Source organism: Cucumis melo, chromosome 9, assembly GCF_025177605.1.
Source record: "Cucumis melo cultivar AY chromosome 9, USDA_Cmelo_AY_1.0, whole genome shotgun sequence".
NCBI classification, from domain to species: domain Eukaryota; kingdom Viridiplantae; phylum Streptophyta; class Magnoliopsida; order Cucurbitales; family Cucurbitaceae; genus Cucumis; species Cucumis melo.
Genome location: NC_066865.1, coordinates 12,496,746 through 12,559,956, shown reverse-complemented (window position 1 = coordinate 12,559,956; position 63,211 = coordinate 12,496,746). Strand labels below are relative to the sequence as shown.

General features: G+C 35.5%; 3 protein-coding genes across 3 annotated transcripts; 1 reads left to right on the top strand and 2 right to left on the bottom strand.

Annotated features, from left to right (window-relative positions):
* Positions 1-9,446: 9,446 nt before the first annotated feature.
* On the top strand, positions 9,447-10,727 carry LOC127150853 (uncharacterized). Its single transcript, XM_051089544.1, has one exon. The coding sequence runs from the start codon at positions 9,447-9,449 to the stop codon at positions 10,725-10,727; it is 1,281 nt and encodes a 426-aa protein (XP_050945501.1).
* Positions 10,728-24,755: 14,028 nt separating this feature from the next.
* LOC107991723 (uncharacterized) lies at positions 24,756-26,155 on the bottom strand. Its single transcript, XM_017047068.2, has 2 exons — positions 26,030-26,155; positions 24,756-25,190 (listed from the first exon to the last, which is right to left on the bottom strand). Exons 1-2 carry the CDS (start codon positions 26,153-26,155, stop codon positions 24,756-24,758), a joined length of 561 nt encoding a protein of 186 aa, XP_016902557.2.
* A 22,180-nt stretch (positions 26,156-48,335) lies between these two features.
* LOC103499335 (polygalacturonase-like) lies at positions 48,336-52,255 on the bottom strand. Its single transcript, XM_008462328.1, has 4 exons — positions 51,818-52,255; positions 51,429-51,718; positions 50,039-50,267; positions 48,336-48,557 (listed from the first exon to the last, which is right to left on the bottom strand). The coding sequence occupies exons 1-4, from the start codon at positions 52,253-52,255 to the stop codon at positions 48,336-48,338; spliced, it is 1,179 nt and encodes a 392-aa protein (XP_008460550.1).
* Positions 52,256-63,211: the final 10,956 nt, after the last annotated feature.

The following is a 63,211-nucleotide window of genomic DNA, read 5'->3' as shown; positions in this document are numbered from 1 at the left end:
AATGATATTATGTTACTATGTCATTATGTGTTTAAGTAAACATTTGTTATGAAATTGATCGTGTGATGTGTAGTAATGAGATATATCGCAAGACTCTGGTGGAAATCCAAGGTCGTCTTTCGATCTTCGAGGCTCGTACTCCGAGGACTTTAACCCACACTCCTGGCATGCTCCCCGACACGTTTTCCTAAGGTATAGGTTAGGAAGCGAGCTCCTTGGAGGGAGAACTGTGGTGCGACACAAAACGATCCAAAAGATGGCCAATGCTTCCAACGAGTGGAGAACGCTCGTTCGATGTCAGAAACCACTAGAAATGCACTTGAGGCAATGGGCTGAGCTTGAGGGCTTCTGGTCTTCGTCCCAAGAAAACGAGAGCAAGAATGCCCTGGTTACAGTTTTCTCGTCTTGGGGTAAAAAGCGGTCCCCCGACGGTTTCTTCCCTTTGCTTCATATTGGTCACAAGTCTTTCGATCTTCGAGGATCGTACTTCGAGGACATCAACACATACTTCTGGCATGCTCCCTGACACATTTTCCCAAGGTATAGGTCGGGAAGCGAACTCGTTGGAGGGAGAACTGTGGTGCGACCCAAAACGATCCAAAAGATGGTCAATGCTTCCAACGAGTGGCGAACGCTCGTCCTTTGTCAGAAACCACTGAAAATGCACTTGTAGCGAAGGAAACGGGCTGAGCTCAAGGACTTCCGGTCTTCGTCCCAAGAAAACATGAGCGAGAATGCGCCGGACTCAGTTTTCTCGTTCTAGGGTAAAAAGCAGTCCCCGACGGTTTCTTTCCTTTGCTTCGTATTGGTCATAAGTCTTTCGATCTTTGGGGCTCATACTCCGAGGACTTCAACCCATACTTCTGGAATGCTGCCTGACACGTTTTCCCATGGTATAGGTCGGGAAGCGAGCTCGATGGAGGGAGAACTGTGGTGCGATCCAAAACGGTCCAAAAGATGGCAAATGCTTCCAACGAGTGTCGAACGCTCGTCCGACGTCAGAAACCACTAGAAAAGCACTTGCAGCTTAGGAAATGGGTTGAGCTCGAGGAATTCCAGTGTTCGTCCCAAGAAAATGCGAGCAAGAATGTCCTGGACTCAGTTTTCTCGTCCTGGGGTAAGGAGCGTTCTCCGACGGTTTCTTCCCTTTGCTTCGTATTGGTCATAAGTCTTTCGATCTTCGGGGATCGTACTCTGAGGACTTCAACCCACATTCCTTGCATGCTCCCTGTCATGTTTTCCCAAGGTATAGGTGGGGAAGCTAGCTCGTTGGAGGGAGAACTGTGGTGCGATCCAAAAAGGTCCGAAGAGATGGTCAATGCTTTCAACGAGTGGCGAACGCTCGTTCGATGTCAGAAACCGCTGGAAATGCACTTGCAGCAAAGGAAACGAGCTGAGCTCGAGGACTTCCGGTGTTCGTCCTAAGAAAACGCGAGCGAGAATGCCCCAGACTCAGTTTCTCGTCCTAGGGTAAAAAGCGGTTTTCTCACGGTTTCTTCCCTTTGCTTCGTATTGTTCATAAGTCTTTTGATCTTCGGGGCTCGTACTCCGAGGACTTCAACCCACACTCCTGACATGCTCCCTGACACGTTTTTCCAAAGTATAGGTCAGGAAGCGAGCTCATTGGAAAAAGAACTGTGGTGCGATCCAAAACTGTCCAAGATGGCCAATGCTTCCCACGAGTGGCGAACGCTCGTTCTGTTGGGTTTTATGTCCTAATACTCGTAGATAGTAAATATAATCAATTGACTGCCATTAATAAAGTGTTTTTTATTATTATAATTTCAATCAGTGTTATTGATTATATTATTAGTTTTGTCTTAATAACCTAAATCCAATAAACTAACATCCTAAGCTGTTTGATGAGTCTTGAACAGTATGTAGAGACATATGAGCATCAATGTTCAAGATCAGCTTAAAGGGTCTATAGTATAGGATTAAGGTTGGGTACCTTATCCTATTAACACTATGAATACGACTCACTTTGTATTTGATACAAAGACATTGATCCAATGTATTCATGTATGCGACATGCGAGTGAGGGTATCCTATGCAATGAGTTTGCATAAGACTGGACCACGAAATAGTAATCGCTAGATTAACTCCGTTAACTAGTTGGATTTCTATTTCATTAGGATGACCTAGGTGACTTAGTCTTAATCCTGAGTGTATTATGAACTCCTGTTTGCGAGGGATTGTCCTTTGATTTGTACGGGTGAGAGTGGCCAAATTGCCGACTCAATATGCCTATCATTTTGGAGACAAGACTGAGTGGGGAGATGGGAACATAATCACACAAGATGGAATTCACTCCTTCCCACCTTTAAGGTAAGTAGATAAGTGTTCCCTTAAATGGTGTCTCTGGGACTTGAACAAAAGGCCCTACCCTCTCTATGGCACGAGAGGGGTTTCTGTTTAGTGGTTGAACCATAAACAGGTTGTTCATTAGAGGAGCACTAGTATTTAAGGACTAGAGGTAACCTAGGGGTAACGGTAATTTGACCCAGCTGGTGTTACGAACACTACTGAAGGACTAACTTACTGGTATTGGTCTATATTCGTGAACACAAAAATATATCTACAGTGAGAAGAGTTCAACTGTGAGTCTTTAGTGGAGTGTACACACAGTTAACGAATATTGATTAATGTAGTTAATGAGTTTAGCTAATTAATCTCATATCGTTGTAACTTCTGATCTGTAGGTCCATTAGGTCCCCTTTCTAGCTCATAAAGAGTAATGAGATTTATTTATATTGGTTGTAATTTGAAATGTTCAAATTTACTTTGGGAATTAATATAATGTATATTGATACATTATAATATAAAGTTTATTAGACTTTATTATATAAATTTAATTTTGTATATGATTCAAAATTAAATTACGAGAGAATAGAATATTTGAATAAGTTCAAATATTAGTTTAATTTGAATTACATCATATTAAAACTATAGGTTAAAACTTAATGTGTATATGATACATATTAAAACTATAGGTTATGAGAGAAATTTATATTTGAATATGATTGAAATTATGGATTAAATTAAATATAAGATATTTAATTTAGAAATTAATTAATTGGAGAATTAATTAATAGTTTAGTTTAATTTGATTTAATTAAATTAATTAAATTAAAACTATAGGTTATGCGAGAGATATTCATTTATATATGATTTAAATGAAAATATTAATATTAGGTCGAGAAGCGAGCTCGTTGGAGGGAGAACTGTGGTGCGACCCAAAACGGTCCAAAAGATGGCCAATGCTTCCAACGAGTGGCGAACGCTCGTCCGATGACAGAAACCACTGAAAATGCATTTGCAGCGAAGAAAATAGGCTGAGCTCGAGGACTTCCCGTGTTCGTCCCAAGAAATTGCGAGCGAGAATGCCCCGGACTCAGTTTTCTCATCATGGGGTAAAAAGCAGTCCCCGACGGTTTCTTTCCTTTGCTCCGTATTGGTCATAGGTCTCTCGATCTTTGGGTCTCGTACTTTGAGGACTTCATCCCATACTTCTGACATGCTCCTTGACACATTTTTTGGAGGTATAGGTCGGGAAGCGAGCTCGGTGGAGGGAGAACTGTGGTTCGACCCAAAATGGTCCAAAAGATGGCCAACGCTTCCAACGAGTGGCGAACGCTCGTCTGGTGTCAGAAACCACTTGAAATACACTTGCTGTGAAGGTAATAGGCTGAGCTCAAGGACTTTCGGTATTCGTCCTAAGAAAACGCGAGCGTCATTGCCTGGACTCAGTTTTCTCGTCCTTGGGTAAAAAGCGGTTTTCGGATGGATTCTTCGCTTTGCTTCGTATTGGTCATGAGTCTTTCAAACTTCAGGGCTCGTACTCTGAAGACTTCAACCCACACTCCTGGCATGCTCCCTAACACGTTTACCCAAGGTATAGGTCGAGAAGCAAGCTCCTTGAAGGGAGAACTATGGTGCGACATAAAACGGTCCAAAAGATGCCAATGCTTCAACCGAGTGGCGAACGCTCGTCCGATGTCATAAACCCCTGGAAATGAAGTTGCAGCGAAGGAAACGGGCTGAGCTCGAGGACTTCTAGTGTTCGTCCAAAGAAAACACGAGCAAGAATGCCCCGGACTCTGTTTCTCATCCTGGGGCAAAAAGCGGTCCCCTAACGGTTTCTTTCCTTTGCTCTGTATTGGTCAAAAGTCTTTTGATCTTCGGGGCTTGTAGTCCGAGGACTTCAACCAACACTCTTGGCATGCTCCCTGACACGTTTTCTGGAGGTATAGGTCAGGAAGCGAGCTCTTTGGAGGGAGAACTGTGGTGCGACCCAAAACGGTCCAAAAGCTGGCCAACGCTTCCAACGAGTGGCGAACGCTCGTCCGGTGTTAGAAACCACTATAAATGCACTGGCAGTGAAGGAAACAGGCTGAGCTTAGGACTTTCGATTGTCGTCCTAAGAAAACTAGAGTGAGAATGCCCTGGACTCTGTTTCTTGTCTTGGGGTAAAAAGCGGTCCGCCGACGGTTTTTTCCCTTTGCTTCGTATTGGTCATAAGTCTTTCGATCATTTGGGCTCATACTCCGAGGATTTCAACCCACACTCTTGGCATGCTCTCTGTCACATTTTTCCTAGGTATAGGTCGGGAAGCGAGCTCGTTGGAGGGAGAACTGTGGTGGGACGAAAAACAGTCCAAAAGATGGCCAATGCTTCTAACTAGTGGCGAATGCTCGTGCCGTGTCAGAAACCACTGGAAATGCACTTGCAGCAAAGGAAACGGGCTGAGCTCGAGGACTTTTGGTGTTAACCCCAAGGAAACATGAGCGAGAATGCTCCGGACTCAGTTTTCTCGTCCTGAGGTATAAAGCAATCCCCCGATGGTTTCTTCCCTTTGCTCCGTATTGGTCATAAGTCTTTCGATCTTTGGGGCTCGTACTCCGAGGACTTCAACCCACACTTCTGGCATTCTCTCTGACACGTTTTCCCAAAGTATAGGAAGGGAAGCGAGCTCGTTGGAGGGAGAACTGTGGTGCGACCCAAAACGGTCCAAAAGATGGCCAATGCTTCCAACGAGTGGCGAATGCTCATCCGGTGTTAGAAACTACTGGAAATGCACTTGCTGCAAAGGAAACGGGCTGGGCTCGTGGACTTCTGGTGTTTTTCCCAAGAAAACGCGAGCGAGAATGCCCCAAACTCAGTTTTCTCGTCCATGGGTAAAAAGCGGTCCCTCGAAGGTTTCTTTCTTTTGCTCTGTGTTGGTCATAAGTCTTTGGATCTTCGGGCCTCGTACTCTGAGGACTTCAACACACACTCTTGGCATGCTCCCTATCACATTTTCCCAAGGTATAGGTCGGGAAGCAAGTTCGTTGGAGGGAGAACTGTGGTGTGACCCAAAACGGTCCAATAGATGGTCAATGCTTCCAACTAGTGGCGAATGCTCGTCCAGTGTCAGAAAGCACTGAAAAATGCACTTGCAGCGAAGGAAACGGGCTGAGCTCGAGGACTTCTAGTGTTTGCCTCAAGAAAACGCGATCGAGAATGCCCCGAACTCAGTTTTCTCGTCCTTGGATAAAAAGCGGTCCCAATACGGTTTCTTCTCTTTCCTCCGTATTGGTCATAAGTCTTTCGATCTTCGGGGCCGTAGTCCGAGGACTTCAACCCACACTTCTGGCATGCTCCCTGACACGTTTGCCCAAGGTATAGGTTGGGAAGCGAGTTCGTTGGAAGGAGAACTTTGGTGTGACCCAAAACGATCCAAAAGATGGTCAATGCTTCCAACGAGTGGTGAATGCTCGTTCGGTGTTAGAAAGCACTGAAATGCACTTGCAGCGAAAGAAATGGGCTGAGCTCGAGGACTTCTGGTGTTCCTTCAAGAAAACGCGATCGAGAATGCCTCGGACTCAGTTTTCTCGTCTTTGGGTAAAAAGCGATCCCAAGACGGTTTCTTCTCTTTGCTCCGTATTGGTCATAAGTCTTTCGATCTTTGGGGCCGTACTCCGAGGACTTCAACCCACACTCCTGGCATGCTCCCTGATAGGTTTTCCCAAGGTATAGGTCTGGAAGCGAGCTTGTTGGAGGGAGAACTGTGGTGCGACTCAAAATGGTCCAAAAGATGGCCAATGCTTCCAATGAGTGGCTTACGCTCGTCCTGTGTCAGAAACCTCTGGAAATGCACTTGTAGCGAAGGAAACGGGCTGAGCTCGAGGACTTTCGGTGTTCGTCCCAAGAAAATGCGAGCGAGAATGCCCCGGACTCATTTTCTCATCCTGGGGAAAAAGCGGTCCCTTGACGGTTTCTTCCCTTTGTTCCATATTTGTCATAAGTCTTTCGATCTTTGGGGCTCGTACTCCGAGGACTTCAACCCACACTCTTGGCATGCTCCCTGTGATGTTTTCCCAAGGTATAGGTCGGGAAGCGAGCTTGTTGGAGGGAGAACTCTGGTGCGACCCAAAACGGTCCAAAAGATGGCTAATGCTTTTAACGAGTGGCGAACGCTCGTCTGGTCTCAGAAACCACTGAAAATGGACTTGCAGCGAAGGAAACAGGCTGAGCTTGAGGTCTTCTGGTGTTCGTCCCAAGAAAACGTGAGCGAGAATGCCCTAGACACAGTTTTCTCGTCTTGCTCCGAACTGGTCATAAGTCTTTCGATCTTTGAGGCTCTACTCCAACAACTTCAACCCACACTCTTGGCATGCTCCCTGACACGCTTTCCGGAGGTATAGGTCAGGAAGCGAGCTCGTTGGAGGGAGAATTGTGGTTCAACCCAAAACGGTCCAAAAGATGGCCAATGCTTCCAACGATTGAGGAACGCTCGTCCGATGTTAGAAACCACTGGAAATGCACTTGGAGCGAAAGAAACGGGCTGAGCTCGAGGACTTCTGGTGTTCGTCCCAAGAAAACGCGAGCGAGAATGCCCCGAACTTAGTTTTCTTATCCTGTTGTAAAAAGCGGTCCCCTACGGTTTCTTCCCTTTGCTCCGTATTGGTCATAAGTCTTTCGATGTTCGGGGCTCTGTTAGGGCTATTTTAGACCTAACATTATTAGACTAATTTTTCCCAACCTTTATCCATTTACTCACTAAAATGTCATTTTTATACAGAATATGAAACTTCACTCCGATATGAGTCCAACGCCACTGAAATCATTTAAATCAGAGTTATAATGAAGAAGAATTGTCCAAAAACAAGTTTAAGGGCAAAACCGAGAAATTGGACGAACCAGATCGTGCCACGTGGCTTTTAGTTTTTAAACTAATTCCACTTTTTTCTCCCATTTTCCCTTCTATAAAATTCCTCATATTTTTTAGGGGAGAGAGAAGAAATTCCAAGTAAAAAAGACTCTCTTTCTCATTCAATTCTTGTACCAAATTCTTGAAACTCTATCAATAAAGATTACTTTTGTTAAATAAATGGATTCTTTCCTCAACATTTTTTCAAGAATTTCATCAATCTTCATGGGCTAAGGTAATCTTTTGAGATTTTTTCTTGGGTTAAATTACCATGTTTTCTTTGAGAATTGAATTTCTTTTTATATCTTTTCAATTTTTTATTTGATTGCTTGTTTCCCTTTGCAATTTCTTTTGAAATTTCAATGAAACAAATAAGTTTTCCCCATCAATTTTTCATTGAAATTTTTTTACAAATTCTTAAAGTGCTGAACTTAAATTTTGATTTGCAATGGTTTGTTATGTTGAATTAATTGTTGAGATTGTCTTTAATTTTCTACTAATTGATTCTTGCATAACAAGTTTGAAATGGACTTTAATTTTGCTAAGGGTAGTGGCTATCCCCTCCTTAGCAAATCTTGAATAGGATAAATTTTGCCTCGGTTTGAACATGCTTTGGTCGCTAAGATTAATCATGTTTTAATAGAGATTTCGTTACTTTTTTTTTTGTAAAAATTCCATTCTTGTAAATTCAAGAAAAGATTAATTAATCTTTTTTCTTTTTGAATGATAAGAAACATGGTAATTACCCAAGAAAAAGTCCCTCTACTAAACTTTAAAGAAAAACTTTACTTGAATTACTTGTCACTAATCATTCCCTAATACTCGTTCTTTACTATAGTTCAAAAATTACTTCCACAAACCGCCCTCTTTTGTATGTTTCTAATTTTCTTTTAGATCTTGAAGCTACTAATCGACCTTGTTTGTGAGTCTTGAAGTTTTGAATTCTAAGTGCTCTCTAGGGTTCGACACCCTTCTTTCCCATACTACTTTCAATTTCCACAAAGGTAAGAAGGGTTAAAAAGATAACTTTGAAAAGTAATTGAGGTAATCCCTAACCCTCATATTTCATTTAGTCTTTCTCTATTCTTGTATTCTTTTATTTTAGATTAGGAATAAATTCTTGTTTTGCATACTTACATCCATAACAACCTATCATTTTGATAACAACTTACCTCAAATAATATCCTTTCAAAAATGGCGCCGTCGCCGGGGAGCACGGTGTAGTTTTCAAGACTTTTTGATTTCAAACTTTCTTTTAAAGCTTCTTGATTCTTATATTAATTTTGTAATAAAAAATAATAATAAAAAATATATATAGGCATAAAGAGATCGTGTAGAATTTTTTGTGTTCTCTCTTCTCCTTTCTTGCATGACCCGTTCTTCAAATTTAGAATTTTCTTACTTTGAAGATTTAAATAGGGAGGTTCGTAGAATTAGAAGAGAAATGAGAGAAGAGAATAGCATCCCCAATCTTTCTAACCAAGAACCTTTAAGAGGTTTAGAACCTATCCTAGATTCTCCTTTAGATCCAAACCTTGGTAGAGGGAATATGGGTGAAGTTAGAGAAAAGACCCTTAGAGAGCTTGCCGAGCCCGATGAAGACCAAAGACCTCTTTGTATAGTCATACCCCCAACCACTCAACCTTTTGAATTAAAACCGGGACTTATCCATCTTTTGCCCATCTTTAAAGGAAGTTCTAGAGAGGACCCATACAAACATCTTAAGGATTTTCATATGGTTTGTGATTCCATGAGGCCTCACGACATCTCGAAGGAACAACTAAATTTACGAGCATTTCCTTTTTCCCTTACAGATGTAGCAAAGAGATGGCTCTACTACTTAGAACCGGGTTCCATAACCACTTGAGGTAGTCTAAAAAAGAAATTCTTAAAGAAATTTTTCCCCGCCTCTAGAGCAAACAATATTAGGAAAAAAATTTATGGGATAAGACAAGCCTTTGAAGAATCCCTCTCAGAATACTGGGAAAGATTCAAAGAGCTTTGTGCTAGCTTTCCTCACCATCATATTTCCGACCCTTCTTTAATTCAATATTTTTACTTCGGTCTTTTATCTTCCGACAGGAATACGGTAGATGCGGCGGCGGGAGGAGCTCTAGCCGACAAGACCCCCACCGAAGCACGGAAGCTCATTTCAAGAATGGCGTAAAATTCTCAAAGCTTTGGGAATAGAGCATCGGAGCTTGACAATTCTCTAACAAAAGAGGTAAGTGAGTTAAAATCACAAATGTTAAATATGACTACTCTTCTTACTTCTTTTGTACAAGGTACTCCTCTTAAAGTAACCAAGTGTGGAGTTTGTGGCTTGGTTGGTCATCCAAATGACAAATGTCTCGAGGTGATCGAGGATGTAAACATTGTTCGAAGATATGAACCCCACGGTAATACATACAATTCGGAGTGGAGAGAAAAACCAAACTTAAGATGGGGGAATGACAACCAAAAGCATACACAAGCACTATTCGCCTCTTCAAACCAAGGTACGAATCTTGAAGATATTATCAAAGCTTTGGCAACTAACACTGTTTCTTTTCAACAAGAGATGAAACAACAAATGACTCAACTTACTACCGCCATAAGCAAGATGGATGGGAAAGGCAAACTTCCGGCTCAACCGGACCATGCTAATGTAAGTGCCATTTCACTAAGGAGTGGTAAGATTCTTGACACTCCCACCACCAAAGAGAAAAAGGTAACTTCCAAACCCTTACCTCTTAATAGTAAGAATGAGTCTAAGGAAGAAAAGGTTGAAACAAACCCTTCACCATCTAATTCTAAAAATGATAAATCTCCTCTTAATGATTTTACTCCTTACATACCTAAACCTCCTTTTCCCTCTAGGTTGGCTCCAAAAAAGAAGGAAACACCCAAGGAGGAAGAACTCTTGGAGATGTTTAGAAAGGTGCAAATCAACTTGCCCCTTCTCGATGCAATCCAACAAGTTCTGAGGTATGCAAAGTTTCTAAAGGAGTTGTGTACCAACAAGAGGAAAACAAAAGAAAGACCAATGGTAAGTCAAAATGTTTCGACTCTTCTTAAGAGAAATATTCCGAAAAAATGCAATGACCCCGGTATGTTTTCTCTACCTTGTGTAATAGGAAATAGGCTAATTTCTCATGCAATGCTTGACTTAGGAGCATCCATAAATGTCATGCCATACAACGTCTTTAAAGATCTAGAACTCAATAATTTGCAAAAAACTAGTGTATGCATACAACTAGAGGATAGATCTTTTATTTCACCATTAGGAATAGTTGAAGATGTCCTTGTGAAAATTGACAAACTAATTTTTCCGGTGGATTTTTACATATTAGAAATGAATGAAGCATGCCTAAAACCATCTCACTCTATTTTATTAGGAAGACCTTTTCTTAAAACTGCAAAAGCCATTATAAATGTTAATAAAGGTTCCTTGAGTGTAGAGTTTGATGGAGACATTGTCACATTCAATATTTTTGAATCCATGAGATATCCGGATGAATGCTTGTCTTTATGTTCATTAGAATTGCATGATTAAGTTGATGAATTGTCTATACATTATGAATTTTTTGAACAAGAAATGGTTGAAAATAGAGAAATGTTAGAACCCAATGTTGACTATGCTTTAGAAAAAAATAATTGTGATAATCTTTTATTTTCTCCACAGAAACTTGGGATTGAGCTCAAAAGTCTCCCACAACACTTGAAATACATATTCTTAGGAAAAAAGAATACATTTTCCGTAATAATCTCAAGGGAACCAAACCAAAAACAAGAAGAAAGACTTATCGAAGTCTTGAAGAAGAAAAAGCAAGCCATTGGTTGGACTCTTGACGACATCAATGACATATCTCCCACTTTTTGCATGTACCGTATTTCCACACCATACCATCCTTAAACGAATGGACAAGCCGAAACTTCTAAACGAGAGATAAAAAATATCCTAGAGAAAACCGTCAACACAAAAAGAAAGGATTGGAGCCTCCGCCTCAACAATGCACTTTGGACATACCGAACGACCTATAAAATAATTGGCACATCTTCGTTCAAGCTTGTGTACAGTAAGCCTTGTCATCTGCCTGTAGAAATAGAACATAGAACATATTGGGCTATTAGACAATGCAATTTATCTCTCTTAGAAACCGGTGAGAAAAGATTCCTAGATTTGCTAGAATTAGAAAAATTAAGATTAGAAGTATATGAAAATTCTAGGATTTACAAAGAAAAGACTAAACTTTTGCATGATAAAAAAATCTTAAGAAAAGAATTTGAAATAGGACAAAAAGTTCTTTTATATAATTCTTCTATTAAACTCATGCCCGAAAAGTTAAAATCTAAATGGCTTGGTCCTTTTGTTGTGATTGATTTCTCTACTTTTGGTGTAGTTTCCATAAAAAGTCTTGACACAGGAAAAATTTTCAAAGTAAATGGGCATAGATTGAAAATATTCCATGAAGGACAATCTGTATAACAATGTTCAATAAAAACACTTTCTCTCCCCCTCTACACATAAAGCCGAAGCAGCCAGACGTCAAAAATTTTATCGCTTGTTGTCTTTACTTTTCTTTAATTTCCGTCTTTTTAGTTTTTCCTAGATTAGTTTTGCATTGAATAAAATTGAGAGAAATCCCTTTTTTAATATGTAGGCAACTTTACTTGAAGAAATCAAAGAATCATAAAAGGAAGCAACCACTTCGCTTTGAAGCAAGCTTTAAAATCAAAGTCCTCAAATCTAGGGGAGTTTTCTGTTCCTCGGTATTTTCATACATTTTTTACATAAATATGCTTTGAGGACAAAGCAAAGTTTTTAAGTTGGGGGTGGGTAACTAGTTGTTAAACTAGGTTGCTAATTATTTTTTTCTTTTAAGCATTTGCATGACTTGGGTAGATAAGCATTTGCATGACTTGGGTAGATTAAAATTGACCAAATTTTTTTTTTAGTATTATTCTGAATGCATGAATGATGAATGTTGTTTGCTTGAATGAATGCTTGCAAAAGAAAATGCATGGATGTTAACATTTTTGCAAAGTTTCTTATGATGATTGCTTATGATACACCTCTCTTAGCAATTTTTGCTTTGATTTTAAATAAGATAAAGAACCATTTATGAAATTGAGGTTAATTTTTAAACTTTTCATCCCTCTGACTCATGAATTAGAAAAAACTCCTTTGTCGATCCATGACGAACCTAGAACTCTTTAGAAAAGGATAGAATTCTTAAATTCGCTTGTTGTCACCTCGAAAGAACGGTCAATCATAGAACCTAATAGATTAAATCCAAGATTAGAGTTAGTCAAGCCGGAGCTAAGCAAAAAGGTTGCTACCAAAAATAGAATCCCGAAAAAAAAAAATAGCAAAACGCATACTTTTAGCAAAATACTTCTATAAAAAAAAGTACGATTAAGACGAATGTTAGGATTTTTTCCGTGATCAGTTAGGATTACCCGATGTTAGTGAGGTACGAATCCCTACGAAAAAGCCTATCCTTTGCCTTAGTAAAACCCATACTATTCTATCTTAGAATTTTTCTAGCTAGTTTCAATGTTTTGACCGAGGGTCGAGTTTAAGGAGGGATCCTTCCCGCTTCAGAGTAGAGGGAAAACAAGCCTACGGCATTTTTTAATTCTTTCAAAGCATGTCTAGTGAGTCGAAATAGCAAAACTTAGATGTTTTATCAAAACATGATTTTAATAAATGAAATTTATTAAAAATCAACCTCAAATTGACTACTTGCTTCTCTTGAATATTTAATTGATAATAAAAAAATTACTTTGTTGAATTGTTAAGGCATGAGTAACATCCTTTGCATATTTGTTTGAAAACATCATCAAAATTTTTGCATGATTGTTTGAGTTCAATTCTTGCAAAATAATGTGTGAATCCCTTGCATGATGAATGACTGAATGTTAGCACATTTTTAATTTTTCGAGCAGGCTCGTACTCCGAGGACTTTAACCCACACTTCTGGCATGCTCCTTGACACATTTTCCCAAGGTATAGGTCGGAAAGCGATCTCGTTGGAGGGGGAACTGTGGTGCGACCCAAAATAGTCCAAAACATGGCCAATGCTTCCAACAAGTGGCGAACGCTCGTCCGGTGTCAGAAACCCCAAAAAATGCACTTGCAGCGAAGGAAACGGGCTGAGCTCGAGGACTTCCAATGTTCGTCCCAAGAAAATGCGAGCGAGAATGCGTCAGACTTAGTTTTCTCGTCCTGGGGTAAAAAGTGGTCCCCTAACAGTTTCTTCCCTCTGCTTCGTATTGCTCATAAGTCTTTCGATCTTCGAAGCTCGTACTCTGAGGACTTCACCCACACTTCTGGCATGCTCTCTGACATGTTCTCCCAAGGTATAGGTCGGGAAGCGAGCTCGTTGGAGGGGGAACTGTGGTGCGATCCAAAAGGATCCAAAAGATGGCCAATGCTTTCAACGAGTGGCGAACGCTCGTCCGGTGTCAGAAACCACTGGAAATGCACTTGCAGTGAAGAAAACGGGCTGGGCTCGAGGACTTCCAGTGTTTGTCCCAAGAAAACGCGAGCGAGAATGCCCCAGACTCAGTTTTCTCATCCTGGTGTAAGAAACGATCTCCCATCAGTTTCTTCCCTTTGTTCCGTGTTGGTCATAAGTCCTTCGATCTTCGGGGCTTGTACTCCGAGGACTTCAACCTACACTCCTGGCATGCTCCCTGACACGTTTTTCCCAGGTATAAATCGGGAAGCGAGCTCGTTGGAGGGGGAACTGTGGTGCGATCCAAAAGAGTCCAAAAGAAGGCCAACGCTTCCAATGAGTGGCGAACGCTTGTAAGGTGTCAGAAACCACTGGAAATAGACTTGTAGTGAAGGAAACGGGCTGAGTTTGAGGACTTTTGATGTTCGTCCCAAGAAAGCGGGAGTGAGAATGTCCCAGACTCAGTTATCTCGTCCTGCGGTAAAAAGTGGTCCCCTACGTTTTCTTTCCTTTGCTCCGTATTGGTCAAAAGTCTTTTGATCCTTGAGGCTCGTACTTCGAGGACTTCAAATCACACTCTTGGCATGCTCCCTGACATGTTTTCCCAAGGTATAGGTCGGAAAGCGAGCTCGTTGGAAAGAGAACTGTGGTGCGACCAAAAACGATCTATAAAATGGCCAATGCTTTCAACGAGTGGCGAACGCTCGTCCGGTGTTAGAAACAACTGGAAATGCACTTGTAGCGAAGGAAACGGGCTAAGCTTGGGGTCTTTTGGTGTTTGACCCAAGAAAACGCGAGCGAGAAAATCTCGGACTCAGTTTTCTCGTCCTGGGGTAAAAAGCGGTCTCCCGAAGGTTTCTTCCCTTTGCTCCATATTGGTCTTAAGTCTTTGGATCTTTGTGGCTCGTACTCTGAGGACTTCAACCCACACTCCTGGCATGCTCCCTGACACATTTTTCCAAGGTATAGGTCGGGAAGCGAGCTCGTTGGAGGGAGAACTGTGGTGCGACCCAAAACGGTCCAAAAGATGGGCAATCTTTCCAATGAGTGGCGAACGCTCGTCCGCTGTCAGAAACCACTGGAGCTGCACTTGCAGCAAAGGAAACGGGCTAAGCTCGAAGACATCCGGTGTTCGTCCCAAGAAAACGCGAGCAAGAATGCTCCAGCCTCAGTTTTCTTGTCCTGGGGTAAAAAGCGATCCCCGACGGTTTCTTCCCTTTGCTCCGTATTGGTCATAAGTCTTTCGATCTTCAAGGCTCGTACTCCGAGGACTTCAACCCACACTCCTGGCATGCTTCCTGGCACGTTTGTCTAAGGTATAGGTCGGAAAGCGAGCTCGTTGTAGGGAGAACTGTGGTGCGACCCAAAACGGTCCAAAAGATGGCCAATGTTTTCAATGAGTGGCGAAAGCTCGTCCGCTGTCAGAAACCACTAGAGATGCACTTGCAGCAAACGAAACAGGCTAAGCTCGAAGACATCTGGTGTTCGTCCCAAGAAAACACAAGCGAGAATGCTCCGGACTCAGTTTTCTCGTCCTGGGGTAAAAAGCGATCCCCGACAGTTTCTTCTCTTTGCTAAGTATTGGTCATAAGTCTTTCGATCTTCGGGGCTCGTACTCGGAGGACTTCAATCCACACTCCCGGCATGCTCTTTGACATGTTTTCCCAAGGTATAGGTCGGGAAGCGATCTCGTTGCAGGGAGAACTGTGGTTTGATCCAAAACAGTCCAAAAGAAGGGCAATGCTTCCAACAAGTGGCAAACGCTCGTCCGGTGTCAGAAACTACAGGAAATGCACTTGCAGCAAAGGAAATGGGCTGAGCAAGAGGACTTCTGGTGTTTGTCCCAAGCAAACGCGACTGAGAATGCTTTGGACTAAGTTTTCTCGTCCTTGGGTAAAAAGGGATCCCCAGACGGTTTCTTCCGTTTACTTCGTATTAGTCATAAGTCTTTCGATCTTCGGGGCTCATACTCCGAGGACTTCAACCCACACTCCTGGCATGCTCCCTGACACTACTTTTTAAGGTATAGGTCGGGAAGCAAGCTCGTTGGAGGGAGAACTGTGGTGCGATCCAAAACGGTCCAAAAATTGGCAAATGCTTCTAACGAGAGACGAACGCTTGTCTGCTGTCAGGAACCACTAGAGATGCACTTACAGCGAAGGAAATAGGCTGAGCTCAAGGACTTCTGGTGTTCGTCCCAAGAAAATAAGAGCGAGAATGCCCAGAACTCAATTTTCTCGTCATGGGGTAAAAAGCGGTCCCTCGACGGTTTCTTCCCTTTGCTTTGTATTTGTCTTAAGTCTGTCGATCTTCGGGGCTTGTACTCCGATGACTTCAACCAACACTCCTGGCATGCTCCCTGGCACGTTTTCTCAAGGTATAGGTCAGGAAGCGATCTCGTTGGAGGGAGAACTGTGGTGCGACCCAAAATGGTCCAGAAGATGGCCAATGCTTCCAACGATTGGCGAACGCTCGTCCGGTGACAGAATCCACTGGAAATGCACTTGCAGCGAAGGAAACAGGCTGAGCTCGAGGACTTCCGTTGTTCGTCCCGAGAAAATGTGAGCGAGAATGCCCCAGACTTAGTATTCTCGTTCTTGGGTAAAAAGCGATGCCCCACCGATTTCTTCCCTTTGCTCTGTATTGGTCATAAATTTTTCGATCTTCAGGGCTCTTACTCCGAGGACTTCAACCTACACTTGTGGCATGCTCCCTGACTCATTTTCCCACCGTATAGGTTGGGAAGTGAGCTCGTTGGAGGAAAAACTGTGGTGCGACCCAAAACAGTCCAAAAGATGGCCAATGCTTCCAACGAGTGGCGAACGCTCGTCTGGTGTCAGAAACCACTAGAGATGCACTTGTAGTGAAGGAAACAGGCTGAGCTCAAGGACATCGGGTGTTCGTCCCAAGAAAACGCGAGTGAGATTGGCCTAGACTTAGTTTTCTTGCCTGGGGTAAAAAGAGGTCCCCCGACGGTTTCTTCCGTTTGCTCCGTATTGTCATAAGTCTTTCGATCTTCGGGGCTCATACTTCGAGGAATTCTATCCATACTACTGGCATGCTTCCTGACACGTTGTCCCAAGGTATAGGTCGGGAAGCGAGCTCGTTGGAGGGAGAACTGTGGTGCGTCCCAAAATGGTCCAAAAGATGGCAAATGCTTCCAACGAGTGACGAACGCTCGTCCGGTGTCAGAAACCACTGAAAATGCATTTGTAGCGAAAGAAACGGGCCGATCTCAAGGACTTTTGGTGTTCGTTCCAAGAAAACGCGAGCGAGAGTGCCCCAAACTCAGGTTTCTTGTCCTGGGGTAAAAAGTGGTGCCCCGACGATTTCTTCCCTTTGGTCCGTATTGGTCATAAGTCTTTCGATCTTCGGGGCTGGAACTCCGAGGACTTCAACCCACACTCCAGGCATGCTCCCTGACACATTTTCCTAAGGTATAGGTTAGGAAGCGAGCTCGTTGGAAGGAGAACTGTGGTGCGACCCAAAACGGTCTAGAAGATGGCCAATGCTTCCAACGAGTGGCGAACGATCGTCCGGTGTCAGAAACCATTGGAAATGCACTTGTAGCGAAGGAAACGTGCTGAGCTCGAGGACTTGCGGTGTTTGTCCCAAGAAAATGCAAGCGAGAATGCCCAGTACTGAGTTTTTTCGTCTTGGGATAAAAAGCGGTCCCCCGACGATTTCTTCCCTTTGCTCCATATTCGTCATAAGTCCTTCGATCTTCGGGGATCGTAGTCTGAGGACTTCAACCCACACTCCTGGCATGATCCCTGACACGTTTTCCCAAGGTATAGGTCGGAAAACGAACTGGTTGGAGGGAGAACTGTAGTGCGACCCAAAACGGTTCCAAAGATGGCCAATGCTTCCAACGAGAGGCGAACACTCGTCTGGTATCAGAAACCACTGGAAATGCACTTGCAGCGAAGCAAACGGGCTGAGCTCGAGGACTTCCGGTGTTCGTTTCAAGAAAACGCGAGCGAGAATTCCTCGGACTCAGTTTTCTCTTCCTCGTTTAAAAAACGGTCCCCCGACAGTCTCTTCCCTTTGCTCTGTATTGGTCATAAGTCTTTCGATCTTCGGGGCTCGTACTTTGAGGACTTCAACCCACACTCTTGTCATGATCCCTGTCATGTTTTCTAAAGTATAGGTCGGGAAGTGAGGTTTTTGGAGGGACAACTGTGGTGCGACCCAAAACGGTCCAAAAGATGGCCAATGCTTCCAACGAGTGGCGAACGCTCGTTCGATGTCAGAAACCGCTGGAAATGAAATTAAAACGAGGGAAACGGGTTGAGCTCGAGGACTTTCGGTGTTTGCCCAAGGAAACAAGAGCGATAATTCCCCGGACTCAATTTTCTTGTCCTAATGTAAAAAGTGATCCCTTGACGGTTTCTTCCCGTTGCTCCGTATTGGTCATAACTCTTTCAATCTTTGGGGTTCATACTTCAAGGACTTCAACCCACACTCCTGGCATGATCCCTCACACGTTTTCCTAAGGTATAGGTCGGAAAGCGTGCTCGTTGGAGGGAGAACTGTGGTGCGACGCCAAATGGTCCAAAAGATGGCCAATGCTTCCAATGAGTGGCGAATGCTCGGCCAGTGTTAGAAACCACTGGAAATACACTTGCAGCAAAGGAAACGGGCTGAGGTCGAGGACTTCCGGTGTTCGTCCCCAGAAAACGCGATCGAGAATGTCCCGAACTCAGTTTTCTAGTCCTAGGGTAAAAAGCGGTCTCTCGATGGTTTCTTCCTTTTGCACCGTATTGGTCATAAGTCTTTCGATCTTCGGGGCTCGTACTTCGAGGACTTCAACCCACACTCTTGGCATGATCCCTGACACATTTTCCTAAGGTATAGGTCGTGAAGCGAGCTCGTTGGAGGGAGAATTATGGTGCGACCCAAAAGAGTCCAAAAGATGGCCAATGCTTCCAATGAGTAGTGAATGCTCGTTCGGTGTTAGAAACCACTGGAAATGTACTTGCAGCGAAGGAAATAGGCTGAGCTCGAGGACTTATGGTGTTCGTCCAAAGAAAATAAGAGCGATAATGCCCCAGACTCAGTTTTCTCGTTCTAGGGTAAAAAGCGGTTCCTCGACGGTTTCTTCCCGTTGCTCCGTATTGGTCATAAGTCTTTTAATCTTTGGGGTCCGTACATCAAGGACTTCAACCCACATTTCTGGCATGATCCCTAACACGTTTTCCCAAGGTATAGGAAGGGAAGCGAGCTCGTTGGAGGGAGAACTGTGGTGCGACCCAAAACAGTCCGTAAGATGTCGAATGCTTCCAACGGGTGGCGAAGGCTTGTCCGGTGTCAGAAACTACTGGAAATGCACTTGTAGCGAAGGAAATGGGCTGAGCTCGAGGACTTCCGGTTTTCGTGGGAAGAAAATGCGAGCGAGAGTGTCCAAGACTAAGTTTTGTCGTCCTGGAGTAAAAAGCGGTCCTCCGACAGTTAGTTCACTTTACTTTGTATTGGTCATAAGTCTTTCGATCTTCGGGGCTCGTACTCCGAGGATTTCAACCCACACTTATAGCATGCTCCCTGACACGTTTTCCCAAAGTATAGGTCGGGAAGCGAGCTCGTTGGAGGGAGAACTGTGGTGCGACCCAAAACGGTCCAAAAGATGGCCAATGCTTCCAACGAGTGGCGAACGCTCGTTCGATGTCAGAAACCGCTGGAAATGCAATTGAAACGAGGGAAACGGGTTGAGCTCGAGGACTTTCGGTGTTTGCCCAAGGAAACAAGAGCGATAATTCCCCGGACTCAGTTTTCTTGTCCTAAAGTAAAAAGTGATCCCTCCTGGCATGCTCCCTGATACGTTTTGTCAATGTATAGGTCGGGAAGCGAGCTTATTGGAAAGAAAACTGTGGTGCGACCCAAAACGGTCCAAAAGATGGTCAATGTTTCCAACGAGTGGCGAATGCTTGTCCGGTGTGAGAAACCACTGGAAATGCACTTGCAACGAAGGAAACGGACTGAGCTCGAGGACTTCTGGTGTTCGTCCCAAGAAAATGCAAGCGAGAGTGCCCCAGACTCTGTTTTCTAGTCTTGGGGTATAAAGCGATCCCCCGATGGTTTCTTTCCTTCGCTTCGTATTGGTCATAAGTCTTTCGATCTTGAGGGCTTGAAGTCCTCTTGCATGCTCCCTGATACGTTTTCCCAAGGTATAGGTTGGGAAGCGAGCTCGTTGGAGGGAGAACTGTGGTGCGACCCAAAACGGTTCAAAAGATGGCCAATGCTTCCAACGAGTGGCGAATGCTTGTTCAGTGTCAGAAACCACTGGAAATGCACTTGCGGCGAAGGATACGGGCTGAGCTCGAGGACTTCCAACATTTGTCCTAAGAAAACGCGAGCGAGAATGCCCCAGACTCAGTTTTCTCGTCTTGGGAAAAAAGCGGTCCCCCGACTGTTTCTTGCATTTGCTTCGTATTGGTCATAAGTCTTTTTATCTTTGGGGCTCGTACTCCATGGAATTCAACCCACACTCCTGGAATGCTCCTTGACACGTTTTCCCAAGGTATAGGTCGGGAAGCGAGCTCGTTGGAGGAAGAATTGTGGTACGACCCGAAACGGTACAAAAGATGGCCAATGCTTCCAACGAGTGAAAAACGCTCGTCCGATGTCAGAAACCACTGGAAATGTACTTACAGTGAAGGGAACGGGCTGAGCTCGAGGACTTTCGGTGTTCGTCCCAAGAAAACACGAGCTAGAATGCCTTGGACTTAGTAAAGGATTATGTAAGAAGAACCTTGTTTGGTGTATAAAATCTCTAGGCGAGGCACTATATCATCACACGAGGAAGGTTCACTAGAGGACAAGAAGGGTAGTTGGTGTTGATGTGACTTGACATAGGCTGCAACCGGAGCTAAATGATTAGAAGAATAGAAGTTTCTTAATGAAAGTTGCCTATATAAAACCTACTTCTACCAAGCAAAGTGTGTCTAGATGGGCCAAACCCTATAGCCGTAGCAGAAACGACAAGCCTTTCCGTTGTTTGTAAAAGTACTTTCTTCTTCTTCTTCTTCGGTCAGTTTGTAAGTGAGAGCTTAGGGACAGAGTAGAAAAGATTCCACCATTCCCATCTCACCTAACTTGTAATATTCCTTTTCTTTACTTTCCATTTTCATATTTCTTTATGATGTAAAGTGTTTATATTGTACAGTGGCCTAAGGCTTATATTCTTTAATACATTACATATGTATACCTTTTTAATCCAACATTCCTTTACTGTTCATCTGTCTTTGTGTCATGTAGTTTAGGCTTGTCATAAGTTCTTGATAAGTCGTATAACTTGTAAAGCTTATCGTGTTAGTTAAGCTATAATCATCACTTGGCGAGTGTATATCGCCAACTACTCGAGGGAGTAAGCAACAAGGATATGGCTAACGTGTGCAGGGAGGAGTTTAAAGACAAACTCCACCTTGGAGAGATAACTTACATCACTTGTGTCCCAAAAGAAGAGCAAGTGTGGGTACTTGGTACCAAGAGGTTGTCACCCTTAAAAGAGATGTACTATAAATCTTGTAAGTAAACACTTCTAGATAGACGTTGCTCAACAAAGCTTTACTATTTGTATTTCGAGAGAGGAGCAAGGGTGGCGTTTAGGGCATTGAGAGGTGCTTGTCTTAATCATAAGTTAGTTGATCGATCTCTATCACATCAAGGTTGCCGTATGGCTTAATCGCCTAACAACGTAGAGACTTTCCTTCACTATTTCTTAATACAAGTTAGTTCACATTTCCGTCTCACCATGATTCTTATCCCTTTTTATAGATTCTCTATTGTTAATAGTAGGATTAACATTTAGATACATTTTACCTTATATTGTATAGATAAATACTTTATACCGCTTAGATCAAGAGTGAGCCATATAACTAAGATTTGATATCAATTCCTTGTGTTCAACCTTGGACCATCCAAGAAACCTATTGTTTTGTTTATACTTGGGCAAGTAACAGGAAAACTCGTACTACGTGAGAATTTAGTAGTTACGCAAGAATCGGAGACACAGTGAGCATCTCGCATGCAATGGCCATGACTTACCGCGTAGAGAGGTTTGTGATGAGAACTTAACTTACATATCCTAATCGCAAACCTACACATTACAATTATAAATAGCACAAACAACCAACACTAAGTCTATAACAAGCAGCGGTCGTGCCATACCTTCGTCCTTTCTTTGTAAATTTTGACATTCTTAGAGGCTCGAGAATGCCATTCTTGAAGCTCGTGCAATTGAAGTTATCTGGCCTCTCCTACGACGTTATTATCGAAGTTTAACTTTTTGCACTCCCATAAAGCCTTATGCTCTAATTCTAGTAATAAATGGCAGGCCTTCCCGAAGACTAAAGCGTAAGGGACATTCCAATAGGCATCTTGTATGTAGTGTGATAAGCCCATAACACCGAATCCAGATGATCAACCTAGTCCTTGTGGGATAAATTTACTACTTTCTCCAATATTTTCTTGATTTCCCTGTTGGAGATGATAACTTGTAGAAATACAAGTTATTATGGCCTTTTATGAAAAATAATGAAGACTTATCACATAAGAATAGAAGAAAATAAAGGAAAAATTAAGCGATTTGATTAACTTGTAGATTGCGTCTTGCAAAAGAACCCAATCTCTATTTTATTGTGTTTTCAATGTTTTTATCACAAGATAATAGGCAAAAGAGGTAGAGATTTTTATAATAATATATGTTTTGTATCGTCTTGAACTATTAAAGAACACTTCATTTTGATTAGACAATTAGACATTCCTTCCTTGCCATGCCTAGACTAAGTTCACTTTCTATCACACTTCATTAACCGTTGAGGCATTTTGTCACGATGGGATATGTTCCCCATCCTCATGCACCGATTACAATTAACCACATAGTTTCTTGCATCTTGAAATAGAATGGGCTAGAAATCTCCACTCTGCAAGACCTTCGCAGCTGCCTTTTATCTGCCAAAGTACCCTTCCTAGGGTGCTTCATGACACTTGGCAATTATCTCTTTTGTTTCATACTCGGGAACACATCTTCTTAATATCTGGTCTCACCCACTTTGTAAAGGAAGGGCTCATCCCATATATAGAATCTGCATTTATCAAATAAGTTTTTTTCTTTGTTGATTGTTGAAGCTTTGTGACCATGTTTTACATGCCAAGTAATTGACTATGTATGCATACCAAGGTTCCTTTTCTTTAATGCAAAAGATTTGCTCATCAAGAAAACCATCTTCAATCTCTTTATTCATGCGCTGGAATGGTTCGTTGCTTTTATGTGATAAGTGATCCACCACTTGGTTCTCGGTACCTTTACGGTCTACAGTCTCCAAATCAAACTCTTAGAGCAATAATATCCATCTGATCAATCGCGACTTTGCATTCTTCTTTGCCATCAAATATCTGATCGCAAAATGATCATAGTGTACCATAACTTTGGAACCAATAACGTAGCTCATTTACTTTTCTATTGCAAATACTATCATGAGCAATTCCTTCTCTGTAGTTATGCAATTTTCTTGGGCTTCATTGAAAGTTTTGCTAGTATAGCATATAGGGTGGATAACTTTGTCTTTCTTTTGACTTAACATAGCCTTTACCGCCATATCAAATGGTTGTGACCAATCAGGTGATATGAGGATAGACGCTGAGGTCAACACGTCTCTTAAAGTTTGAAACGCCTGATGGTATTTCTCATCAAAGTTGAAGGGTTGATTAACATATATCATGTTACTTAGTGGCTTGACGATTTTGAAAAATTCATTGATGAATCTTCTGTAGAATCTGGCATGTCTCAAAAAGCTCCTTAATGGTTTGACATCTGAAGAGGGTGGCAATTTGCTGACCGCATCAATCTTCGCGGGGTCCACTTCTAATCCTGCATTAGAGATCTTGTGCCTAAGCAAAATTCCCTCTGTGACCATGAAGTGACATTTCTCCCAATTAAGCACGAGTCGTGTCTCTTTACATTTCTCAAATACTTCTTCCAAACTACCCAAGCATTCTTTGAAGGATTCCCCAAAAACTAAAAAGTCAACCATAAAAATCTTTACTGATCTCTTTACGAAGTTTGAGAAGATAACTATTATGCACCTTTGGATTGTCCCTTGCACGTTGCATAAGCTGAAAGACATGCGGCGAAATGCAAATGCCACAGGGTCAAGTAAATGTGATTTTATATTGATCTTTTGGTTGAATAATAATCTGGTTTTAGCTGGAATAATCATCCAAAAAGTAGTAAAATTTCTTTCTAGCAAGTCGCCCCAACATTCAATCAATGAAAGATAGAGGGAAGTGGCATTTCTTTGTTGTCGCATTCAGCTTACGGTAATGCATGCAAATCCTCCACCTTGTGACAGTACGCGTTGGAATTAGTCCATTATTTTCATTCTACAGAACAGTCGTTTCTCTATTCTTTGGAACATATTGAGCTGGACTAACCAACTCACTATCTGCGATTGGATAGATGACCCCGCATCAAGTCACTTGATAATCTCTTTCTTGATGACTTTTTTCATTGCAGGGTTCAATCGCCACTGAAACTGAATAGTGCCCTTATGACCCTCTTCCAACTTGATTTTTTTTTTGCATGCAATAGGATGAGCTTATTCCTTGAATGTCCGCCATGGTCCAGCTTATCTCCTTCTTGTGGTATTTTAGCACTCTCAAAATGCCTTCTCTTCTCGACATTCAATTGGGCGGAGATAATGACAAGACGAGTTTCATTCTCCCCCAAGTATGCATACTTCAGGTGGTTGGGCAACGACTTGAGCTCTAATTCTCGTGGTTTTTTAATTAATGGCTTAATCTTCTTTTCGCCTTTGGTTTGCAGATCCAAAGGTTCGAACTTCCTTGCGCCATATACAACGTTTACTTCTTCCAATATATAATCGGAGTCTTCTTCTTCAAAGAATTCTTCAGGGCTAAACAGTTCGACAAACACTTCTTCCTTGCAATAATCCCATCCAAGGGATTCTATATAGTACGTTGTAGTTTTCATCATCCATGAGAAATTTTATCGTGTTAACAACGTTAAACTTGACTTCTTCATTAATAAATCACATTGTTAACTCCCCCTGGTGGACACGACCAGATGAAAGAAATGGCCGCCCTAAAATGATAGGAACCTCCTAATTAGCTTCATAATTTAGAATGACGAGGTCTGCGAGAAATAGAAATTTGTCCACCTTCGCCAAAATGTCTTCAATCGTGTCTTTAGGCTTTGTGATGGATCTATCAGCAAATTGAAGTCTCATGTGTGTGGGTTGAACCTCCCCCATCTCTAATTTCTTGAAGATATAAAGAGGCATCAAATTGATACTTGCTCCAAGGTCATATAGTACGCAACCCAGATCCATCCAGCCTATTGAGCATAGTATCATAAAGCTTCTAGGATCTGTCATCTTCCTGGGTACCCCATTCCTGAAGACGTCACTTGTTTCTTGCATTAGAGCTACCGTTTGAAAATCATTTAACCTACTTTTCTTCGCCAAGATATCTTTCAAGAATTTCACATAAGAAGGCATTTGCCCTAACACATCAACAAACGAAATGTTGATGTGAAGCTGTTTCAAGACATCCAAGAACTTGTGAAATTATTGTTCATCGCTTTTCTTCTTGAGGCGACCGAGAAATGAAGGAGACGATAAAGGATTTTAGCTCGTCACCTGGTTAGATGCTTCGTCGTGTTGTTTTCCTCACTTGGTGTTGTCCGTTTGCTTGTTCTATTCATCATTATTCTACAAGGAAGAAGTATATTCATCTAAAAGGGAAATTTTAGGGATTAGAATTGGTACTTGAGTTGCCAATCATAGCAATGAAGTGAAAGTGGAATTTTTACGTTCAATTTTAGGGTCGTGGATGGTCAAATTTCTTCCGCTTCTAAGTGTCACAGCTTGACACTTCTCTTTCTTAGATCCCCCCGCCTGACTTGATGTAAGGTATTACTTGGGAAGAATCCCTTTGGTCTGCCAGAGAAATGACTAGGTAACTTTCCTAGTTGTAATTCCAGATTCTTGATTGAAGTGGCTTAACTCATACTTGCAAAGAAGGTTCTCCATATACGAGGATGAGGATGGAACTGTGGTAGTTGTTTACTGATGGTGAGGTGCTGAGCGGTGTTTCTTATCATTGTGATACCTTAGGCGATAGCCAGGTGCTTCACCGTGATAATTTCCTTGACCATCTTATCGCCTTAGATTGTTTTGCTCTTGATCCCTTAACTAAAGTTAGGGTGGTCTCTCTACCTCTCATTGTAAGTATTGGAATACAAGTCATTTTTCACATAGGCGACAGTTTCAGTGTTGAATGGGCATGTGGCAGTGTTATGAGGGTTGCCGCATCCCAAACAGCCCATCTCAGCCACCTATTACACCATGTGAACAGAGCTTCCTACGACATTTACTTGTGATAACGCCATAGATTTGAGTAGCTTGTTCATTTTGGCGACTTGTCCTTGTAAAGCCACCATGGTATTTTCTATACATTCAATCGTCACTTCTTCTTCTTTCTTGGCAAGAGCCAAAACCATTATCTTTCCACTCTTGACTGTTGCTGGCCATTGAATCAAACGTAGTTTTTCTTTGGTTGTACGAGCTTTTCAGAATTCTTCCTAAGAATAAGGTATCAATTGACTGCTGAGTGTTCTTAATTAGCCCAAAATAAAACATCTCAATAAAGACACATTCCGCAATGCCATTTAGGGGGCAAGCCTTCACTATCCTTTTAAACCCGCTCTACGCGTCATGTAGGTTCTCTCTATCATGTTATTCAAAGCTCATCGAGTCCTATCTTCTCTTAGAGTTTTCAACAGGCGGGAAGAAACCTCCCCTTATTTCAGGGAGAGGACATGTCTCGGTGTAAACGAAAAGGTGTGAATCGCAACTCTTCTACAGATATGCCAGGCATATGGAAGGATGCACAGATAGAGTAAAAGTTGCGAATATAATCATGTGGATCTTTTCTTGGATGTCTGCGAAATTGTCCTGCGTTCTGAATTATTTGTAGCATCACAAGCTTGATTTCAAACCTTGTGTTCTCACTAAATGTAGGATATGCGATTCCAGGATTAAAGTCATATAAATTTGGTGAAGCATAAGACCTTATAGGTCTGTCCCGATCATCAGCTAAATAAGTTGGGTTGGCCCCTTGAGCAGCTTGGTTGGCAGGGATTCCTTGATTATTTTGGTTGTTCATTATGTTTGTTCTTTGCCTCCATTGCCTTTGTCGTTTGTTTCTCTAAAATGGTCGTTCAATCTCGGGGTCAAGCATGAATTCAGGTTGTTCACCTTCAGTCATAAACTTGTTTACACCCTCTTAGGCTAAATTGTGCAATTCAACTCAAACAAAACTTATGCATGAGATTGGCGCACAAATTATGATCAAAAAGAAAAAAAAAATCATTAAGTTTCCCGGCAACGGCGCTAAAAACTTGTTTATTTTTATGTGCATATGCAATAGCTCGTGATTATGTCATGGTTAGGCTATAATTAAGCGATGATAACTTGTAGAAATACAAGTTATTATGGCCTTTTAGGTAGAACAATGGAACCAAAACACATGATAATTAGTCAAAACACATAGCTTATATAAAAAATTTATAAATATAAGAGAATATAGTTTGCATAAGTTACCACGCTTGTTTTACCCTATTTTAAGTATTTTATCGCAGGTTTATAAAGAAAAGAAGAAAGTCAGTGAATCACAGAGGAGCCATGCTACATGATAAGAACCTTGGTGATTAAGTGTCGTTACGCGAGGAACCATATTAGCACGAGATGGAGATTCACTAGAAGACAAAAATGGTAGTTGGAGTTGATGCTGACAAAGGCAACAATTAACGCTTTATACCGCCTAAATGAAGAAGTAAGCTTTACAACTAAGATTTGATATCAATTCCCCATGTTCGACCTTGGACTTCCCAAGAAACCTGTCATTTCGCTTACACTTTAGCAATGATAACTTGTAGAAATACAAGTTATTATAACCTTTTAGATAGAATAATGAGACTAAAATGTATAGGAAATGTCTCAAAATGCTAGCTTATGTTGTAAATTTATAAATATTCGGAAATACACTTTACATAAGCATCTATGCCTGTTTGACCCTAGTTTTAGTGTCTTAACACAGGATTAGAAACAAAAAAAGAAGTTAGTGAATCGCAAAGGAACTCGCACGAAGACTAGGCGAGAAGACCACACCAGAATGCGAGAAGAGGTTCACTACAAGACAAAAGTGGTAGATGGAGTTGATGTGACTTGACAACAGAGGCAGTTTTCAGTGCTGACAAGCCCAGAAGATTAGATTTCCCGCCTAAATCGCCTAAAAAAAGGACTACATCTTTACCGAGTAGAAAAAGATCTGAATGGACCATCAGAGGCTTGAATGAGCCAAAACCTAAAGAGTGGTGGAAAGGCTTCCTTTCCACCGTTTGTAAAGCATTTCTTTTTCTCCAGTCAGCCAATGAGTGAAAGCTTAAGGTTTGAGTGAAGAAGATCCCAATCTCAATCTCCCCTAACTTGTAATGTCATTTCTCTTCTTTCCATTCTTTGTATTTCATTGTAATATATTTGTTCATATTGTACAATGGCTTAAAGGCCTATATTCTTTAATGCATTGCATATTTATACCTTTTTAATCCATCATATTTAATACATTGCATATGTATTCTTTAATACATTGCCATTTTTGTCTTCTAGTGTACCTTCCTCGTGTGATGATGTAGATCCTCACATAGAAGTTGTACTTGCCAGACAAGCTCTACTTGTGTAGCTTTTGCGCAAAGTCCTATGTGATTCCCTAGTTTCTTCTTTTATTCCTTTTCATGCGTCAACACACTAAAAACATGGTAAAACAGATGTGGAGACTTATGTACAATGTATATCCAAATACTTCTGAATTTACAACAGAAGTTACGCGTTTTGACACTTTCACTATGGGTTTTGGCTTCATTATTTTATCTAAAAGGCTATAAACCTAAAAGCCAACGGAAGAGAAAAGCTCTACTCCTTCTGTAGAAGTTCGCCCCCTCTTCACGTCTTCTTCGGTCAACTTCTGAAAGAGAGCTTAGAGAGAGATTAGAGAGAGAAACCACCAACCATTCCCTTAACTTGTAACAGAGCCAATGAATGCTTAACAAGGCATTCTGCGGCTCGAGTCCTTTCTTTACTTTACATTTTTTCATTTAAAAGTAATGTTTTGACTTTTATATTTCTGTGGTCGAAAAGCCTACATCAATCAATACATTGCATCTTTATTCACCATCTTTCTATCATTTCTCTACTTTTTATCTTGTTGAAGTGACATAGCTAAACGTGTGTAGGAAGGAGTTTGGAAACAAACTCCATCCTAGTGATTGACCTCCATCATTTGTGTCCCGAAAGGAGAACAAGTGAAGTGTTTTGATATCGAGGTTGTCTACCTTAAAAAAGAGGTAATGTGGCTCTTGTAAATAAGAAAATCTAGATAGCTCTCACCTAATTTATCTTTATCATTAGTACTCTAAAAGGTGAACAAGTGTGGCATTTAAGCATCGCGAGGTTGCTCACCGTAATTAGAAGATGGTTAAGTGATGTCTATCGCATCAACCACCACCACATGGGTTAATGGCTTACAATACGAAGACCTTTATTCACATTTTCTTAACTTAAGTTAGTTCACTCTCCATATTCACACCGCTCCATACTATCTTCTACAAAATCTCTAGTGTAAATAGTAGATTATATACATACATACATACTTTATATTGAATAAATATTTATATTGCCTAGAATAAAAAGTAGACATTATAACTAAGCTTGATAGAAATTTCTTGTGTTCAACCCTAGCTTACCCAGGAAACCTCTCGCTTCGTTTGCACTTGGACAAGCGAGAGGAAAACTTGTACTTAACGCAGATTAAGTAGTTACACGTGGAAGGGATATGTACCTTTTATTGCACAATCCTCGCCTAGAGACATGGATAACATATCATATGTGATGATTATGTCTTATTGTGTAGCGTAGTTGCAAACATAGAACCTTAATGACACATCAACAAATTTATTAAGTAGATGAGATGTGCGTTAACAATTGTGTACCCTATCGTGCAGGGTTATGTTAATGATCATGTACCCCATCGTGTCGGGTTATTCTTACCCCACTGATTCTACGAAGAGAGGTTTGCAATAGAAAGATTAAAATGATAAACTCATAGCAAACCAACAAGCATAAGTCCAACTCTCGAAGATGCACAATCTATACCTGGAAAGAGAGAAAACATTTTGAAAGAGTAAGTCAAAAGGTTTATTGAGTGACGATTTTATAAAACACGTTTTCATAAACAGCTTAGCATAAATCCTTGGCTTAAGAAACAAACAACAATAGAAATTCATTTCATGACATGGTATTCGACAACATTGACCATTCCATAGCCACAAATAGTATTAAACCTCTTCGTCTTAAGACAGAGCGATCAATGGAAGCTTTCATTGTTATCCCCCTCCTTTAAGGCATAGTAACACTGAAACACCAAACCAGACAGGAGGACCTATTGGACTATATATGATTTCAAATATGTTTTATTCTAGTCTAAATCTTCCATGGGAACAATCGATGTGAGAGATAAAGCTTTTGAAACTTTTTGAAAACTCCTACAATGCGTTTAAAATAAGGCGTTTTAACATAAGTTAAAACAAAGTCAAAAAATGAAGCAATTTCAAAAAATATTTTATTCTTTTATTCAACTGAAATAAGAACTCCAATGTTGCCACCACTCACCAAAAAGTAATGAAGAAGCAAAGCTTCAAACAAAAATTTGAGAGTAAAAGTTAATGTGGCGATAAGAGTTGTAGTTAAGGAGAGGAACAGACTCATAGAGTACCTAAGATTTCCCACTCAACGACAAGTACTGAGCTTATAAATTAAATATTTTTTTTGTCCAAAAAGGACCCAAAATTCTTCGAAAATTTTAGCCACTTCTAGAAATTGAAAACAAGATTTTCTAGGGAATGAACAAGGGCATTTTGAGTCTTAAGCTCGCAGCATTTTGAACCTGAAAATATTTTCATCTTGAGGAGTATGCGATGAGAGTAAAGCCTAATAGCAAACAAGACTAACCTGCATATGAGAGGTTTAGGGATGCGAAAATGAAGATAAATCTTGGAGGAGGAATTGTGCTTGGGGAAAAGCATTGATACAGAGTGATGCTTGAGGACAAACATTGTTCTAAATTTGGGGGTGTGATAACTTGTAGAAATACAAGTTATTAAGGCCTTTTAGGTAGAACAACGAAGCCAAAATGCGAGATAAAAGTGTTAAAACGAGTAACTTCTATCACAAATTCATAAATATATAAGAATATAACTTACATAAGTCTTCATGTTATCTTGTTTTTAGTGTTTTATCGCAAGATAACAAAGAAAAGAAGAAAGATAGTGAATCACATCATCACGCGATGAAGATTTACTAGAAAACAAGAATGGTAGTTGGAGTTGATGTGACTTGAGAAGGCTACTTTTGGCACTAACATGTGCAAAAGAATAGAAGACTTCCGTCCAAAGTAGCCTATAAAAGAGCTTCATCCCTACCATGTAAACAGTTTAGCTTGAATATACCAAAACCTAGAGAGCTCCAAGAGATTTCTTCCCTCTTCTCTAGTCAACTGTAAGTGAGATCTTAGAGAAAGCTAAAGAGAGAACCATCATCTTTTTCCCCTTAACTTTTAAAAAAGCCAAGGAATGCTTAGGCATTCTGCGCATCGGCTCACCCTTCTTACTTTCCATTTTGTACTTTCATTGTAATGTATTATTCTTTATTTTGTACAGTGGCTGAAGGCCTATATTCATCAATACATAGCATATTTATTCCTTTTTCAATCTGTCATATCTTTACTGTTCATTTTTCCACGTGTTACACGTAGTTTAGGCTTGTGATAAGTTCTTGATAAGAAGTCTAACTTATAAGGTTTATCGTATTAGTTGAGCTTAACCCCATCACTTGGTCAACATTTATAGCAACTACACGAGAGAGTCGATAAATAGAACATAGCTAACGCCCACAGGAAAGAGTTTGATGACAAGCTCCATCTTGGCGATTAAACCTCCATCATTTGTGTCCAGAAAAGAGAACAAGTCTAGTAACTTGGTGCCAAGAGGTTGTCACCCTTAAAAGAGAGGTAATATGAGTCTTATAAGTAACAACTTCTAGATAGTGATCACTTAATTAAGCTTCATCATTTTCATCTCGAGAGGCGAGCAAGTGTGGCGTTTAAGGCACTAAAAGGTGTTCGCCTTAATTAGACGATTGTTAACTGATCTCTATTGCATCAAGAACTACCACGTAATCACTTAAACCGCAGAGACCTTCCTTCATAACTTAACGTATGTTAGTTCAATCTCCATATTCTCACCACTCTATGCCACCTTTCACAGAATCTCTAGTATAGATATTAGGCTAGATACATAGATATACTCTTACTTTATACTGTATAAAGTTTGTATACCACCTAGATAAGAAGTAAGCTTTATAACCAAGGTTTGATAGAAATTCTCTGAGTTCAACCCTAGTTTATCCAGGAAACCTATCGTTTTGCTTACACTTGAGCAAGTGATAGGAAACCTTGTACTACATGTTTATTGTTTGGAAATCAGCAGTGCATAGGTAAGAAGCACTTTTAATTGCATAATCCTATCCTAATTACCCATTAAGTCAACCATTTAGAGCTTACATGACATAACCATGAACAAACATTGCATTTTGTTCACAAAAATAGGGTCTCTAGTTTGTATTGTTTGTCGTTATTAGGCTTTATTTATGTTCCTTAGGTCCCTATTGCCTAGTGCCTTAAACATCAACTTCTATTTTTTGAAATCAATACATGTTTATTGTTTGGAAATCAACAACATATAAGCTCTAACTCATGTTTGTAGTATTTGTACAAATTACCATCAATAGAAATTTTTCATAAATTTCAATTTTTCCCTGAATATTGCAGACGATTTGTCACTTCTTTTTCTTCTTCTTCACAATTTATTAATCTTCTCTTCCGAGTTTTTTCAACTATTTCTTCTTCTATTTTTATTTTTATTCCAAATTTCTTCAGCTCTTCCATTCATCTTCTTTTGGGTAAATAAAATACAGATTTCTTCCAAGATTTTCTTTCTTCTATTTTTATTCATCTTCTTTTTCTTTCTTTCTTAATCTTCTCTTTCTTTCTTACAGCTCCTACACCAGAATATTAAGATCGTTTAAATATCACTTTGATATTATTCAAATGATCATTTAGATTTAAAGCATTTCCTACACGATTGTGTATCATTTCTTACACGATTGTGTATCATTTCTTACACGATCGTGTGATACACAATCGTGTATCATTTACTACACGATTGCGTATTGTGATCGTATAGAAGAAGAATGACATGAAGTATTTTTCTCATCGTTAAAAAAAAAACTACACGATCGTGTATCATTGTTGAAATTTGTGTCTTAAAACTTGTTCTTTGTTATTTGATTCAATAAAATGCTATGATCTTAAAAACCAATAAATTTAGGTCCCGAGGCTATTTTACTGAGTTTTTCAAATACACTTGAACTTTATGTTAAGACATAAACATGGATTAAGTTCAAGTTAATAGCCCAGATAGTCTATAGTGTATGAATAAGGTTGGGCGCCTTATTCAAGATAAACATTATGGATGCAGCCCACTCCGTAGTTAGTACAAACAATGTAATCCTGAATCGTTCATGCAGAGACACGGGAGTGAGGGCGTCCTATGTAAATGGTTTACATAAGACTGGAACCACGAAGTAGTCACTTTTAGTTATAATACCGTAAACTATAAACTGACTATTTCAATTATGATGACCTAGGTAACTTGATCTTAATCCTGAGCTAACTATGAACTTCTGTTCATTCAGTAGTATCCTTAGATCTGCATAGATGAGGGCAGCTCAACATCGCTGGCCCAATAAGCCTCCCATTTCAGGGGTAAGATCGAGTGGATAGCTAGGGACATAGGGTGCAAGATGGAATTCACTCCTACCCACTTCTGGGATAGTAGATAGGTTGTTCCCTTAAGGACTGAATCCAACTCTTGAACAAGGGGCCCCACCTTCTCATTGGCCCGAGAAGGATTCTGGTTTATAGGTTGGACCTTAAACCAATTGTTCAATAATGGATCAGTGGGTCTAAAGGAGCAAGATGTAATCTTGGAGATAAAACGGTATTTTGATCCAGCCAAAATTACAAATAACCTGTGAAGGATCGATTTACCCATTATGGTTATATCAGGTGGACAAAAATATATCTATAGCGAGGGGAGTGCAACTAAGAGTCTTTCGTAGAATGACTCTTTAGTTAACGAATGTTGATTAAGTTTAGTTTAAAAGAGTTTAGCCAGTTACTCTTGGATCGTTGGAGCCCATGATCTATAGGTCCATTAGGTTTCCCTACTAGCTCATATGGATTCAACTAAGAACAAGAATGTTGAAGTAACTCAAATTGTTCGAATTAAGATAAGAGAGAGAAACCGACAAATATATAAGATATAAGTCGGTAGAAATAAGCTTTAAGCTTTTATTTAAATATGAATATAGATTCATATTTAAAAGCTTGAAAAGTTTTGAAACGGTCAAAGTTGTGAAAGTCAACTTGTTGATTTTTAACTTTGAGAAATAAAACTTCGATCGGGTTTATATTCAAATATGATTTGAATTTTAGAGAAATGAATGTGGATTCATACTCGGGAGGTTAGAATTAGTCAAGACCGAAAAATTAGTAAAAAGTCAAAAAGTTGACTTTTGACTAAGAAAAGTCAAAGTTTGATTTTGACTTAATTGGTCAATTGACCAAAATGTTCTTTGACTAATTATTCTATTACTAAATGTTAGTGGACGATGTGGCAGTCTATTGTGAATTAAAGGCCACTAATTTCATTAAAGAGTTAATGAAAAGATTAGGTGTTGAACATATATGAAATAAATTGCATGTAAATTTCATATAAAACTTCTCATTACCAAATGAAAAGTGGATGAGGTTTTCTCTGGAAAACACCTAAATGATACGCTCCCATCTCTCTCTATATTTCACTTCACAAAACCGAGTCCCACAACTCCGTTCTTGGTCCTAAGCAGAGTAGGTCAGTTTGGTGGTTGTCCTTGTTCGTGATTTTCAGGCAGAGAAGGAAAAGAATTCAAAGAAGAAGCCCAGAACTATAAAAGGTAAGTTCTTTGTTTACTTTTTTGGCTTCTCGTTTAAGTCCATCGCATATCATGTGCATGTTAGCTTCTAAATCGTTTAGATGCATATATAGAGTAAAGCATGATCTATATCTTCCACTGCAACATGTCTCTAGTGGTTTTTCGATCAATCATCTTCTACATGATCGTGTATAATTTTCTATACAATCACGTATCATGATTGTCTAGAAAAAGAATTACACAAAGCATTTTTCCATCATTAAAAAGAACTATACGATCGTATATCATTTCCTACATGATCACGTATCTTGATCCTTTAGAAGAAGAATTACACGTAGCATTTTTTTCCATCGTTAAAAAGAACTATATGATCCTGTATCATTTTCTAGACGATCATGTATCATTTTCTACACGATCAGTTATCATAATCATTTACAAGAAGAATTACACAAAGCATTTTTTCCATCGTTAAGAAGAAGAATTACACGTGCTCGTGTGACCGACTAATCACGTGTTAACTGATACATTTTTTGTATTTCCCATCCTGGGCCTGTTGCTTTTTCCATTTTCAAAATTTTAATATATAGTGTAAATATTTTGCCAGTTTGTTATATTTTTTAAAAAAACCTATAATTAATATGGAAAATATAATTATTAGTGAGAAGATAATTATTTAATGAGGAGAGATTGTGTGATTGGATTTGTTGAAGAAAGAGAAGATTTTGGATTTCATTTATTTGGAAAAGGAATAAAAGGAAAAGGGAAAAAGGAAAAGGAAACTAATAATAGTAATAATAAATATTAGTATTATTACTTATTATTATTATTTATAGGATTTTCAGTTTGCATGCATTAAAGAAAAGAAATCGTAAAGACTTCTTCCTCTTTATTAAACCCTAGTCACCACATTTTCCCGCCTCGAAGCCCAACCATCCACTCTGCCGTTGTCGTCACGTCTCTATTCATGCTCAGACGAAGCTGCACAATCTAGTTGAAGTCGCTAGCCTTCTCTCTTCTACATCGCACTCTGAGTTGAACCCTTACATGAACAAGCCAATTTGAACACCATACGTCTGTGTTAATTAGTCGAGCTCTTTAGGCACAATTATTTACTGTTCCTGGACCCAAGCCGGTCTTTCTTGTTCGTGAGTCGATCTACATTTGTCTTCTTTCGCTCAATCGTCGTCGCATCGTCGCCAATTGACTTCTTTTTGGTAAGATTAGTTGAGTTTTTTTATTGGGTTTTGGATATACCCATCAAATGGTATTTTTTGTCCTAAAATAAATTAATTTTGGATTAAAGTTGGATTATTTTCTTTGAAGGTTTAACTGGAAAATTGTGGAAGATTTAATTTGTGGAATTTTTCCATCAAAGGTTGAATTGGTTTCAACCTCGTTTTGTGGTAAGTTAAATTGGGGAAAATTTAGAGGTTGGCTAGTGCTATTTTGTTAAAGTAAAGTTATTAAAAAAATTTCCCTTTATGTTTAAACTGAGTTAATTAAGGAAAAATTTACTGTCAACTAAAGGACTTTCTTTTTAGCTAATCTCAGATAAGAGATTCTACTACTAGACCTTTGAATGTAAATTTAAGAGTCTGCATGTGTTGACTGGTTATGCATTAATATAGTTAAATGCATAGATGAATTGTAGTTGTTGGCTAATCTTATATGACATTACATGATTATGTGGACTATTATGATTGATGTTTCATGTCATATTTATGATGACAGTTACATGCCTTGGACTGTAGTGCCTGTTAGCTTTCACTATTAGGATGTGTATACCTACATGTACGGTGTCCCTTGGGATCACCACCTTTTACAACTATGACTGTGTGCGTTTGACGGGACCATCAGTCTGTCATGATTCATGTGTGGTCTGACGGGATCACTAGATTGATGTATGCTTCTATGGAATCACCAGACTGATGAGTGTTCCTACCGAATCACTAAACCATGTGTGTTCATTCGAGATTGTTATGTTAGAGGTACCTCCTAATGGAAAGTTAACAGTTCACCTAGCAGAACCAGTAGTGGGTTCCTTATTAGGTATATTCTTATACTCGCTCTTTCGCATGCTTAATATTTTAGGTAAAGGTAGAGGAAATTATATGGAAAGCTGGCAAGCAACAAGAAGTGCTGATGACATGTCATATGAGGACTCCATTTTTTCTTCCGCTTTCCATTACTTGTTTTCAGTATTTTGACTATTAGCATGATTACGAACTTGGCGTTTATTTGTTTTTAATTTCTTTAAAATTTATATAGGGTCTGAAATAGAATTAAGTCTTCGTGGTATTTTTACTCTTTTGCCAAGTTTATGCTTTATGAACAGTTGTATTTGCAATTATTTACTGAAGAATTAGTTTTTCTTTTTTTCAAGAAATTGTAAAATTGTTATTTATTTTAAAGTAATGACCTCAGCTTAGTTTGAAAAGTTGGGTTGTTACATAATTAATAGTTTAAATGAGACATTTTTAAATATAGCAAAAAAATTAAATTATTTACAAATTATAGCAAAATTTATTCCATTCTCCAAAACTCATTAAGTTTTTTTTTCATAGTATTTTGTAATTCCTCCTAGTTTAATACCATTTTATTTAATTAAATTAAAATTATAAGTTATTTAAGGGTTTTTCATTTAACTATGATTTAAAATGTTTCAAGCCTATTACTTCGTTTAACACTAGATTTTGAAACATGAGAGTTTGTGAATTGATGATGGATGAAGGTGGCTACTTTAAATCACTAGGATAGATGAATGCTTTAAAACTTAATAATATGCATAACATAAAAATTATAATTAACATATGATCATTAACTTGAACATAAATAAAATATATGCGTACTGAATATAGTAATTTTTGAAAAATCATCACAATCTAAATTTTAATTAGATTTTTTGATGAATTAGATTTTAAAAAATATCTTAACTTTCATTAGATTTTAATTCCTTTAATTATGGATTAGAATATTGATTTAATTCACTTCGGACCTTTCAAAGAAATAATCGAAATTGAAAATTCAATATCGTAATTTCTTAAATTACTAACAAAAAAATTTAATTACTAATTAAACTAAGAAGAAAAGAAAAACAGTGGCTGGCTGTAACATTGAAGAAGTGGCTGACGGTGAGAACTAAACATAGAAGGAGCGGCGGCCGATGAGAATTAAACATTAAAGAATCGAAATACTGTGGCCATATTAAATTTCTTTCTTTCCTTCGGGCTTTCAGTAAAATTCAAATTCACAATCGATAATTAAAGAATTTTTAATTCAAATGATAATTGATAATTAAAGAATCTTGATTTAAATTTAAGAAAACAGGTAGCAGAGACATAAAAATAAATTATTAATTATCCATGTAAAATTATAAGTTCTCAATCAAGGCTCTGATACCACATGTGAACTCTAGTTTCATGATTATACAATAAAACCCTAAGGGGCCATTTGGGGAAAGGGTTGGATTATGGGGGGTTAGGGTTATGATAAACCTAGTGTTAAGATAAACCTATGATTATAATAAGATGTGTTTGGGGGAAGAGGTATGGAGGAAGTGTTATGATAAGATGTGTTTGGGGGAAGGGTTATGAAGGAAGTGTTATGATAATGTTGTGAAGAAGGATTGAGGAAAAGTTGAAAAAGGGTTAAGAAGTGTTGAAGAAGGGTTAAGGAGTTAAAACTAGGGTTACATAACCCTTCCCCCAAACGGGGGTTGGATTACATAACCCTAACCCCCCATAATCCAACCCTTTTCCCAAACGCCCCCTAACATTGTATATAACAATAAGTGCCAATATCTTTGAACTAGATGATTTTACAAATTAAATTTAGTTAAAGAACAACATACCTTGATCCATGAATGATCTTCTTGATAAATTGTATTTCTCTCACTTAGCCTTCCTTTATAACTTAATTTAGGTTTCTTGATGGAAATAATAAACTACTTAACGAGGCAATGAGAGGATCAATCCCTAAGGTTCTATTTATACACACCATCCATCATGGTGTTTAATTAGGACATTATCAAAAGGCCTAATAAAATAACAGTCTCGAAAGAGATAAATAACATATAATGCAATTAGGCCACATTAATAACAATATTATATTAAAAATAAATCTAACATTCTCCCACTTGGCCCATTGACATTATTTATCATACACGTTCATAAACATAATGCACAAAATTAAACTTTATAACATATCATGTCAAGTTAAAGAAACTACTAAAGAATCATGACGGTCATACATCATTGCATTAACGTACCCCCTTCCATGTATGATCTATAATAAAGACAATCAATAACGGTTCAACAATAAGTGTCTTTATCAAAGACGATTTCCTGTTTAACATAATCCGTTTATGTATATACTAATCATAAGAACAGAACCATGAGATAAAATAAAAAACAATAAATAAATGAGCTCAAAGTGTCAAATAACATAATCTTGATTTCAATAATGATATCTACTAATGCCCATATGTTTAACATGATCATTGAATGTCTTTAGTGGCAATCCTTTAGTTAGTAGATCTGCAATCATAAGTTTAGTGCTAATGTGTTTGATTGATACTTTTTGTTTCTAAACTTCTTCTTTAACAACAAAGTATTTTCAATTTCATACGTTTAGCACCTTTAGAATACTTGTTTTTCTTTTAGAAGAAAACTGCTGCAAAATTATCACAATAAATTCTCAATGGCTTGACAATACTGTCGACAATTTCAAGTCCTGAGATAAAGTTTTGCAGCCATAAAACATGAATTGTAGCCTCAAAGCATGCTACAAATTCAACCTTCATATAGCGGATGCAACAACAATACATTGCTTCACACTTTTTCATAAAATTGCTCCTTCAGCTAATAGGAACATATAGTTAAAAGTGGATTTTCGTGTATCCACACATCCGAAAAAATCTGAATCTAAATATTCAATCACCTCAAGATGATCAGATCTCTTGTAAGTAAGCATATAGAACAAGGATTATAATTGAACTTACTCACACTGATTCTTAGGTATATACATCGATCAACAATGTTTTTTTTTTAAAACCAAAAGATGTGATGGTAACATTACACTTAAGGTACCATTGTTTGGTAGCTTGTTTAAATCCATATATTGTCCTCTTTAATTTACACACCATATGTTGCTTTTCTTCAACTATAAAACCTTCTGGTTGATCCATGAACATTTCTTGTTTAAATCCATATATTGTCCTCTTTAATTTACACACCATATGTTGCTTTTCTTCAACTATAAAATCTTCTGGTTGATCCATGAACATTTATTCATCTTAATTCCCATTTAGAAAGGTAGTTTTCACATCAATTTGATGAAGCTCTAAATCATAATGAGCTACTAAAGCCATAAAATTCTTAATGAGTCCCTTTTCGAGACAGGAGAACAAGTCTCTCTATAGTCGATGTCATCTTTTTTAGTATAACCTTTGGCAACAAGCCTAGCGTTGTGTCGTTTAATATTGCCATTTGAGTCAAGTTTGGTCTAAGACCCATTTACACCCAACTCTTTTACTTTCCTTTAGGCAATTCTACAAAGTCTTAGACTTCATTATCATTCATTGATTTTAACTCTTCTTTCATGACATCTAACCATTTGATTGATTATCTTTTTTAATGGCTTGTGAAAACAAAACAGGATCATTATTAATACTTAAGTCAAATTCTGACTCATGCAAATAAACTACATAGTCATCAGAAATAGTTATCTTCTTTGTCTTACAGATCTTCTTAATTCTATTTCTTGTGGTCCCTCAGTTATAGGTTCATTTGTTATAACATCATTATGTGGTGTTTGACTATTAATTTTTTCTTCTTGTGGATTGTTAATAGAGTCAACAACTACAAGAACAATAACTTAAGAAGAAGTTATAGACGAAGGAATTTCCTCCCTAACTTCTTGAATTTTCACTTTGCATGGTTCCAAACTCCCATTAATTACGCCATTATCAATGAACCTTACATTTTCAGTTTACTATTCATAGACTATGGTTAGGACAATAAAATCTATACCGTTTTGATTGTTTTTGGATAATCAATGAAAAAATCACTGGTTGTTCTTGAATCCAGTTTCCTTTTCGTGTGGATTATAAATTTTACTTTCGCCTGACAAACTCAAACATGCAGGTGCCTTAAACTAGGTTTCCTTATTTTTCAAAATTCAAAAGATGTCTTTAGAACTGACTTATTAGGAACCATGTTTAATAAATATTAAGCGGTTCTTAATGCATACATCCACAAAGACACAGGTAAATTAATTAATATGCTTCTAACCACATTTATTAATGTACGATATTATGTCCTTTTGCAACACCATTTTGTTGTGGTGTTCTTGGTATTGTGTATTGAGCACATATACCATGATTTTTTAGGAATATAACAAATGAGTCAAAACAATGTGCTTTCTCATCATATTTTCCATAAATTTTATAAAAACCTTGTCATTTTCAATATTGTAATTGCGGATTTGATATTGTTTACTACAATCATTCACATAAACATTAGACTTAATCTATTTGATCTTTCCCAAGCATTATAAAAAGATATATCTTCATCACTGCCAGCAGCTGAAGTAAGTGTAACAGGTTTTTCACTTAAGCGTGTCAAATAATCAAGATCCAAAACTCCAGGATGGACTTGGATTTGTTTGCATTAGAGAAATTGAGTCCATTAAACTTGATTATAGATGTAGCATGCAAATGAACAGAAACGGGAGCAGATGATGCAATTACAAAATAGATATGCTTATACATTATTGCTTTGAGAAATAAACATAAAGATACAATACATATTTAGATAATATTAAATAACCATTAACTTATACATTGAAGTTTTTCTTTGGAAGACACAACAATGTACAATATTTATACTTAACTGATGGTGATTTAGTTTCATATAATTGGTAATTTAAATGCTCGAATTAGATAGATTAGTTATCTTTGGATATAGTAATAATATCTAACCAAACACCTTAATTAACCACAATAAGATTCAATATTATAAAACTATTAATTATCTTTGAGCAAATTAAATATTTTATAATAACAAAAATCAAAAAAATCGTTAATGTTTCATAATATCATCTCATTCATTAGCATCAAATGAACATGAGTAATTGAATCAACTTTAATTTGATGTCTAAAGATTCACTAATTTGACCACTTTAGTGACTAATAAACTGTTCATAACATAGACATCATAATAAAACAATTCCAATTAACCACAATAAGATTCAAGGTTACAAAACTACTAATTACCTTTGGGCAATTTAAATGTTTTATAATAATAAAAGTCAATATACTCATAATAATATCTTTATGTTTGATAATATAATATTATTACATAAATATGAGTAATTGAGTTTAACATTACTTTGATATCTATTGAACTTACTAATTTGGCCACTTTGGTGACTAACAAATTATTCATAATATAGATATCATATTAAAATAATTACAAATAATTATTTTCTTAATTTGCGAAACACTATCAATGGAATATCTATAAGACTTACTAATTTGGTCACTTTGATGACTAACAAATTATTTATACTATAGATATCAAATAATCACAAACAAGTACATACTTTAAATTATTTGTGATTTAAACATAACACAAAAGGACAATAAAACATAATATATTTGTTTTTAGAACTAATATAAAACATCCAAAAATTTCTCACATGGACAATGGTAAAGATAAAATAATATCATGCATAGACAATGAAAGATCAAATTAAACGATATTGCATAACATCAATAGTTGCCAATTTCTTCTAACATTTCAAGATTTCTTTCTATAGGATATTTGTAGAACACAAAAGAGATCATGGACGTATCAAAGAGATACATTTATTCAATATGCTTTCTATTCATCTATTTAGGCTGTGAAGAATTGCACAAAGTATTTTTCTCTTTCAAAATTCTAAATGAAATTCTCAAGTTATTTGTTATCGGAAAGTCATACATGACAATTATAGCATTTGGGTTTACTGCTCTTGACATTTTTGAAGTCCATGACATTATGTCATCAAAAGGCTGGCATTTGAATGCCTTGCAAAAGCCTAGTATGTCAGCTTTCTCAAAGATATCATATTTGGATTACATTTAAAATGTTGAAAAATCTTCCCCTTTTAAATTACTATACTTCACTTGCACTAAAGTTGTGGTTTTACTCTAAATTTGAACATAGTCAAGAGGCATCTGTATTTCTTCTTAAGTTTATAGCTATTATTTCTTCTCACAACAATCTTTTGGTTTCCTCTTTTAAATTGTTCGAAGGAGAAGCTTGATTATTGAAGATTGATTTCACAAAGATAATGAAGAAGAAGAAGATTAAAATGAAGGGAAGAAGAGGATGAAGATTAAAAGAACACAAAACTTTTCTTTTCTTTTTGCTTTTCAATTTTTTTAAAGATTTTACAAATGAAACTCACACCTTACAATTTCTTTTATATGCAGAAATTTAAAAAAGAAACAGTTGCTGGATTGAGTTTCGAGGTTACAACAAAAGTAGGTTACTATAGAAGTTGTGTGTTTACCCATTTAAGATGAAAAAAAAATACATACGACTATAGGAGTGAATTAAGAACTAATATTTTAGCTGCTACAGTATCCATGCTTTCTCTTGAATCTTTTTAACGAGGGTTTCATTACGGTTGAACGGATGTGGAGTACAGGGACTCACCTTTACCTGTAAGGTACACTCTCATTCTTTTATACAATAACACATTGTTGAGTTATTGTTCCTTCAAGATATGAATGGGATTTGTGTGCAAGTGCTAATAGCATTTTCTTTGTGTGATATATTGATTTAGATTTAAAAAAAAAAAAAAAATTCTTGGTTGCTTGGTTGGTTTGTTTGAATGAATGATGTTCTAGAAGCCAAAAATTTGAATTATAAATTTAAATTTTACTGAAGATTGATAACTCGTTGAATAGGAATATAGTATGCTGAAAAATAGTCCAAGTAATATAGGAAAGTTTTCTTCGGATCCATTTATTAGATTATCATGAAGTGACTTTGAAACCTGTGATCCATTTTAACATCTTCATTTTAAGTATGTTTATTAGTCGTCAACCTTCAATTTTGTATTTGATTGGTCAAAATTTCAATTGTTTGTGTAATAGCCCTTTAGTATCAACTCTCTTTTAGTATGTTGACCTTGTGGTATATTTTCTGTAATGCAGTCTCGTTTTGATATCTTGAAAATACATTCGAGAAATATGAATCTAATGTAGGGGATCAACTTGAAAAAGATTGCTGAGAAGATGAAAGGTGCATTTGGTTCTGAACTTAAGGTCAATTATATTTCTAAACGAAACATTCCTGTTTTTTCTACTTCAGGTGAACAAACTTCAATGTCAATCTCATTTCATCTTTTCAAGCTATTTGCACGGAAGCTAGAATGTTTTCTCTAAGAGAAAGAAGGGTTCGTGTGACACAAGAAAATTTCGAAATTAAATGACAGTTACAAAGGTTATGAAGAAAGACACATATAATGGCAGTTGCAGTTGCAAAGGCTCTTTTTCTTTCAGAGTGTTATGGAGTATGAAGAACATGAAAAAGGAGCTTGGAGTGTTGATTTTTCACGTTCTAAACCTTCCATGCTTGTATCAGGAAGTGATGATTGTAAGGTATTTGACTGAAGCACACACTATCTTGAGTTGGTGAAGATTATTGATTTAAAATTAGATTTGTGATTAATGCTCATAAGTGAGGATTAACTAACAATTCCCTAATTTCTGCATTGCAATTCTTTTTCATCTTTTTCAATGGTTAGATTTGTAGTATATGATATTTGACTTGTCAACTATGGTACTTGGAAAATGCTATCCTTTGTTGAGTCGTATCTGTAAATTAGGCAATATAATTTTGGATCCATGCTGAAATGTTACTACCACATGATTTGTAGAAATTGTCCAATACAATGGTGTAGCATTACCCAAGTCTGGGTTAAAGGGTTAATAGTTTGTTAGTTGTGCGTGGTTTTTTCTTAAAATAGTTCTTCTCCTACTTACTAACTTCAAGTTACAACATTAGGTTCTTTCCATAACGTTCTTTATGATACTATTCTCAGGTACATTGCTCTTTTTCTTTTAACAAGTCAAAATTGGTGCACAAGACATTAGGGAATTGCTTACTAACTTTAAATTGATTACTTCTCAGGCTCCTCCGTCTTGGACCTTGGTTATGCTCTCAGTGCCTAGCTTCAAGTCTCATTTTTCCACCCTTCACCTTCCATTCCCCTAACTTTTCATTTCACATATAAACTTTTGTTGGTTTTAGGTAGCTTGCTAGAGTTTGGGGCCTCCCAGAAATGGAGGCTCTGTTTTGGGTATTGAAGTCATATCGGGTTGAAAGCTAAGCGATTGTGTAGATGATCAGGTTACCGGTGAAGATTGAAGACTAAGAAGGCATTTAGGATTTCTAATTATTTAAGTCTTGTATTAGGATCTTTTTTCATGTACTATTGTAGAATGTAATATATAAACACAATATTAAGATTTTGTTTTGTGTATACAAATGTAAAAGACAAATATTATAGTTTCTAAAATAATATTAATTTCATTGTTTGCGTGAGGAAAAAATATTTATCTACGCGGACCAATGTCGGTCTATAAAAAATGGACAATAATGCAACAATTAAATAAAAATAAATTTGTAAAAATGGACCTAAAAACTAGGCTTTAGTGTCGGTTAGTTTTAAATTGACATTATTGGGGATCTATAATATCGGTTATAAATCGACATTGTTGGCCTCTTTAATGTCGGTTTTAAACCGAAATCAAAGCCCAACCGACATTAAAGGACTTCAATAACACTATCAAAGATGTCGGTTGAAAACTGACATTATAAAGTCCTTTAATGTCGATTTTAAACCGACATTAAAGATCGACATTAAAGCTCAACCGACATTAAAGACCTTTAATAACACTAGCAAAGATGTTGGTTGCCAACTGACATTAAAGGCCTTTAATGTCGGTTTTAAACCGACATTAAAGGTCAAATTTCTTCTAGCGTTTATTGTATCAAACTTTATGGAATTTAAACATGCATAATTTATTATATTTTAAATTTAAGCAATCCAATCATGAGAAAAATAATAACATTAATGGAGTAATTAAGAATGTAATTTAATTTAGGATAACTTTAAATCCAAGAAAAAAAATTTGAATCTTGGAAAACCCTAATCTTGATAGTGTGATTATTTTGGGTAAATTATATTCTTTTTCTTTATTTTATTTTTCTTTTTCATAATAAGAAGATAAAGAATTTTCCATGATAAAAAGATAAAAGAGTTTTCTTTTTCATAATAAAAAAATGAAAGATTTTTCTTCGATTTCTAAGACTTATTTGTTTTCCCCAATTAGGTTTAATTTGATATTTACATAACATACTAATTTGGTCACTTTTGTGACTAACAAATTATTCTTAATATATAGATATCGAATAACATAATTCCCAAGTGATTTTAATCGTAAAATTTGCAAATATATTAATATTACAAATAATTGTATCAAAACTCTCATTCAAACTAAATGACATAATTTAAATCACTAGGATGGATGAATACTTTAAAACGTAATATATGCATAACACATAAAATATGATCATCAACTTGAACATAAACTAAATGTATGCATACTAAATATAGTAATTTTAAAAAAGTCATCAAAATCTAAATTTTAATTAGATATTTGAATGAATTAGATTTTCGACAATATCTTAATCTTCATTAGATTTTAATTCTTTTAATTATGAATTAGAATATTCATTTAAATCACTTTTCACCTTGAAATAATTGAAATTGATATCAAAACTCAATATCTAAATTCCTTAAATTACTAAGGAAAAGTTTAATTACTAATTAAAATAAGAAGAAAAGCAAAGCAATGGTCGGTTGTGAGAATTAAACATCGAAGAATTGGCCGACGGTGATAATTAAATATAGAAGAATTGGCGGCCGATGAGAATTAAACATTAAAGAATCGAAATAGTGTGATCATGTTTAAATTTCTTTCCTTCCTTCTGGCTTTCAATAAAATTCAAATTCACAGCGGATAATCAAATAATCTTTAATTCAAATGATAATCGATAATTAAAAAAAACTTGATTTAAATTTAAAAAAACATAAAAACAAATTATTAATCATCCATGTAAAACTAAATGTTCTCGATCAAGATTTTAATACCACACGTAAACTTTAGTTTCATAATTATACAATAAAATTCTGACATTGTATATAACAATAAGTGCAAAGATTTTTGAACTAAATACTTTTACAAATTAAATTTAGTTAAAAAGCTATATCTTGATCCATGAATAATCTTCTTGGGCAATTGTGTTTCACTCGCTTGACCTTCCTTTATAACTTAATTTAGGTTTCTTAATATAGAAAGAATAAACTGGCAGTGAGAAGACCAATACCTAAAATTATATTTATAAACATCACCTTCATGATTTCATGATGTTTAATTAGAGCATTATCTTTTAACTTAATGGATTTAATAAAATAATAAGTTTGGAAGAAATAAATAACATATAATGCAATTGGACACAGTAATAATAATATTATATTTAAAATAAATCTAACAATATAAAAGTGCTTGTTTGAATGCCGAATATGAGAATCACGTGCGTTTTTAATGTGACTATGCCAAGGCTATTTGGGAGAGAATCTTACCTTCGATTGTGGATTGGTTTGACTGCCATCTTCCATTTCGTGACCTGTTGGTCTATGGCAGAATCCCTGTCTTCGGATGAATTTGTGTCGTTCGGTTCAACGTGTTGGGCAATGGGCATTGTGGGAGGACCCTAATCGGATGAAATTTCCTGGCTTAATTGCTCCAACGGCTGTGAAGGGAGGTGGGTTTGAGGGATTCCGGTAAAATAGTATGCGATAAAATTTGTTTATTATTTTGTCAGGTACGAATATTTTCAAATCCCAATGAAATTTGAGAACGGGATTTTTGTAAAATTTATTTCGCTCCTTTAGGGTCTCATCCCTCTATACTTTTCATACACAATATCAAAAAGTTATCTTTGTTTCTCAGACATGATATTTTCGGATATCCTATTTCTAGACATCTTAATATTATTATTGTAATTAAAATAAAATTTTAAAGTGCTTCAATATTTGAGTGGTTACGGAATTTCAATTAAGCATTTGAAAAAGAGTTAAATCCCACCCTAAATGGGTGTGAAATGCGCTTTCTTCCCATTCATATTACCTTGAAGCCTTTATTAAATTGAGCAGTAATTATTCATGGTAATTATTAAGTAAACTAGAAAACAGATTAAACATAGAGGACAAGAAAACTTTACCGCACTCATTAATTATCATTGTATTAAAATTTGATGGTGCCATAATTGCATCTAAAATTACTTATTTACTAACCTTTCATTATTAAAAAGGATAAGCGTTATTCTTATATTATACGGGGAAACAATATATATAGAGCTAAAATATGGCAAAGGCCAAAACCCTTCAAACCAGAACATAATTTAGTTTTGCCTAAGCCAAGCAACTACGAGGTTGAAGAGGACCAGAGGCAGTTCCTTGAGCATTTTCACATGAAGCTTGTGGAATTTGATCGTTGTAATTGAGGTTTATGTCTTCCAAATGTATTCCAGTGCATGGATTTGATGGGCTACAATCAAAATTGATTGCTACTTCAGTAGCTGATGTTCCGTTAATATCTTGATACGTGACATCGCTAATTTTAACTCCGGAAGCCTAATCACACAAAGAAAACCTAATGTTATGAAAATTGAATAAACAAGGATATATATTAGTCTTCAATTTTTTTTACTATGTTTATCTAATTTTATTAACCGTTTGTTTTAGATTCAAAAAAGTTTAAGAAACTATTGAAATTTGAAGAATAATTAATTTAAAACTAAATACTTTGTATGATAAATATTGGAAATGATTTATTTCAAATTTTGTTTTTGGATGGTAATCGAAAAATAAAAAAAGTTAATAATTTATTGATATATTTTTTTAATAGTGATGTGTTGATTGAAAATTAGAATATATAAACTTAATTAAAGATTTTGTTTGGTAGCCATAAATTTTTGTTTTTGTTTCTTTGTTATACAAATTTTGTTTTTTAAAAGCAAAAACTATATATGTTCGGAAACGTAACCGGTTTAATTTGTTTTTTTATTTTATTTTCAATTTTCCTTCATAATTTTTGATAAAAGTTTATTGTATAAAAAACTAAAAAAAACAAAAAATAAATGAGTTGCCAAACATGTTTTTAATATCGGAGTCCTCATATGCCACGTTACTGACCCTTGTATAAGAAAATTTTAACTTCTATGAAACCCTCCATAATCTGAGCATCTTAATCGAAAAAGATTTGAAGCATAAACAAGATTTAATTTACTTTGAGTTTTGCGATCACTCTCCTTTCCCGTAATGACAATAAAATAATGAAATTGATTTGAAATTTCTAAAAATCATGAAGTTCTAAATATGTCATCAGTGAGTCATTCTCAACGTTATATGTTTTATTTTGTGAATCAAAACCCTTAAACTATGATAAGATGTGATATCTAAAACGTTCTAATATAAAACTGTATAATAAAACAAAAATACAAATGAGCCTATTCAACTCAAGAAAAAAGATGTCAAAATCCACTGAAAGTCAAATTTAGCAACAATTTGGAAAGCAAGAAAATGCAACATATAAAAACTAAGCATCAAATGCAACAATGATATATAAATGAAATGCAATATTCAAACTGTCATGTTTGTCTATGCAAAGGAGAATATTATAATATAAGTTAGGACAACCAATTATCTTCAATAGAAATCTTTGAAATGAAATAAAATTAAAGTTTATGATGGCTAAAATAGACAATTATCAAACAATTATAGAGATACATGAAGGTTATGTCGAATACAATTAATTTTCCATTAAATTTTCGACTAAAGTAAATTAATTGTTCTTGAAATTGTAAATTTAAGACCAACTCGTTTAAAGGAAAAAACAAATGATATATGTATTGAAGAATAATACATATATATATATATATATATATACACTTGGGGTGTACTCCAATCTCAATGTTTATCTTTTTGAAAACCACAAAGAGAGAAGATATTTAAACAAAGTGTAAATTTTTTTCAATAGCAGAATGTATATGGTTGCTTGTGTTCGGATACCTAAATGAGTTACAAAATGATAGATACAGCTATAAATAACGTACCTGACCGGGGCAGGATTGTTGATGTGGACAGTAATTTTGATCAATGAAGATAGGATTGCTGACATTATAGAAAAGAATGTGTTGAAAAAGAATTTTTGTAGCAAACCCATCGCTTGGCCTTCCCCAAGACTTAATCCTCACTCCATTTTGAGTCCCTCTAAAAGTTGCCGTTGTTACCGTCACGTTTTGCACTCCAGCCTCTTCTGCTTGCTTCCCCAAGCTTCCAATGCTACAATTACACAACACGTACTTCACTCTTGTTCATAATTTGATATGTTATCCACTGATATATATTACCTATATTTTTCTTCAATGCTTATAGATGGGGACAAGTAATGAATTAAGAGTGGGGACAAGTAATGAATTAAGAGTGGTATGAAAAATTCTCTCTAAGTTTATAACAGAATATGTTGTGTAACTACCTTTAACTCTTTTTTTCAACTATTTTTGAAAGGGTTAATATTTCTTTGAGTTGTGTGCTTAAGATATCTTTTAGAATAATTGTGAAATTGCTAAGAATATTATTATTATTGACAATCAATTAAACTCGGTGATTTTAGCTATAATCATATGAGTTGCACTCAATTTTGTATCGCCTCAAATCACCACATATCAGTAAGAATTTGATATGTGTGGCAGATTTGCGTTTTTCTATTAACAAATGATTGTTTTATCTTATTTTACCACGTATGGAAATTTGATGCACATAATTTTGTTTGTTGAGATAAATGTAAATAATAATCATTGCCCCCTAATTTCGAAATTACTTCGATCTATTAATCCTTTTAGTATAACGGCTGCTTTTTTCTTTTTCTTTTAATACTTCTTTTAAAAATATGTTTCAAAAGAGGAGGTCAAATTTGAGTTAAAAATGGTTTTTCAAACTTTGCTTTACAATTATAATGCATTTTTTTTAATGAAGATGGAAACTTACTGATATATATATATAAAAAAGATTGTTTTAAACAATAAAACTACCGAAAATATTAAAAAAAATATAATAAAATTGTATAATTATTAGCAATAGAGGGTGATATACGATGTTATGTTAGTATCTATGAACATCTATCAGTCATAGATGATAAGTCTATCATTATGTATCAATATCTATCAATAATATTTTGTATAATTCAAAAACAACCCTAAAATATTGGATGGAAAAACAACGTACAATCTTTTTTTAAATAGAAAACAAAAACCATTTTTGTTATCAAAGAATGTATTGTTGTGTTATTTCTATACACATCAAATTCAATTTTTATTCTATAAATATTGATGTTAAGTATTTGATGGCATGCTTCGGAACAATTTTGAAGGTGATAAAAATGATTGGAACACTTTCAAAAATACTACCAAACATATAAATTATTGTCATCTACCCCTAGTTTACCTGATTCCATGTCCGGGTCCACAATTAATATTTTCCATCCATAAGTTGGTAGTTCCTGGACCAATTGAAATGCAGTCGTCACCAGTGCCAATGTTTGAGTTCGATATGTTCACGTTCAATGATTGTTGGACATGGATACCATCAGTGTTTGGACTATCGCTGGCAGACGAGACATTCACTCCTTGGATTTGTACATTTTGACAACCATACACCACAATATTGAACATTTGGCTATTAACCGAAGATAATCCATTTACATTTACATTTTGTGAGTCGAAGATTTCAAGGCTCTACGTAGAACAGTCAAAGCAATCAAGAACAATAATAATAATAATAAGTACAAATCAAAATTCAACCTCACATTTTTTGTTTCAAATTTTTTTGCATACCGTGGCTCCATCAGGGCAACTCTGTCCTGAATGCTTACAATTCCATAACCCCATTCCTTGACCATCAATAACACCTCCATAGATGGAAAGCCCATTTATGTGTCTAAAGGCTATCCAAGCTTGAGATTGAGCTAAAACTTGAATATTTGAAGAAGCCATAAGAGTACCATTGATGAGAATAGTAATAGCATTGTTCTTACAAGGTCCAGTAAAGTTCCCACTATGAACGTAGAATGCACCGTTCGGCACGTAAATGGTGGCCGGTTCTGACGAGCCGCAGGCATTTGCCCATGCCTCTTGAAATGCTGGTGAGGCGTCCGTCATGCCATCGGCTTTGGCTCCAAGACTAACGATGTTGAATGTCGATCCAGCAGCCAAACCGTGGTTAAGAAATAGAAAAAGAAGGAAAAGAAGGTGTAAGTTTCCAACTAGAGGCATTTGAAAATTGAATCTTAAAAGTGTTTGGATATGTTTGAAAGAAGAAATGGAAGTAAGTGATGGGAAAATGGAAGTGTTTGGAGTGATATTTATATGCTAATGCTCGCTGGTTTAGCTTTCCATGAAAACAGTTTTGACAGAATAATAATAGATAAGTTCATTTTTAGACTAATTAATTTTAATCGTAAGATTCAATTTAGAAATAGAATAGTTTATATAATAAATTGGCAAATTAAAAAATATATAAGAGAAACTTGACATAAAATATTTATTATTCATAGACAAATTAAAGGAAGATAATTTTTGTTATTTCATAAATTTTTATGAAGCAAGTAAATAATTTGATTTTTAGGAAATTTTTATAACAAAGCACTAAAATATTTAGCGTAACAAAATCCATAAAATTAGCTATTTTTTAAATATTTTAGATTTATCCTTCCGTCTTTCTTCTCCTATTCGTTGCGATTTCTTTCAATCTTAAAAGATCGTGTACTAAAAGAATTAAAAAGATCGTTTAGTCAAATCTAAACGATTGTGTACCAAAGAATCTTGAAAAAATAAACGATCGTGTAAACAAATATAAACGATTGTGTAAATAAATATAAATGATCGTGTACCAAATTTTGAAAAAAAAAATTCGTTTAGATTTGGGTTGCCAAATCTAAACGATCTTATAACAAATTAAACCATAGAATTGAAAAAATAAATCGTTTAGATTTGACACGATCATGTACCAAACAATAGCCAAATCTAAACGATCGTGTACCAAATATATTTCACGCGTTGTTGACGTCGTGGTTAACAGAACAATTTTGTATTTTTCATTTTAGGCCTATGGACTTTTTTCGTTGTCGGAATTATTCCATACAATGTAAATATTTTGCTGCTTTATAATATTTTTGAAAAGACTCGTTATTTATTTCTTACAAATTTGGATGACATGCATTTTATTATTTTTGGAAACATATATATAGCTTTATTACTTACTAAGTACAACCTAGCATTAATTTGCATGTGCTCCAATCTTAAAGTCGGAATTTGTTTTACTTCAATCTTCTCATCCTCAAGTTACATTCAAATAATAACAACAAAAAATTACACTTTAACCCTAATTTTAATTTACTGTACAATAACTTCCTAACTTGAAATCTAGTCTCAAGTGTAATTATTTTTTCTTACTGTATTTCAACATTTTTTTTAATGTCAAAATAGCATATTAAAAATTTGTCTAGTCTCAAGTGCAATTATACTTTGTGATTGTATTTCAATTTTTATTTTTTAATATGTCAAAATAGCATATTAAAAATTTGTCTATGTGGCATGTCTATACTATCTAAAGAGGTCATAGGGAGAAACGTTTTGCTTTTTCCATTTACCCCTTCTAATGATTCATTATAGAGTTATTTATGTAAATTCACGTTAAAAATAATAAGCACACTCTCATTTTCTCCTATTTAGTCTCACATACAAAATAAATTTTTATATTCAGGTTTAAGTTAAAAAATTAATAAATTTTGATATATTTCAAAAAAAGAATAATAAATTTTTTTAATGTTAATTTTCATAAATGAAACAAAACACCAACATATTTACAGCCCGCATAACAAAGCATATGAAGTTAGACATTTTTAAATATTTCAGATTTGCCCTTCTATCTTTCTTCCTCTCCTTGTTGCGATTTCTTTATTGTCTTTCTCCTCAGCTCGTTGCGATTTCTTTCATCGTCTTTTTTCTTTTTCTCTTCTTTTTTTTCGCTGTGATTTCTTTCCATTGTATTTCTTTTTTTTTTTCTAATTTTTTTTAACGTCGTTTAAATTTGTATAACAAAATCTAAACGACCATGTATAAAAATAGCAAAATCTAAAAGATTGTGCATAAAGAATCTTGAAGAAAATCATTTAGATTTGAGTAGCTAAATGTAAACGATCGTGTAAAAAAAAATCATCATGTAGACAAATCTAAACGATTGTGTACTAAAGAATCTTGAAAAAATAAATGATCGTATAAACAAATCTAAACAATCGTGCAAAAAAAAAAAAAAAGCGATTGTGTACCAAAAAAATTTAAAAAATCGTTTAGTCAAATATAAACGATCGTGTACCAAAAGAATCTTGAAAAACTTCGTTTAGCCAAATCTAAACGATCGCGTAACTAAATTTAAATGTAGCCAAATTAAACGATAGAATTGAAAAAATAAATTGTAGCCAAATTTAAACGATCGTGTACTAAACAATAGCCAAATCTAAACGATCGTTTACCAAATATATTACGCGCGTTATTGACGGCATGGTTGACGGAACATTTTTTGTATTTTCCATGGTGGGCCTGTGGACTTTCTTCGTTTTCGAAATTGTTCTATAAAATGTAAATATTTTGCCGTTTTGCTATATTTTTTTAAATGAGTCTTTTTACAAATAGAGCAAAGCGGCAAAATATTTACACTATATAGAATAATTTTGAAAACGAAAAAAGCCCACAGACCCACCGTGTAAAATACCAAAAATGTCTCGTTAACAACGTGCACATAATATATTTGGTACAACAACGGGCAAATAATATATTTGGTATACAATCGTTTAGATTTGGCTATTGTTTGGTACATGATCGTTTAGATTTGGTCATTTAATTTGACAATTATTTTTTTTAATTCTATCGTTTAGTTTGGTTACACGATCATTTAATTTGGTTACATTTAAAATTGGTTACCTGATCGTTTAGATTTGATCGTTTAGATTTGGGTAGACAAATCGTTTTCTTTTTGTACGATCGTTTAGATTTGGTTAAGCGATTTTTTTTTTAAAAATTTTGTACGCGATCGTTTAGTTTTTTTACATGATCGTTTAGATTTGTCTATACGATCGTTTATTTTTCAAGATTCTTTAGTACACGATCGTTTAGATTTGGATTAACAATTTTTTTAATTATTTTGGTACGCAATCCTTTAGATTTATCTACACGATTGTTTGTTTTTTTACACAATCGTTTACTTTTTTTTATACGACTGTTTATATTTGGCTACTCCAATCTAAATGATTTTTTTAAAGATTTTTTATACACGATCTTTTAGATTCTGCTATTTTTTGTATATGATAGTTTAGATTTGGTTACCCAAATTTAAACGACGTAAAAAATAAGAAGAAGAAAGATGATGGGAAGAAATTGCAGAGAAAAAAAAGAGGAAATGAAGAAAGACGATGGAAAGAAATCGCAGGGGAAAAAAAGAAGAGGAAAAGAAGAAAGACGACGAAAAAAATCACAGTGAGGAGGAAGATGATAAAAGAAATCGTAACGAGGAGGAGAAGAAAGACGGAAGGACAAATCTAAAATATTTAAAAGATGACTAATTTTATGAGTTTTATTACACGGTCGTAAATAGTTTGGTGTTTTGTTACTTTCATAAAAAATTTCCTTTTTGAAAAAACTTTTTTTTTTTTTTTAAATTGAACAGTTTTAAAAAAATTAATAGATTTTGATATAATTGCGTTTAGATAAAGAGAACTATTTTTTTAAAAAATAAGTTTTTAAATATTCACCTACGATACATTTATAAAAAAGATAAAATTTTAAATATTCACGTTGAAATAAAAGGGAACAAAATTTTTAAAAAATATAACCTATTTCGTAGGAACAAAATTAAAAGACAGGGTTTTTAGAAAATATAAGATATCTAACAATTTTGAAAACGGAGTCCATAGACCCACAATGAGAAATACAAAAAATTCCCCAATCAACACTCCGATTAATCGGTCACGCACACGAGTAATCTTCTTCTAAACGATCGTGTAATTTTTTTAACAGATAGGAAAAAGAGTTTCAATCTTAAACAATGATGTTGACCATGAAAAACGTTTGTGTTGATTATGGTAAACGATCATATAGCCTATTGTAAATTATCATTAAAAGCTTCAAATCAAACAATCATATTAACCATACTAAACAATCGTGTTAGCTATGCTAAGCAATCGTTTAAATCATGCCAACAAGATCGTGTAGTTCGTTTTAAATGATGAGAAAAAGATTTTAAATTTAAAGATGAAATAGGAAATTTAAACATAAGAATAAATCGTTTAAAAATAGAAAAAGGAAAATCTAGAAGAGATGAAGAAATCTGAAAGATAATAAATTGCAAAGAAGAAGAGAGAAATGATGAATCGTTTGCAATATTCAAGGGAAAATTTGAAAATTATGAAAATATTTTACCGACTTAGTGAACATTTACATTTTTGTTATACGGATCCTAAATAATTTTAGATTTCGTTACATTTATGTAAATTAACCTAAAAAACTAATATACTCTCAAGTATAAACATTTGGATAAAAGGGAAAAAGAAAAAAACCTAACGAAATTGAAAAAAAAAAATCTAAAAGATTTTAAAATATTCACGTCCAGATAAAAAGGAAACAAATTTTTTAGAAAAATCTAATAAATTTTTAAATAACAAAATTTAAAAAATTTAACAGATTTCATTTGAAACAATTTTTTTTTTTTAAATATAATAGATTTTTAAATATTCCCAGATAATCTATCTCTATATCTATTACGAGGATCATAAGGTTATGTTAAATTTGACATTTAAATATTTAAACAAACTTCTTTAGCCTATTTTTTTAGCATCACATAGGAGAGATTCAAAGAGACCCATTTTATCTTCAACTAATATCTGCATCATGTTAAACTTTTGATATTTTTTAATTCATATCTTTCAATATCCCACATTAACTGAAGAGATTTAAAACAAAAAAAAAAAATCAATTTACATGCGTGACAAATATATCCAAAGTAAATGGGGGAAATCACATTTTATAAAAAAAGAGTGACATTTTATACTATTTTATCTCAAACTAATATCTTCGATTTTTTTTATAAAGTTCTATATATCTGTTTTTTTTTTAAATAAAAAATTAGGATATCATCAAGTATAACTTTTTAGAATAAATAATTAAGTCAAACCTTTATTTTTATAGGGTATCCTTTTTCTTTTTTTCATTCAGTTCTAGTTTTAATTTGGTTAATTTGCTCTTCCTAATATTTTATTTAACTTAATTTCAAGGATCGTTTCTTTGCGTTTATTAGGACTAGAATACAATTCTATCGTTTAAGGTATGTTATCTTTTTCTCTATAATTTAACGTGATTTTCTTTTTTGAACTTTTATAAGATTGAGCCTTTTATTTCCCTATTTTTTTTTCAATGTCTTTAAACAAGTGCAACACGTCAAAGATAGTTTAACAAGCAGTACATCAATTATTATCATATTAGAAAGTTACTCACGTCGACATATATTCTATTTATTAATAAATAAAATATATTTTTCTTAGATTATAATTTAGGTTAATTTTCATAAATATAATAAAATATTAACGATCTTTACCATAGCAAAAAAATCGTTTAGCATAGTCATCACATTTAGATTTAAAGCTTTTTTCTTATTTTTTAAAAAATAACTACACGATCTCGTGGTACGATCTAAACAATCGTTTACCATAGCAAAACAATCGTTTAGCATGACCAACACAATCGTTTAGATTTAAAACTCTTTTCCTATCATTCAAAAGAGTTAAACGATCATGTTGATACTACCAATCTTACCATGCTAACATTATTTATACGATTGTGTATCATGATCGTTTAGAAGATGACTACACGCGCGGGTGGTCGATTAATCGTACGTTGACTGGAACATTTTTGGTATTTTTCGGTTTTTAGAATTGTTCTGTACAGTGTAAATATTTTGTCAGTTTGTTATATTTTTTAAGAAAACCCTTATAATGTATTTTTTATTTAGAAGGTTTTAATTTCAACACAAATTGTTTTCGTCCTGTATAATTTTTTTTTAAATTAGGTCATGTACATAAAGTGAGAAAATAAGGGGGTGTTTTCAAATATACCAAAATAAATTAAAATATTTACAACTTTTGGATTGTATAACACTGATAGACTTTTATCACTGTCTATGAATGTCATTCATAGAAACATATGAGTGTTTATCAATGTCTATCATTGATAGAATATGGAATTTTGCTATATTTTGTAAAAATTTTTATTTTTAATAATTTTCCTAATAATAATGGATAAGAAATATAAATGGTAATTTGAAAACCATATGTGACACAAGCTATAGCTGTGTGCGAATATATATGGAAAGTGGAAAATATCAAAATGAGTAAGAAAGAACAAAGATGTTTGGTATGTGTTATATTTGGAAGAAATTGATTTGGAAAAACGCATGGATGTGTTGAGGATAATTGTCGATTTGTTATTTAAGAAAAACATCTGTTGTTTTAATTTAGGTCAACCAAAGAACTTGCACATGCAATCTACGTATTTCATTACCTTCATCATTATGTTTCCTCTTTTCCTTATTTTCTAATTTTCAAATAACTTCTCCTCCTCTTACTATATTAACAATTTCCTACTACTTTTTTTTTTTTTTTAATTATTCTATTGTTTGGATACCGATGCAAGTCGATTCTCAAGAAGAACGAATAATAACTTGTGTCTATTTTATCGATAATCCATGATAAAACAAAGAAAAAACTAAAAATTAATTGTTTGATGTCAAATTTTGACCAAAAAAAATTGTACATTCATTTTATAACAACCCTAAAATATTTTGTGAATTTAAGAAGAGAAAACCTACAAAAACATAGAAAAATGACTCAAATTCTTAGGTTATTAAGAGAACTATTATTTAACATAAAATAACAAGTCATAAGAGTTATTTACACGGATTTGATCTTAGGGTTTATCTTACCCCTACTAGTTGAGATTCCTAATTTTAAATAAGCTAGGATCAAATTTTATCTATTATTTTTTTTTCATCTTGGTTTTTTATTTTATACCGTTGGGCTAAAATTCACCCCAACATTAACCTTCACTCCAAGTTGGAGTTTGGGGTTGATTGCGTTTTTAGAGGTGTTGGGTCCATCATGCCAAACCCTTTTAAGGTCAAACAAAATTTCCAACACATTTATGCACCAATTTGTGCTAGGCTTGGATTATTGCTCTTTTGATCCAACGTGGTCTTTGTATTTATAATACCTCGAAAATTAAGTAATTTTTTATTTAATTATCTTAATTTTGATTTAATTATGTTGAATTTATTGGAATTTATATTGAATTATTTAAATGTGATATTATTTTAGTTTTGTGAATTAGAAATTAATTAAATATGTTTTGGGAGTATATTTAATTAATTAAAGTGAGGATGTGAAATTTAATTTGAAGTATTATTAATTATATATTTATATATATAATTAATTGGAAAAAGGTAAGATAAATTTTAATCCCAGGAAAAGATAATTATTTTTGAAAAAAAGGAAAAGTTAATTTCATTGGTAAATGGAAAAGTTAACGATGAAAGAGAAGGATTTGGGTTTAATTATTTGAAAAGGAAAATGAAAAGATAACAAAAGACGATAATAATAATAATAATATTACTATTCTTCTTCGTCGTTGTTGCCCTAGCTATCCCACAGGGTTATCGACCCTCGAACTCTTGCCTCGTCCTCCGCCATGCCAACGACTCCATTATCCAATGATCGCTACTTGCACCACCACGTTCTATCAATGAAGAGCGAGTCGCAAAGTCGTTGTGCCCAAAGCCTTTGATTTAGCTTCTCTTTGTGTCGAGCCTTTCGTCTAGCGCAACTTAAAACAAGACGCCCGAGCATCAACCCTTTTGTTCCAACTGAGACACGAACCGACGTCTCTGTCACTGGGCTGGTTTCCTTCCGTCCGAGCCAACTTTCGAGCCATGAGCTGTGTGACCATCTTTCTTTAGTTGAGTCATCAAGTCTTCTTTTACCCTTTTTTAGCTGTTTTGAACCACTTTTGGTAAGTTTTCTATGGTTTTGGATATACCCATCAAATGATAATTTTTTGCTTGAAAATAATTTAAATTTTGGATCTAATTTGGAGTTTTTCCTTGAAGGTTCAATTGATTAATTTTTGGAGATTTAATCTTAGGAATTTTTTCCATTAAAGTTGAATTGGTTTCAACCTCAATTCTTTATAAGTTAATTTGGGAGAATTTTTTTATGATAGAAAACTGTTAATTTTATTAATTAAGTTATTGAAAATTTTCCTTTATGATTAAGATCGAATTAATTGGAAAATTTAGCTAATTTCTTAGGTAAGAGACTCTACAAGTGGACCTTCGAACTAAATTTTAGAGTCTGCATGTATTTACTGATTATGCATTAATGGTAGCTAAAATGCATAATGAGATGTTGTAGTTGATGGTTGATGTTATACGATGATTATGCATGTTTTTTGGCTTACATGATTATGGACTGTTGTGATTGATGTTTCATACCATGTTTATGATGATTGTTACATGCTTTTGGACTATGGTGTTTTTAACTTTGACTGTTATGCTATGTACCCCAAATGTATAGTGTCCCTTGGGATGACCATGATATACACTATGACTGTGTGCGTTTGACGAGACCACTAGTTTGTCAGTCTCCAGGTGGTTCGACTGCTATTTAGATCCTAGACATGCTTTGAAAAAGATGAAAGAAACCTTAGACTCGTTTTCCCTCTACTTATTGATCGGGAAGGATTCCTCCTCTTTTCAAAGCCCTCATCAAACTAGATGTTATGCTTAGAACGCTAAGAGAAGGTTGTCTGGTTTTACTTAGGTCAAAAGTGAAGTTTTTTTCCCAAAAGTTCTGATAGCTATGAAACTCAACACAATTACTTGACCTACCCGACTTTTCACTTTTTTTACAACCTTTTTCTAATGCATATTGCATTTATTTTATATATATATATATATATATATATATATATATATATATATATATATATATATATATATATATATATTCTTTTATTAGCTATTGATTGCCTCAATTTTTTGTTTGCATTTGCTTCTTTTTTTTGTTTTTGTTTTTGGAAGCCTCTCTTTTCTTTCTTTGGTATGCAATATGGTAGCTAGACCTTGCTAGAACCAGTGGGCTACCTTTTTATGGTTCTAAACTTAGTTTCTAAGTTTGACTGCTCCTTTCAGAGTGACAACAAGTTTCATCAAGCTTTATCTTTTCTAAAGGGATCTAGTTCGTTGTGGCTAGACAAAAGGTTTCCAACTCATGTTCACAAGACAAAAGTGTTAAAGCCTTCTCAACTTCTAAAGAGTAGCTCTTTCCTTTTTGAACTCTATCTAAGCTAAATTTAGACTAAGTGTATCATAGGCATATCATAATAACGCAACTAAGAAGACAAGGCTAGAATGCCCATGCACTTATTATATAATACATGCAATCATTCAATCACAACATACACACCATTTATCATTCAAACATTCATATCTCACATGGTATGGCTAGAAAGGGGTTTAAAACAAAAAAGAAGATAAAAACTTATTCTCAACATATTAAGAATATAACAATTCACAAACCTGAGCTCAGCTCAAGAGTTGGGTAGATATGCAATTTTGAAAAAAAAAAAAGGACCCCATATTCATACACATGCAAGCTAAGTACTAAGAAATATGCTACCCACCCCCAATTAAAAAATTATTTTGTCCTTAAAGCTTTTGAAAAGCAAAGTAGAAGTGAAAGAGAAAGGAAAGAGGAACAGTGTACTCCCCTGAATGTTTCTTGATATTTACTTGGTGGAAAGCGTGCATGGAGAAAGCATTTGAATTCCTTATTTGTATGCATGTGTTTGTTTTGAGCAAAGTTTATTCCTGTAAAAAGAAAGGAAACTTTCTTAATTTTATTAGAAAGCAAAAACTAGAAATTAGAAAGCAAATGAAAAAGAAAGACAGGAATTAAAGAAAGCGATAAAATTTGACGCCTGGTTGCCTCTAAGAAGATTTTTTAAGATCGGTTGCTCGACCATTTATTCTTGTGATCTCAAGCGTAGGTGGGATGAAGAAGTGTGATCTTGAACATTCAGGATGATGTGGATTCCACTTCAATGAAGATTTTGAGTCTATGCCCATTTACTTTTAGAACTTTTCACGTTTTCTCACTTATAATCTCAACTATACCATAGTCAAAGACATTAGAAACAAATGGGTCAATCCACTTGGATTTAAGTTTGCCCAGCATAAAAGATAGGGATGAGTTATAAGAAAGCACTTTATCCCCTACTTTGAACTCTTTTCTAAGAATCTTTCTATCATGGTAATGTTTGGTTTTCTCTTTATAGATCTTAGAGTTCTCATAAGAGTCAAGTCTATGTTCTTCTAATTCAGTAAGTTCTAACAATCTATTATTGTCTGCTTCTTCAAGAGATAAGTTGCACTTTTCAACAGCGCACAAAGTTTTGTGTTCTAATTCTACGGGATGATGACATGCTTTACCAAACACTAATTGGTGTTACGCCTATGGGTGTTTTGTAAGCTATCCTATAATTCCAAAGTGCATCATTCAATCTAATGCTCCAATCTTTTCTATTAGGATTAACAGTTTTTTTAAGAATGGACTTTACCTCTCGAATGAAAATTTCTGCTTAGTCATTTGTTTGAGATGATATGGAGTTGAAACTCAGTGTTGCACTATGTATTTCTTTATCAATGCCTCGATAATCTGGTTGTAAAAGTGGGTTTCTTGGTCGCCTATTATGGCTTTGGAAATACCGAACCTAGAGAAAATGTTTGCAACTAAGAAAGAGGAAACAATAGAGGAAGCGTTAGTTCTAGTGGGGATTGCCTTAACCCACTTGGACACATAATCGACTACTAGGAGAATATAAAGGTTTCCAAAAGAGGAAGGAAATGGTTCCATGAAATTAATTCCTCAAATGTCGAAGACTTTACAAGGGAGAATTGGTTTCAAAGGCATTTCATTCCTTTCGAAAATAAAGCCAAACTTTTGACATTTTTCACATGATTTGCAATATGCATAAGAGTCAACAAATAATGTTTTCCAGTAAAATCTAGAATCTAAAATCTTCTTAGCAGTACGTTTGGGACCAAAGTGTCCTCCACATGCTCTTTCATCC

Coding starts and splice junctions, on each gene's coding strand:
- LOC103499335 (XM_008462328.1), bottom strand. CDS start 52,255: ATGCCTCTAGTTGGAAACTTACACCTTCTTTTCCTTCTTTTTCTATTT. Junction 50,268..51,428: donor GGACCCGGACATGGAATCAG/GTAAACTAGGGG, acceptor GTGTAATTGTAG/CATTGGAAGCTTGGGGAAGC. Junction 48,558..50,038: donor AACAATCCTGCCCCGGTCAG/GTACGTTATTTA, acceptor TTGTGTGATTAG/GCTTCCGGAGTTAAAATTAG.
- LOC107991723 (XM_017047068.2), bottom strand. CDS start 26,155: ATGGTTTTGGCTCTTGCCAAGAAAGAAGAAGAAGTGACGATTGAATGT. Junction 25,191..26,029: donor AATCTATGGCGTTATCACAA/GTAAATGTCGTA, acceptor GTCTTGAAACAG/CTTCACATCAACATTTCGTT.
- LOC127150853 (XM_051089544.1), top strand. CDS start 9,447: ATGACTACTCTTCTTACTTCTTTTGTACAAGGTACTCCTCTTAAAGTA.